This window comes from Hyaena hyaena, unplaced genomic scaffold (assembly GCF_003009895.1).
Source record: "Hyaena hyaena isolate Hyena2069 unplaced genomic scaffold, ASM300989v1 scaffold_1266, whole genome shotgun sequence".
Taxonomy (NCBI): domain Eukaryota; kingdom Metazoa; phylum Chordata; class Mammalia; order Carnivora; family Hyaenidae; genus Hyaena; species Hyaena hyaena.
In genome coordinates, this window is record NW_024081895.1 from 312,329 (window position 1) to 384,417 (window position 72,089).

Genomic DNA, 72,089 nt, shown 5'->3' on the forward strand with positions numbered 1-72,089 from the left:
ATGATTATATTCAGAAAAAATGCAAACAACCAAGAAGGGCCTACAGTTGACACTAAAACACTTAACAGGCTGATTACTGTGCAATTTTAATGGTTTATCAAAATTATCTCCTAATAAAGAGAAATACAAATATAATGTTATTGATATAAAACAAAACATTGCAGATTTTACAGAAAATGAATCTTTTGCCATTTTTAAAGAAGTCTTAAGTTTCACCTAATAATGAGATGATTTTCAGTGAGTTGTGAAATCATGCAAGCTTGTGAGAACAGCTCATCATTTACATGATTGCACCTTAAGGAAACAAATTTGATTAATAATATTCAGGGCTGGGCAGTGTCATTAGATAAAAAATGTCATCACCTTTTGAAACAACCTTCTACATTATTTGTATTTATTAGAATATTCTCTATTCAAGAAGGTGAGTTAGTCATAAATTAATTATGTATGGATAAAGATAGAGTTGTAATAAAAATGAAATGTTCTCTCAAAACATTGCATTTCTTTCTGGATAAACATCCTCATTATAGCTACAGTCACTATTGTAAAATTTAAAAGAAAAAAGAAAAAATGATTTTTCAATAAAAATCTATAGTGTCACATATAAAAAGTTGAAACAATATGTATGATAAGTTTCATCTTCACCATGTGAAAGACTTGAAAGAGCTAAAATTGAAATATCCTGAAAAAGAACTGACATTCTAATTTGCCAATGGTTTGTGGCAGACACGCTAGCTGGAAGAGACAGAATATCAGTCTTAAGGAATACACATAAAGGGGAGATCCTAAGTTATCCAAGAAAAGAAGCTCCGAAGAATGCCAAATACTTTATATGGGAAATTGAAAATGTTGGCAATTAGTTTCCAACAGAAGCCCCAGGATTCTCCTATGTAAGTGGGAAAATGAAACCCAAATGGGCAAATAACAACATTTTCTCATTTTACACATTACTGTAATAATTTTAAAAACATATTAATTAAACCATTAATTAAGTGCTAATTAATTTGAAACACATTAACAAATACTAAGAATGGCTGTGTTCAATGCTTACTACTAAGCATGTCGAAAGGACAGAATGTAAAACAAACTGTCTAGTCCTTATCATCTATTGAAAGAAGATGGATTAGGTGGTTAACAGCTCTGTAATTATTAAAATGACATGTGCAAAGACCTCTGTTGCTTTGTCCAGATTTTCTGTGACCTCTTTTAAAGTCTGTGTGTGTATCTTCTGCCTTTTGAGAGTTGGTTTTTACTGTCTGGCCTCTTCCGTCTGGTAGATTGCCACTGTGTTACTGAAGCTGGATGACTCAGAGAAGCCTAAGGCCAAACATGATGAGAGTTACATCCCACTTCCATCTTGACCTGACTCCCTCAGAGTACCCTGCTGTTACTAAACCCTGATAGTATTATGGAAATTATGGAAATTCAATACACTTACCTAGAGATGAGATAAACTTGCTCTGTGTTTTATATGCCAGAGATCCATAAGGGATCTAAGTGAAGCTGTGTGTTCATCTCAAATAACACTTCTGCCTGACTGCTTCAATTTGCATAAAAGTTTTTGTCTCAGAAGTTGGTCTAAGAAAATAATTGTAAGAGATACTGTATGATGATAAATTATTTTTAAAAAGTTTATTTACTTTGAGAGACAGAGGAAGCTGTGGAGCAGGAGAGAGACAGAGAGAAAGACAGAGGGAATTCCAAGTAGGCTCCACAATGACAACACAGAGCTAGACACAGTGTTTGAACTGAGAAATTGAACTGAGAAACTGTGAGATCACGACATGAGCTAAAATCTAGAGTCAGACACTTAACTGAATGAGCTACCCAGGTGCCCCAACAATAAATTCTTCATTGAAAATAAGTAAAACAAAAACAAAAAACAAAACTGATGTCCCCAAAAAGAGAGACATTATTATGGGGTGAGAGAATAGGCTAGTTTTCATAATGGGAGAGACTCTTGTGCTTGAAAAAAGGATCAGATTAGGACAGGCAGAGGAAATGAGCTAGTCTGGCACAGGAAACAATGTAAGAAAATCTTTACCATAGAGTGCTTAAGTTTTCTCAGAGTAGAGCAATTCTGCTAGAATAAAAATCTTGATGATAAGTGGTGATTTGCCTACACATAGCTTATAAAGGTCCTTAAACCAGAAAAAGAGTTTGAATTAAAAAGACCATATAACTAAAGTGTGTTCTTTAGAATTGGAGGAATTATTTAACACTTAGGAATAGAGAAATGTTATAATTACAACTGTATTTTAAGATTCATCTACTGATGGTCTGGTATATAACTGAAGGACAGAGAAGCAAGACAGAACAATTTGGAGCCTAATACCAATTTGCAAAGATGAGGTTACTGGTGGACCTAAAAACATAGAAGTTACAGATGGTTGGAGGAGCATTAACAGGAATGTTAATGAATGGTAGTTATAATAACAGATGCTCTAAAATGGTATTCAGAATTGCTTACAAAGTTCTATGATTAATTTGATCGGGGGTAGGGGATGTGTAAACAGGTTTTAAAAATAGAAGTAAAAGTGTATCCAAAGAGACACACTGATTCTTAGAGACTAAATAATGAATGGCGCCATTATGAGAAATGGGCACGTATGATGTCAGAGTTCTAGTAGAAAGAACACAGAATAAGAATTCAAGATGCATGCATTTTAGTGCTAACTCTGTATCCAAATTCTCAGTGTGATCTTAGATAAATCACAATATTTTTTTAGGTGTGGGAGCCCGACAGTGACCACAGGAAAGCGTGGTTAGGGGCGCGGGGATGTGCCTGCACACGGGGCTCCCTGCCTGGGCAAAGCATGCCTGCAAACAGAATGCTCTGCCAGGAGGCCTGCACACAATATCCAAGTTTAATGGTCCGCTCGCAAACGAGGGAACGTGCCCTCCTTAGAAATAAGGAGGAGGCTGGAATTGTGAGCAGGCCTCTTAGTAAACATGTTGTGGTCGCTTCCTCCCTTTGCTCCCACCTGTCCTTGAAATGTGTTTGGCTACTGGCCCTTAATTGGTAAAGGAATGCATCTTGTAGATTTCAGTTTGTATCCAGTTACCGGGTATAAAATAAACCTCAAGAGGGGCTTGCGTAGAATTGTTCCTCAGGCCGGAGTTGTGTCTGTGTCTGTCTTTTGTGTGTGTCCTGTCTTTGTGTCATTTCGTCTGCAACATTAGGCTTTAAAAATTTATCCTTAGATAATTCTGATGGCCCTTTTGGTTGCCAAATTATCTTCTGATTTTTACATTATGGAGAATATTAATGAGTTGATGTAGAATATCTTCTTTAGAGAGGCCTACCTGTAGAATTACCTAGACTGTAGTTGCAAGAAATGTGGAATTGATCTTGCGAATGTTGTATTAGGACAGGAGTTCTCCCACAGGATTTTGATAAAACCTGGAGATGGTTTTGGTTGCCACACCAGGGAACTGCTTCTGGTATCTAGAGAGTAGAGACCGGACATGCTGGTAAACATCCTGTAAAGTACCTGACAGCCCTTGCAACAAAGAATTTTCTGGTCTAAAACGTCAGTAGTGTTTAGGGTGAGGAACACTAGGCTAGATGGCATCATCTTAGATTAGACGTATTGAAGTTGCAAGTATAGACAAACCAAACCAATCTGATTTGACTATGTGGAGTGGCAGTTTCAAATCTGCCTCATATTCTTTCTCGCATTACATAACTTTTAATGATCTGTTTGATCTTAATTGTAAGGTTGCCAATCACTATTCATAGCACACCAGATTATAATCTTCATGCATTTACCAGTATCTACTCAGTGCTTAGCATGGTGTCTCATCAGTGGACAAGGAAAATATAGTTGTGAAATAAGTGAAGAAAAGAACATATAATTTTTATTATGGTTACTATTGTAATTAATTTTTAACTTCCAGGATGGTATACATGTTTTCAGGAATAACTATCAATTTTATATTCCAAAATTAGATATTGATATGCTAATTAATTGGTGATGCATGACACATTAGATGCCATATATATTGATATAAAAATATATTTTTAATGAATACATATTGTATGGGACAGGTAGAGTAGGAAGCTTCAGGGATTACGTTTTCATATAAAGATATTTAAAGTCTAAAAAGAGAAAGTGATGGATTTAATATTAACTGGTCTTAAGGTATCTTAACCCCAGTTTTATTGATATGACTCCATATTGTCATTTTTATTTGACAATTACTGAAAAAGTTACTATGAAATTTTTTAGACATATTAATTGTGAAGTTGAAAGGGAACTTATATAGACAATATTTCTATATATCTATATTTAATAGTCACCTCAATCTTAGCATGCTTCAAACAGAACCCATATTCCTATCCATCTTGGGACATGGCATCACCCAAACTCTCTGGAGCTTAAGCTCAGATCTAAATGTCATTTTGCTCTTTCCCTCAACCTAAAAGCCAAATAAGCAATATATTTTTGGAAAAATCTCTAAACATAGAAGAAATCAGTTTGCCTCTCTCCATCACTGTTATTAAGCTCTATGTTAAGATACTGTTGCGTTCACTGTGCAGTACAGTAGCATCTTAACTGCCGTCTCATCTCTGACTTCACACTTAGTTACAACTCCCCATTCTCCATCCAGCAGCCTACACAGTTTAGAAAAACCACAAGTTAATTTATGGTGTTTCTGCTTAAAAATCTACAACTGTTTTACTTTATTTCATGTAAACTCATTAGGGGCACCTGGGTGGCTCAGTCGGTTAAGCACCAACTTTGGCTCAGGTCATGATCTCTCAGTCTGTAAGTTCAAACCCCACATCAGACTCTGTGCAGACAGCTGGACTCTCTTTGAAGAGTAAATAATAAAACATTTGAAGAAAAACTTATTAGTATAGCACAATGGGTTTTTTAGCTACCTTTCTAGGCTCATTTTCTATCTTTTCTCTGAAGGATTCTTATAATTCGGGAGAAAGTGACTCTACCAGAACTCTACCAGGGCAAGAAAATGAAACTAAAACAGCAAAAGCAGAAAGTCCTGCCAACACATGCTATAGCCATGACCACAAGGATTAATGAGGAGAAAGTATACTACTTAAGCCTATCTAGTCAAAGAGAATTTATTACCAAAAATATTCTAAACCAGTAGGTATTAGACACTGTGATCTCAGAACTCCTTGGCCCCCTTAAAAAAAGTTAGGCACTCCACAAAGCTTTTGCTTATGTGACTAAATCCATCAATATGTTAATTATTTTTAAATAGCATTATTAGAGGTGCCTAGGTAGCTCAGTCAATTGAGCCTCTGACTTTGGCTCAGGTCATGATCTCAGGACCCATGAGCTTGAACCCTACATGACACTTGCTGTCAGTGCAAAGTCCACTTTGGACCCTCTGTCCTTCTCTCTCTCTGCCCCTCCCCTGCTCATGCTCTCTCTCTCTCTGAAAAATAAAACAACAAAACAGGATTAATAAACTAATTGCTTGTTAACATGAATAATTTATAAAAGTATCATTTTTTAAAACAATATATTGAGTAAAAGAATGGCATTATTTTATATTTTTGCAAATCTCTATAACATCTGGCTTAATAATAAACAAATCAATTCTCATAGCTGCTTCCATATTCATTATGTTGCAATTTTTTTACCTTATGGACAAAATCTGAGCTAACCAAAATATGCAATTAGAAAAAGAATGAATATATCAATAACCTTTCACATAATTGAGTATAGTCTTTGTTGATATTACACCAAAACTCAACAAGTGGTCATTTCTTAAAGGTTAATTGTTGTGTGGAATCTAAGAGCACATCAGTATGTTTATTGTTCATTATCTGTCATTTAAAAATCCAACAGCAGTCTATAAACCACCTGAATTAGAGCTATTACTCATACAAGATTTTGTAATATCAATCATTGATCATTTAAGAAATAGTAGTTTACTGGTTTTTGCAGATCTTCCAAATGTTAATGTATATTATTATGAGGTCAAAAATGCACATATTAATATAATCACAAATTTTAGAAACAGCTGTATGCCTGTGGAACTTTCATTCTCATTAAGGCAGATAGATACAAATTTTCTAAAATTTAATTTTTACTTGAAATTATGGGTTTTTCATTGGCCACACATACTGCTAATCACCTTAAATAGATAGATTCACTTAGGTTCATATTCAGAACTACCATAGTTTTATTGCCAATCGTTCTTTCAATTAAAGATTGTGTTCCATGATAAAAGAGGAAGTTCAGTTAAAAATTTAAAAATTTAGAGGATCCTGGGTGGCTCAGTTGGTTAAGTTCCAACTTCAGCTCAGGTTATGATCTTGTACTTTGTGAGTTCGAGCCCCGTGTGAGCTCTGTGAGGACAGCTCAGAGTCTGGAACCTGCTTCACATTCTGTGTCTCCCTCTCTCTCTCTCCCCCACCCTCACTCTCTCTCTCTCAAAAATATTAAACATTTAAAAAATTTTAATTAAAAAATGTAAAAACCCAGGAGTGCCTGGGTAGCTTGGAAGATTAAGCATCTGACTCTTGGTTTGGCTTAGGTTATGATCTTGCAGTTTCATGGGTTCAAACCCTGCATCAGGCTCTGCGCTGGCAGCATGGAACCTGCTTGGATTTTCTGCCCCTCCCACTTTCACTGTTTCTGTCTCTCTCAAAATAAATAAACTTGTAAATAAATAATGTTTTAAAGAAATTTAAAAAACCCTCAAGTGCTTTTCCTTGAGATATTAGTTTACAACAGAAAGATTTTAAGTATATTTTCCATTTGAATAATCAGAATATTTTAAAATTGTGGGATTTAAAAAAATTTGTAATTTTTAACTACTTAATAGACATTCCTAATTGAAACTGGCATTTTATGTTACCATAAAGACATGGCACTGAAAAATACAAATACTATTAATTCAGTTTGATTTTTCTGCGTTGATTTTTGCCAAAATACTGTCAGATTTACCCACTATTGTTTTTGTGCCATTAGTGCAAATGGCAAAATAGTAAAAAGGGAAAATAATGTCTTAGCATTGTTTTAAAAATCTTTTTGAATCTGCACATTCCTGAAGTGTCTTGGAGACTTCCAGGCCTGGGGAAAACTGTCCTAATCATTCCCTGAGACTCTCTACTTCCATATACCATTGCTTATTAGCCACACTCACTGCTTATCTTTTCTACTTTACTCACTACAGGTTTGTACTGTGTTCCTCTAATATGCTAATAACCATTGTACCTATTTTTTCAAGAGGTACAATTTCTAATACTATTTACTGAACTTTGTAATGTTTTCTACTCATAATTTAATTCTCAAGTCAAATACTACATCTTCAGAGAGATCTCCCCTCATGGCAACACTTTATATCCCTCTTCATGTTTACAAAGCACTTTTCTATGAAATTATTCTCTTTTTATTTCCCAACATTTGGAAAAAGACTTGGCATATAGTGGGTATATAATTATTTGTTGAATAAGGTAACAAATATTTAGTAAGAATCATTTATTTGACTAGCTGCTCTATATTTATAAATATATAAATTTTCTACAATTTAACTACTAACATTAATTTTGACACCAAAAAACAGTACCCTGCTAACTCCCCATTCACCCCTTCTAGGGTTGATTTCAATCTGTTCTCTTAAATCCCATGTTTATCCAAAAACATTATAGTTTCCAACTGAACGGAAGAAATAGTTTCTAATAACTGTCTAGAAGAAATAATTTTGTATTGCTACTTCTGTTGGGTTTACTTGCTCAATAGATGGACAAAAACAAAACAAGAGGTTTAAATGTACTTGACAGGGGGCACCTGGGTGGCTCAGTCTGTTAAGCGTCTGTCTGACTCTTGATTTCAGGTCAGGTCATGATCTCACAGTTTTGTGAGTTCAAGCCCTGCATCAGGCTCTGCGCTGACAGTGCAGGGCCTGCTTGGGATTCTCTCTCTCTCTCTCTCTCTGCTCCTACCTCACTCTTGCTGTGCTGTTTCTCTAAAAATAAAGAAATAAACTTAAAAATAAATAAATAAATGTACTTGACACTTGCCACAACATTTTGATGTAGACAGTAATAAATTTTGGAAAGGGAAAAAGTATGCCCTCCTAAACAAAATATTTTAGTAAAATAGACATTTTCAGTAGCTGATAAGATAATTCACTTCTTCCAGTATATAGGAGAAACATGCTTACTCTAGTCATGGGGGGTGGATAGAATTCCCTTCAATGTTGCTATTAAGTTGATTTTTTTCTTCCATTTCATTTACTTTAAGTTTGTTATCTGAAGAGTAAATGAATGGATCAGGTAGCACAAAAAAGAAATGAAAATAGAAGTTCTAACTGTATTAAAAAAATGGCTTGTGACTGTCACCAACTGCTGGGGGAAAAAGACCATAGTCTGACACAAATTACATCCTACACACTAATTTGCATTCATTTTAATGGCATATAGGTCCTAGGCTCTATTGGATCTGAATAAGAGAAGTGATATCTCACCACTTACTATTGTTTGATGGCAATTGTCCTATTCCAATGAGACTGGATGTAAAGCCATTGTTATTTTTGCTAGATAAGGCAAGACAAAGCAAATCAACATCTGCAGTCTTACCTCAGTCATGTGTGGCTTATTAGTTAGAGAAGAAATAATGCTGTTAGTACTCTGCAATTCCCATCTCTGCTGCAAAAGGGCACAATGATTTCTTTTGCTGTACAAAAATAGTCACTGTTAGTCTTGTCATACAAAACCATTTAACACAGTTGATTTGGTATTATGTCACTAAAATTTCAAATAGGATAACTGTATTCTCATGCCAGCATCAGACTGCACTGTGAATCACTTTTCTAGCTTTTGTTGTTTTGTACTCATGAAAGAAGGGTGGAAAGAGGAGGAAATATGTATGTATACACACACACCCCAAATACCTCTAAATAATTCAGGAAGCTAAAAGTCTTATGTTTGCTAGCAAACAAGCAATGCTAACACTTACATAGTCTATTTTCTCTGCTTCTCTTCATCAGATAAAACCAAACCGGACACTATGAGTTACATTTTATGTGTACTGCATAGGGAATTAGTCCTTCAGTTTCCAGGGACAACAAAAATTGTTGCTGGATTTTTTTTGTGTGACTGAAAGTGACTCAAATTTTTCCAAGTAAGCTGGTATAGGGAAACTGAAATGTTTCTCAGGAGATTAAAAGGGGATAAGACACTGCTTTGTATCGTTTCATAACAATGTTCTGTTAGGACGTTTGTTTTACAGAATGATTCTTTTTTCTATTTGTAGTTTCAAATTAAAAATAATTATTGCAACTATGTAGTTATATGCCCAAAGAGAGCAAATAGTGCTTCTTTTATGATGTTCAAGTAATTAGGAGTTAAGTGCTTACAATGCACAAGCTTTGTTTTTTCTTTATAATTTGGGGTTTAGAAGACATTTTTATATGCTTTTTAAAGTACTGTGATTTTCTTTTTTCTGAAATTTAAGTCTAAAATTGAATGCCAATTTTGAAGAAAATAAAAGTGGCTAACATAAATTGATTGCCTATAAGGCACTAGGAAATTTTACAACAGTGAAGTGTTGTATGAAATAGGCATATTTCCTTCATTTCACAGTTGAAGAATTAAGTTTAAAAGGGTAAATGATTTGCCTGTTACTGGCCATGACAAGGCAGAGCCTGCTCTGAACTCAAAAGTACCTGCTCAGTGAAAGCCCTTCCCAATCTTTTCTCTCTTTGGAATCCAATTAGTGATTCACAAATGCTCTCTCTCTTTGTTACCAAAGTATTCCTGAATAAAGAATGAAAGGACAATGAAGATAATTACAAATTACAAAAGAAAAAAAAAGTCCTAATAATAAATTTAATGTAATGGGTAAGGTTTAGTAATAAAGTTTTAAGAATTAAAAAAAAACCCACAATGATTTCTGGTATAGTATGTATTATGTTTTTAAAAAACACAATTTAACTATTACAGGGTAGTGAAACAGAAAGAAACTGAGAGAGTAGTATATACTATATATATATATATATATATATATGGTAATACATATATAAGATTACAGGTGAAACTTCCACAGAAGACTACTGGAGAATGTTTGCTTTTTTTGTTTAATTTTGTAGACTTTACAAATTGTGTGATTCTGTAGTCTTCCAGGTTTAGATTTGGTTAGGCTTTCTTTATTTGACAGCATAAAGTTCTCTGTAGCAACTGCTGCTTTATTTGTTTTATAATTTCACAGCTCTCTTTGCCTTATTAAAAAAAAATATATATATATATATATACTCTTACTTCATTCTAAAAATTCTTTTTGAAATGAGGCAGATAAAAATAATATGACTTTTAAAAATATTTTTTCCAAATATATTCATGTTCTAGAGCAGTCCTGGGTAATCTGAAGAGCAGTCATATATTTGCTTATAATCCATTTTGTTTAAAAACAGTATCATTTATCAATGTTCTAATAAATAGATAATATAGAAACTTCTTCAGTGCTGAAAAAATAAATATTTTGAATACAGACATTAATTTATGTAGAAATATACATTGTCTAATGAAAATCTAAAAGTTGAGATTGGTACAATAAAAATAAATTTATATAAATGGTAATAAAATAAAAACTCATGAATTTTACCTAAATAATCAAACCACTATGAAAATATTTGAAAAGGTATAAAAACTATGAAATATGTTACTCTACAATGATATTTCAGAACTGGTCTAAATAAAATTACGAAATTGATATTAAGTAGCTGTAAAATAAATTGTTAGATTTCAGAAAACAAATGGAGCAAGTGTTTCCTCAGAATGTATGTTGAATATATTCTATTTCAAAATAAAATTTTGGCATTTTTCAATAATATTTTGTATCTCCTACTGAGAATATAACTTTTATTTAAGTTATATTTAACTGTGATAACTAGTTCATAAATACCTACAAATTCTCCTGCCCTATTGCAGGTAATGCAAACTGGCACAGCCACCTGGGAAAATAGTATGGAGGTTCGTTAAAAATAGAACTATCCTAGCAGGGCCTATCTGAGCAATGGACTTAGGCTCAGATCATGATCTCACGGTTCTATTCATGGGTCTGAGCCTCATGTCAGGCTTTGCACTGACAGCGCAGAGACTGCTTTGGATTCTCTCTCTCTCTCTCTCTCTCTCTGTTCTTCCCTAACTGGTGCGCTCTCTCTCACCCTCTCAAAAATAAATAAACATTAAAAAAAAAAATAGAGCTACCCTATCATCTGGCAATTGCTCTACTAGGTATTTATCCAAAGAATATAAAAATTATTTCAAAGTGATACATGCACTCCAATGTTTATAGCATCATTATCTACACTAGCCAAATTATGGAAACTGCCCAATTATCTATCAACTAATGAATGGATAAAGAATAAGTTATATATTGATGATAAAGATGGTTATAGATGCAGATATTGATATACAGATAAAGCTGTAGATACATAATGGAATATTACTCAGATATAGATATAAAATATGTATAATGGAATATATATATCATTTAACAAAAATATATATACAAAATACAATCATTTAAAGATATTTTGATATTTATTAGCTTACTATGTTTAATTCTGCACTAAACTCTGAATTTAAAAAAGTCAATAAATTAGTTCACTGAAATAGAAGGATACCAACTCAGTAGGAAAAAAAAAAAAAAAACAACATGCAGAGAAAAAAACAACAACAACAAGAAAACCCCTCATATATCAGGAATATGTTAGAAAATATGAAAAAAATCCCTCAGCAATAATGACAAAAATAAAATTGCTAAAAATCATATATAACAGTAGATGCATGAGACATGTATCAGAGAAATAAAAATAAATCTGTTGTGGAATACAAAATAAATCTTGCGTATATTAAGAACACAGCATGCCCTGCTCGTTACAGAACTGTAGCAAGCAGGAAAGCTGCCCCAGATAAAAATCACTCAAGCAAAACATAGAGACATTTATTCAAATTGCATGAAGAATGATGATAAAGTATCCATTTTCCTGAACATTATGATATATAATAGGAATAACCTAGTCTTGCAGAATTGTCAATTACAAATTATATATATTTTTAAAAAATGTCTTTAAATCTCTCTTTTGTTCTCATCAGAAAACATATTAGAATTATAAAACCTAAATTCCTACTGAGGATCTTTTGATGTGAACCATTCATCATTTATGATGATATCACAACCTTGGCAAGGATTTTTATTTGAAAACTCAGGAGAGATATCCTTTGTAAAAAAAAATCTATCAGGCTTGGAAGGATCAACCTACAATATCTGACAATTCCTATTGCAAACACAAACTTCTATAATGTACAGTATCTGATCTGCATTTGACTCTCCTTTTGTCATAATATTAAGTTGTATTTCATTTAAATGTAAAAGTAGAAATAGAGATATAAATATATAATTATCGTCAATAGTTGCCCAGCTACTGTGACTCTAATGGTATTGAATTACAGGTAGTACTTCACTTTATTTGGGAGATACATGGGGGTGAGGCTGTGGGTGAAGAATGACATAACTCCATATGATGAGAGATGTTACTATACTAGCAACTGCTTCAGAGAGACTGGAGACCAGCAGTGTTCTTGGGTTCTGTGTGTTTGCCATTAATAGTTCATTTCTGCCGAAGTTGAAAGATAGAGCAATATCTGGAAAAATCTACCAAAGATACTAAAGAGAGGAAATTTAACTGAGCATCTCCCTTTGACCTCCTATTCTTTTTTGGTGAAGGTTGATTCTGCCCTGTTGTACTTTCCATCAGACCATGACTGGCCACTTAGAAAGTCAGATCCCATGTGTGATATTTCATCTAAATCTAACGCGGAAAGGCATGCAATGTGGGTACTAACCTTGATAGTGACAGCAGAAGACAACCTCAACACATCTGAGCAGGTATACCATGTTTATGTTGAGTATAAAACTTGCCCAATAAGGCAAATAAAATTATTTAATAGATACTGTTTCTGTGATCAGTATTTTTCCAACAATAAACTCTTGAAACTTTGCAGAAACATTATCTTTAATTGTTAAAAACAAAGTAAAATAATTATCCCTCTCGTGAAATATTCTTTCCATTTTAATCAAAATAATGACCAGTTTCATATTCAATATAAATCAGTAGCATTCGGTGTTTGCATTTAGTTGTATAAATTCTGATTGAAAAATATTTAATAATATGAAAGTGAACAAAAGCAAGATTTTAAAGTTTATTAGGAAATTATGCTTTCAGATAAAAATTTTATAAACACTTTTATCTCACTATTCTCTTTCTCTGTGTTCATCTGGCTCTTTATGTCTTTCTCTGTCTCTGTCTCATATACGCATGTTTGTATGTTTGTATATACATATATATTGACTTGAATTTAACAGATCTTTTTTCATTTTCATGGCTCTATCTATAATCTCTTTCAAATATCCAAAATACTGAAGTACTCATATCACTACATTGAAAAAAAATGCCTCTGTCTGTTGGTGAGTTTAGCAGAACAGATAATGCCTGGGAAATGACATAATCAATGCTTATCTCCACTTTCCTCTTTAATTCAATGTCTCATTTTGAATAGATCTTTTAACTAACTTCTCTTAGAAAAATGGCTCAATATAAAATAACTACATTTATTTTTCGTCAAGCCCCAAGACTGGAGCGCCTGAGTGGCTCCATCAGTTAAATGTCCAACTTCGGCTCAGGTCATGATCTCACAGTTCGTGGGTTCAAGCCCCACATCAGGTTATTTTTTTAAAAAATACCCAAGACTATATTCAATCTCTTGATGCAAATCAGAGGATCTATTTCCAGTTTAGGTCTATGAAATTCAGAAGAGGTCAGATATAATATTCTCAGGGGCCACTGACTGATCGTAAGAAGAATGAATTTCGGGGCGCCTGGGTGGCTTAGTCGGTTAAGCATCCGACTTTCGCTTAGGTCATGATCTCGCGGTTCGTGGGTTCGAGCCCCGCATCGGGCTCTGTGCTGACTGCCAGCTCAGAGCCTGGAGCCTGTTTCAGTCTGTGACTCCCTCTCTCTCTGACCCTCCCCTGCTCACGCTGTCTCGCTCTCTCTCCTAGAAATAAATAAAACATTAAAAAAAAAAAAAAGAATGAATTTCACTTTAGATAGTGATGAAAATTATAAAACCCCAAAATATGTAATAATTTATTGGCTAATTGCTTGTGGATACATAATTTTGTGAAAGAACTACAATTCTTTGTCCGTTTTCTTCTTATATATTTTATTCAAATGAGCATTAGTGGTATAGAGAATCTAGTGTCTTTACATCTGCAGGATATGTGGTGGGAGAATTATTACATATGAATGGATTTATCTCTGCTTCTGAGATGCTTTGGTGCAAAGTTCTCCAAACTTTTGGTCAGGGATCTCTCCCTAAAAAAAAGAAAAGCAGCAGCAGCTCCACGTTTATACTTGTAGTTACACACATTAATTTATGTATTCTTTATTAAATAAGCATATATTCAGATCTTTAAACTATAAACCATAAATTATAAATATTTTATAATTATAAAATATAATAGCATATGCATTTATATCAATAAGTAGAATTAGAAATGATAGTTATTTCTCGCATCTCATTAAACCATTTCATAGAAAACCTGGAATGCAATATTCCAGTTTAGACATCAGTGTGGTTATAAACCCCATATATTTATACACTTATTCATTAAATCAGTAAATATTTCTTGAGAACCTATGGACAAGGCACAATGATGAACACCAATTACTCATATATTCTTATACTCTTATAAGAATATGATTCTCATATTCTCTGTTATATAATGTGAGCAAGAAAGAATGCCTCTGATGCACCAGCAAGCTACTCTGCCATGTCTTGGTACTTCCCAACCCAATTTTGACAATGCAACAGCAAGAAACTGAGAAAGCCATGCTGACCAGAGATCCTGATGTCACAGGGATTAACATCTTGGTCATCCTACCAGACTTAACATGTAAGAAAAATGTTAAAGCCAACGTTTTAACAGATGCAGAAAAGGAAGCTAAGTAACTTACCTCAAATTACATTGGAATGAGTAGAAGTCATGAGAGAGATTTCCAAATACTTGTATCCTAAAATATGTGTCTTTAACCACTGTCCAGCCTCCAGAGGATGCTTTTGGCATCAGCATGTGATGCACAATATGTGTGACTAACCTGTTATTTCATTCCCAGAACTCATTTCCCAATTTGAGTTCTACTTTTGGATTAATAACCCTGTATGGCAATTCTACTAAAACAAACAAACAAACAAACAGAAACCAAATAAACAAACAAAAGCCAAAACAAATAAATGAACAACAAAATAATGGCCTTAAATGTTCAGAAAGCTAGACAATTCCTAATAGTACTGGTCTTCCTGGAAATGTAAGCTTGGGCTTTTCACTGACTAACCTATTTGACAGCCGCTGAACTCTCATGGCCCAGGGGCTGGTTAGCAATCTAATTTTCACTCTGAAAGGAAAACAGATTCCACCAAACAAAGACAATAGGAAATGAACCATACTGATCCTGCCTATATGAGAATTTCCCTATGATTAGGATGCACATATTTTAGAAAAATATCCCTAGATAGAATAAGTTTTATGAACAATAGAAACATATTTTTTTTTTCTCTAGGGTCAAATTATATCCATGAAGATTATATTTCTATAATAAGAATAGGGTACATCGAAACTGGCACATTGGTTTATCTGAGTGTTTTTATTTATACCAAGGTTTCTAGACCTGGCCTGGCAAACCAGTTTGCTATGTATTGAACTTGGGAAGATGATCTAATGCACTTTGGGTGGAAAGCTTTACTGAAAGGGCAGATGGTTAGAATTCTCAGAAGGCAGAGACCCAGGCATACAGGGCATACTCTTGCAAGCAATAAAGACTCATTGCCAATGAAACCAGATGTCCCAGCATCTGTGTGTGCTTCCAGTGAATGACAAAGATGAGGAAATGACAGTGTTGAACTCTCAGATTCTGTGGCTCTGCAACAAACAATGCCAAAATTATGACTTTAGGCTTCTTCCTTTTAGATCCTGCTTTTTAATGTCTATTACCAGAGATCTCAGGGAATACCAGTGATATTCAGGAAATTCCTTCTTATCCTCTGTGACCCAAATCTGTAAGACTTTTCCACAGTAGGAGAGGTGGTCTAAAGCCCAGGATGGACTATTCTATCCTTTTTGTATCAATCAATCACAGCCATGCTCAACTCAATGCTTTCTAGTTCTAATATTCTGATTCACCAGGCCTGGGGACATCTAGGGCCTCTACAGAGGAACCCTTGATAAGCCCTTTGTTCTCGAAAGTGTAACAAAATACTAGGGAAACTCTGGCACTCTATCTTTAACCTGTTTCCAGGTTGTTCTTGCCAAGTGCCCAGGCTATCTCAAAATAAACAAAGTCATCGGAGATAATAGAGCTTCCCACTGGAGATCAGTGAACAGTGATGAGTCATTCTTGACAGGAATTCTACACCATCATCTTTCATAGAACAGTTATATGGCCTTTGGAATGTGGTTCAGGAGCTGGAACCTGGGGCTTAGAATTTCAAATAGGAACAAAATGGTGACTGGAACTCCAAAGAATGGCAAACATTCATTTGAAGGAATAAGATCGCTAATTTAGGATCAGACTTGCAAAATATTATGCTGACCTAGAGAAATCAATAGAATTTCTATATAACTTTCCCACTAAGGCCAGAATCTAGTATGTTCTATTAAGACAGAATATGACTAAACTTGTTTTTTTTTAATCGTCAATTGGCACTACCTTAGAAGAAATAGAATGTAGAGATTAGACAAAAATAAACCAAAGCAAAAGCAACAGGACCTGGCAAATTCCTAACCTATTTTGTACTTTCTCCTGAGTACTAATTTGAGGAGTCCATTTTTCCATTATGTCCTTATATCTCATGTACACAGTCCTACACTAAGTCCTTGAGGTGAGTTGCAAACAATATCTGACCTAGCAAAATTCATGAGGTCTGACAGTGGCTTTCAATGGTCATTATTCTGGGTCGTGACTTTGGTGCTGGGCCATAGGACAGGTGAGGATAATAAAGAGCCACACTGATGGCAAAAAACTAAAACTCAGATCCTTGGAAGAAGGATGGCTGGCCCACTTCACTTAGATTATGGCATAATTTATTACTAGTAATTATTGTGTTAATTTTTGGGGGGAGATTGTGTTGAAAAGGTATGTTTTGACATTGACATAGCGGTTAACTTATTCTTTCAATGAACCTGCACTGAGCCCAAGTTTCTCAGTAGTAGATAATGAGATATCAAATTTGTATGAGGTGTATGAGTGTTCATGTGTTCCTCTGCATTTTTTCCATGTCTGCTTTATTTTCTCTGCATCAATCTAAAATGTCACTGAATTAGTATGACACACTCAATTTTGCATCCTTCAAGTGCTAGGACAATGCTTTTGTCTTTGGTCTACATATTTGTGTGGATAAATGCATGAGTGGATATATAGATGCTTAGAAGATGGATGAATGTATGGATAGATAGCACAAATAAAAATAATAACTTGTATCATAGGAATAAGACAATTAAAACAAGATGATTAATACAGACACTGCCTAAGAACCATACATTAAAGAACTTGGTCAACACAACAGCTGCATTCATTTCTCGAGTTTTCCACAGTTACAAGGATTACACTAATATTCTATTAAGACTGGTATTTCATTTCTTTTAAGCCACCTGGAACAATTTTAAAAATTCGGTCTACGGATTAGTGGCCTATGTCATGTTTTCGTGTAATTATTCTACTCACATAACAATAATGTGTCAGCTTATACCAGTCTAGATTTTCATTAAACACACACACACACACACACACACACACACTCAAAAATCAGTGTATTTATTGTGACTTTAAAAATATCCCTAGTTTTACAAATGCTCATTTATCAAATTGTCAATTAATGTCATGTTACTACATTTTTCAAAACCATCCATGCAGAGAAGCTTCCTGATTTTTCTTGGCAATCCAGAATGATTTAGCTATTAAAGTAAATTATGGATGATTTATTTTCTACACAAAACTAGGACTATCCATTTTGAAGGGAAAGCATAGGAAAATCACCACCTTTTCAGTGAAAAAAGATTGAAACTAGGACATACCTGTCATTTAATAAATTTTGAATTAGATGGGAAAAGAACTACCTAGGAACCTTTGATGCCTTGACACTATAGTTGCTTTCATACATCAGTAAACATTACTCTTTCTAATACATTTTTAAGTTAAAATGTTATTTAAAAAACAAGTCTTTGCTAGGAACTGATATAATGGCATTTTATTTCTCAAGTCAAAAATAGTAAGAAAGAAACACAGTGATTAAAGCAAGGACTCTGGAGACACTGAGTTAAAATCCTAGATGGATGACTTTCTAACCTCATGACATTGAACAGAGACTAGCCATCTGTGTGCCTCAGTTTTCACATCTGTAAAATCTAAATAATAGTAAGGTTGTTTTGAGGATTAAGAGAACTTATATGTATACAGCATGGTATTAGGAGGTTTAGAAAGAATAACTTTGACTGTTTAAGGGCAGAAGGACTCTAAGCTCTTGCTTAGATAGGCATTATTATAAGTAACACAAAATCGGATAGTAGTGTCGTTAAATATAATAGGTGCATAGTAGGTACTCCGTGTATGTCAGATATTGGCACAGTGGTTAGGACACTATTCATATTATTTTATTTTTCTTAAATGTTAGTTTAAAATGTTGACAAGAAAAATAAAATGCTAATAAGGGAGATTTTTTAAAAAGCTAGATTCAGTATTATACAAGCTGTCTTACTTTGAATTTCTTAACCATATAAGTCTTGATTTCTTCACCTGCAAACAGGGATAAAAATATACTTTACCTTGTAGGGATTCTGTGAGAAGTAAATAAAATACTTCAAGTCCTGAACGTAAGAGCCTGATATGTGTAAAGTTTCAAAATAAAACCTGTGTTTGTTACAAGTACAGTTGCATAACATGCTATTTTCCTAAACAGGGAATAAAACTATTGTAGGACATTAATTATGTGACTTTTGAGAGCTCAGAATAATCTCTTTTTATGTTGACATACTAATATCCTGAGTATTGCTCTTAACTCTAAATGAGATATGTTTTCTCCCTGTGTCTGTTAGAGATATGAAGCCAAAGGCCTTGAATTATCCACAAGGCCATCATATTAGAGAATGTAGAGCCTCTAGAGGAATAAAATGAGTTTCTATTGACATGTAAAGAATATATCCATGGCACAATCTGTTCAGTACAAGAATATATACATATAAGTATACTACATACGTTTATACTTACTATGTGTGTTTGTGTTTTTATATTGACTATTTAAACCCCAAGGAACATTATTGTATATAACTATATTATAGCTTTATATGTTTCTTTATGATTTATACACAATATAAGAATAATAATTGTTTACCCCATGTCTTTTTAAAATGAAACCATGTTAAAAGAGAAAATTTCAATTAAACCTATCCAATATTGTATATTTGAGTATTGGGCAATATCTAGATACTGATTATTTTCATTCCATTTTTTTATATTTATGCACTTTCTTATTTTCCTCTGGAGAAATTTGCATTATAAAATGAAGAAAAATTGAATATGTTAGCTTTAACTGAATAACATAGGTAAAATGTAGCATATAGAAATTTGCCTGTCATTAAATGATTCATACAGTAGTATTCTGCTTGTTTAATAGCTTTTTCTATAATTGGCAATCAGGATCATAAATATACTTTTTCTTCATTCATGACCAAAACACAGGAATTTCTTCATCCTTCCCTTTTAAACATAGATCTTTATAAATGATAAAGTAAATGTTAGTGCTGTAAGCTATACTATAATATTTGACACTTTGTAAAGATGACATATAGTTCTTCTGGATCCTCTAGTGTTTTTACGCTAGGCTTGTTTAAGGCATTCATCAAGATGACCAGTATTTATTTAGATCACGTGCAACAAACCTTCTGGTGTAGGACACAGAATATACCGTTCTTATTCTTGAGAAAATATTAATAATATATGAATCTATTGCTATATTCTTATAAGATTATATTGATCCTCTTGCTCCTTCATAAGGCAGTATGAAGTATATAGTACAGTCTATAGTCTACATACAGTATATAGACTTAACAAATAAAGACACTGTGGATCAGAGACATGAAGCAGCCTGTCCACATTAACACAGGAGCCAGGAGGCAGTCAATAGATATGAACCTATTTGGGTCCACAATCCCAGAGCTCTGTTCATTATAGTAAACACCTTAGTTTATTGGTCACAGAGTGACTAGATAGTGGGGGACTGTACTGATAGCCAAAATTAATGTATAATAATTTGTAATGTAATTTATTTGCTAAATATTGTACTCCTATTAAGAAAAAGCATCTGGTTAAGAATATAACATTTGTGCTAATAGTGAGAAATCCTACCACTTCAAGCAAATGTCTTTTGTAAACAAATGAAAAATGATCTTAAGTTGGCTAGGAGATTTAGAACAAGAGAAATAACATTTGAAGCATAACATTTCTAAAATGTATTACCAATCAAACAAGGCTTAGGGAGTAAAAAAAAAAAAGTTACACTTGAGTCCTTTTGCATTAGAGACAAGCACTTCAGAGAAACTTCATTCTGTTTGTTTTTTTTTTTTTTAATCTTTTACGTGCCCTTGGTTATACAAATAATTTTGTATAAAGGAATTTGTACTGCATAGAAACACTGAGTAGGTTAAGAATTTATTTTCTTTTCTTTTAAAAAAAATTAATGTGTTATTTATTTCTGAGAGAGAGAGAGAGGCAGCATGAGCAGGGGAGGGTCAGAGAGAGATAGAGACACAGACTCTGAAGCAGGCTCCTGGCTCTGAGCTAGCTCTCAGCACAGAGCCCGACACGGGGCTCGAACCCACAAACCGTGAGAATATGACCTGAGTTGAAGTCGACCACTTAACCGACCGAGCCACCCAGGAGCCCCAAAAATTATCTTTTCCTTTGGATATAAATTCAGTAGTGGTATCACTTGCCAGACACAAGAAAATGAGGCTAGTAATCTTTGCCGAAAAGTCTGATCTTTGGACCTAAGCAATGAAATCATACTTAAAAGAACACAATTATACAGTGAAACCAAACTAGCGCAGGCTTCCTCAAAAAAACAGAGTGGTAGAGGCGACTAGGTGGCTCAGTGCAGTCGGTTAGGTATCTTAATTTTGGTTTTCCCAGGTCACAATCTCACAGTTGGTGAGTTCCCTTTGTGAGTGTCAGCCGATCACTAGGGAGTCTGCCTGGGATTCTCTCTCTCTCTCTCTCAGCCCCTCCCCAGCTCACATGTGCATACTCTCTCTCAAAATAAAGAAAAAAGAAAAAAAAAACACAAAAAACATGCAAGAAAGAGACACTTTCCATGATACTCCAAATTGAATATAAAAGATCAAACAAAACTAATATGTAAAGACTTAAATATCAGTCTAGGTCTTCATTTATTTAAAAATGATGAATAGGAATCTATAACAGTATTATTTAACAAACAGAAAATAGCATGAAGAGATAATTTACTTTTGAATGAAAGAGAAAACAAAGCAATATATAGGTAGAATTTCAAAGAACAAAATAAACATAAACCAAAAAATTTTATAAAACAAACTTAAGTCAATACCTTCCAAGAAAGATCACTTGGACACAACAAAGTTGGACAAATTTAGGGTATTTATTTATTGAAGAAAAAGAAACAGCACAACATGAAGAACCCTGGAGTAAGAAAGTGTTAGGAGGAGATTGTGATTGAATTTGGCTTACACAGGTAATTTGGGAGAGGATTCAAGGAAGCAGAGATATAGTCTTGTTTGGGTGGAAGCAATTCACTAATTAACTGTGTTAATTTTTTTTTCATCTAAGAAACTGGAAAAAATGGAGCATGGTAAACTGTAACTGGTATAAAAGCAGCAGTCGCATTTCCTGGCAAAAAGAGGGTTTTTGGGCTGTTTTTTGTGATATGCATGATGTTCTTGGTTTTGTGGATTTACAGCTATGATTATGGAGTTCCCTCCTTATGTACTTAATCCTGGGCATGTAATGACCTTACAGAGAAATAACACAGCCTAGCTGGAAGTGACATGCCAACTCCCACGGGAAAGCTGCCTGGCTTGATTTTTTTCTGTCCAACTACTCCAAAGTGTGAAACTGCAGAGAGAAAGTAAAAAAAAGATTAAAACAATGAGAAGCAATTATGGTTATTGAGGGCTTCAAGCAGAGATTTATCTTCTAATAAAGACAACTAGAAAGAAAACAATTACCAAAGTTATAATAAAGCAAAAATTATGGTCCTGAAAAAATGATAAAATGAGCATCAAAAAGGTTATACTTACAAACAAAAAATATTTGAAAGATACAGCATGAAGTTTTACTAAACTAGGTATTGGAATTATATAAACAAAGACCTTATTATAGCTACAAAGGAAGAAAAATACAAATGGCTTTCATTACCTAGTCTGAAAAATAATAATCAGAAAAAAGAATCTCACTAAAAACATAAATAAATAAACAAATAAAATTTAAAAAAAGAAAAAATGAACCTCATCACAGAAGATTAGGAACATGTTCAATATATGGTTCAAAAAGTGAAACTATTGATTGAATATTTGAAATGTCATATTGATTAGACCAGTGCATATTTATGTCAGCATAACCAGATAATGGGATAAAATAGGAATACTGGCTGCAAAAATGAAAATACACATGAATTTACTGTAGAAAATAGGTAGCCTTTTAATGAATAATAATAGAAGAAAGATATAATAATGAAAAATTTGTTAAATATTTGGGAAAAACTATAATACATATGGTTCCTATATATTAAAATTCAAGTGAATTAAAAATTTAAATGTAAAGAAAAAATTGAACAATAAGTAAATATTGGTAAATGTACATCTGATGATGGCAAACAGATCTTTTTTAAGCATTAAAAAGCATTTAAAGAGTTGAGGGGGGAACTAAAAAAACAAAAGACTTGATTAAAATATTTGTATAAAACTTTTATACATATGTGTTTCAAAGATCATAGTCAAGGAAATATTCTAAGAGAATATAATTTGATTAAAACAATCACAAAATGTAAAACTGGGAAAAAGATACTTTTAATATCCACATATAGTGTAAATGATTTTTTAAAAATGTATTTGTACTATAAAATTTAAAAAGATAACGACAGTAGGGGTGGCTGGGGTCTCAGTCAGTTAATGTCCAACTTCGGATCAGGTCATGATCTCACAGTTTGTGAGTTTGAGCCCTGCTTGGGGCTCTCTGCTGACAGCTCAGAGCCAGAAACCTGCTTCAGATTCTGTGCCTCCCTCTGTCTCTGCCTCTCCCATTCACTCTCTGTCTCTCTGTCTCTGTCTCTCTCTCTGTCTCTCTCTCTCTCTCTCAAAAATAAATAAACATTTAAAAAAAATGAAAAACAAAACAGTAAAGAAAGTAGTACTCTCAAGCAGTAGTAGAAATATCATCTAAACACATGAAAAATAATCATTTATATCATTAGATATAAAGGAGTACAACTTAAAGCATCAAGAGATTATCCAAGATTAGGATGCCTGCCTTGCTCATTGGTAGAGTATGCAACTCCTGATCACAGGGTCATGAGTTCAAGCCCCTCCTTGGGCATAAAGCTTACTTTGAAAAAAAAAATAATAATGATAATTATCCAGGATTTATTTGATTGTAGTAAAATAGGCGCTCACAGATACATTAAAGGTACCTGGCAATAAACTTTTTTTTAGGTTTATTCATCTATTTTGAGAAAGAGAGTGAGAGTAGAGGAGGGGCCGAATGAAAGAGAATCCCAAGGGAGAATCCCAAGCAGGCTCTGCACTGTCACTGGAAAGCTCCACACAGGACTCTTCTTAGGGCTGGATCTCAGGAACCAAGAGACCTAATCCTAAATCAAGAGTCGAATACTTAACTGACGGAGGCACCCATGTGCCATGGCAATAAATTTTTCGATGCATGTAGCAATTAAATATTATATATCAATTAACTATTATCATGCTCTGATCCCACATTTCCATTTCTCAAGATTTAGTCTCAGAAAATAATCAGATATGTGCACAGACATATATGTGGAAGAAACCAGAAAGCAGAACTGTTTACAACAGACAAGTGATGTTAATTACTGAAATTTTCAAAACTAGGCGATTTTGGAAATAAACTGGCACACATTAGCATGATACAGTAATTTAAAATTATGTCATATAAGATATAATGAAATCAGAGACAAATGTATTATAGTTCTTTTTTTTTTTTAAGAGCAAGGTGCAAAAGAATGTAATGTTAATGTATGGAAACCACCCATGCATAATGTATTTGACATATAAATATTCTTACCTAGAAAAATACTTGATGAAATCAAACAAGATGTTCTTAGTAGTTTTTCATCATTGTAGAATTTTAGATCATTTTAAATTATTTATGTTAATTAAATGTGCCTTCTACATTTTAAAAATTTGAATTATAATGTGTATTTTTGTAATTAGAATAGATAAAATACATAATTTTAAAAAAAGGGGTGTATATTATTCTGTTCAGTCTGTTATAACAAAATGCCAGACTGAGTGGCTTATAAAAGACAGAAATTTATTTCTCATAGCTCTGGAGACTGAAAGTCTGAGGTCAGAGTTCCTGAATGATCAGGTTCTGTGTGTGGTGAGGACCCATTTCTGATTCATAAACAGTGATCTTGCTGTAACTTCATGTGGTTGCAAGGACAATGGAGCTTCCCTGGTCCTCTTTTATAAGGGCACTGACCCCCTTCGTGAGGCCTCTACTCTCAAGACCTAATCATTCCCAAAGGCCCCACCTCCTAATATCATCACATTGGGCAATAGATTTTAACATAGCCATTTTTGGAGGACATAAACAATGAGACCACTACTGCTGCCCTAAGTAGTGAGTAAGCTTTTCTCACTTTTGGAAGTGGCTTGAGGAAGAGACTATGGATTGTCTCTTAGGACTAAAGATAATACAAACAATGCTTTTTGTCTATATTTTTATGTACAATAATAGTGATTTAATTCACAATATTTCAATAGCATATATCACAAACAATAGTGTTTATCCCTGTGTTACCTGTGTTTTAAGAAGAAATGTATATATTCTGTATCATTACTTTGTGAACATTTGCAAATTAGTGCTCACCAAAAAAAAACTAAAAAGGCTTTTGTGTTAACTTTATGAAAGCAAATTCCCATTATTTTCTAAATTATTTTCACGCACTGGTCAGAATCAGAGTGTTGGCCTCTAGGTAGCCATGAGACTCCCATCACAGACAGCACCTCTATGCTATTGAATAACATACAAATCCAAATATGCAGCTTGTAGAGTGGGTTTTTGCTGTTTTTTTTAAATTTTGTTGTTTTTTATTGGTTTGCTTTTATTATTTGTTTTTGTTTTTCATTTGCATGCTGATTCTTTACTTACCAGTTCCTTATTCATGTGCATCTCCTCGGCATGAAGGAAACATCTTATTATTATCTCTCTCCCACCCCCATGCTCTCTCTGGGGCTTCTTCAAAAGAAGGTGCTTTTGTTTAGTGTTGCTGGACAGTTATTCCTCATCTCGTTGCTCTGCTGCACATTTCTAAAAAGACCATTTGGTATCTACAGTACAATTAGTCTCTTTTTCTCTGATGTAATCTTTCATTCCCTGCCTATTTTGTGTCTTAGCTTCTGCTGAGTGCTTTATTAACTTCCTGCTGTAAATCTTCTGAAGGCAGAATGGAGATAATCTAAAACCATCTTATATGATCATACAATGGGGAAGGAGGGAGTACAAAATTGTCTATCTACAGTCGCTCTATAGATTTTTTTTTACCCACTCTTTTTCTCCACAGTAGTCTTCTAACATCTAATTTTCTGTTTTTCTTTGAGGCATTGTTGAGCTTAAAAAAAGTAAAATAAACTTAAAATCAATAAAAAGTGCTATACAGAATTTAAAAATATAGCTGATTATATATCTGACCTTAATAATCTCACCTATCTATATTCCCAAGCCAGATTCTGAGAATTTCTTTTTTTAATTTTTTTAAATTTCATTTATTTCCGAGAGAGACAGAGAGAGAGAGACAACATGAACAGAGGAGGGTCAGAGAGAGACCCTCTGAAACAGGCTCCAGGCTCTGAGCTAGCTGTCAGCACAGAGCCCGACATGGGGCTCAAACCCACGAAAAAACCCACGTAAGATCATGACCTGAGCTGAAGTTGGACGCTTAACCAACTGAGCCACCCAGGTACCCCACGATTTTGAGAATTTCTATTTGGCATATTTTCTACTTTAATCACTCATTATCCAAACAATATAATATGTGCAAATCCACAATAGAATATTAAACAATACAGATTAAAAATAAGGAGATTTAGTTTCTTATTCTGGCTCTGTTATAAATTATTTTGAAGATTTGTGCATATATCTTAATGCCATTTGTTTCCTTTTCTCATATACAGGAAAGAATAATACATAACCTTTGATTCATTCATGGTTTTTACTGTTACTGTTGCTTCATTTCTGCTATGTTCTAGTTTTCCCATTAGCTGGTGGAGAAAAGAAGACCACATTTAGAAGATGATAAGTTTGTAGAGAAGATATAAGATGATAAAAAGCAGTAAATGTAATTACAGAGATCATAACAAAATAAATTTTGAGCTGTATTTAAAAAGATGATTAGGAGTTTTCCAGGTGAAGTAGATAGGGTATTCCAGACAGAAGAGAGGAAATGTACAAAGATAGAGATCACAAAGGGCATGGTGTGTTAATGGAATAATGAGAAGGTCAGTGTGGTGAAAGTTTAGGGATAGGTTAAGAGAATCATAAAGGTAGAAGTGGATCATTTTATGATAGAGCTGTTATGTTAAGCTAAAAATTGTTAATTTTATGCTGCAAGCAATCTGTATCATGGAAATGATATTATTAGAACTTTTTTGGAATGTAATTCTGGAAGCAATATTCAAAATATACTGAAATCTTTGGCATGGAATCTAAGAGAAAATTATTATAATATCTCAAGCAAAAAATAATGGGGTCTTACACTGAGGTATTAAAGCAGCTATCAGGAGGCTAAGTCAGACTATATAAATAATTTACTGGATGTAGTGAGATTTTTTTGACCAATTCACAGAAGGGGAGAATGATATGAAGACATTAAGGGAAAACACCTTGCAATTTAATGTTTTAAGACACAAGTTGATGAAAATCAAGAACAGAAGTAGAGTATCTGGCATGATCACTTGCTTTGTGATATGGGTGAATTATGTTAATTTAGACGAGTCTAGTGAGATTTCCATTTGGACATGTCTAAAGCTAGGAGAGAGGCAAGATAGAAATTGAGGTGTCAGTGTCAGAGTGAACCTGAGGATGAACCCTGCAAGAATGTTTTGAGGGAATGATGAATATGAGATAAAAGCTAGCCAAAGACAGATTCTTAAGGACATCAGCAATTAAAATGGATGGATGGTAGAAAAGAAGGAACAAGAAAAAAATGCATGAAAAATTAATATTCAGAGTAGAAGGAAGAATGAAAAATACTTTTTGCAATTAAAATAGAATTTTAGAGTGGTTAACAATGTCTCAAAGCTATTCTTGCAGTATATAAATAAACAGTTATATTAGGTATGCAGTTTTCCTTAACGTTGGTAGGGTATAGGATCAGGTACTAAGCATACTTCTAGTGACATGGGATATATAAGTGAAAAAAAAATGTATTCCTTATCTCATGGAAGAAGAAATGTAGTCTAAAAAATTGTCAATAGATAAGGTAAATAATTATGTAATATATCTAAAACATGATAAAAATATAAATCCAGTTATGGAAACAAAGCATAGTGTTGAGAGTGTGTGCTAATTAAGTCTGAGGGGGCAGGAAAGATTTTTTCAATAAGCAAACACATGAGCAGAGACCAGCAGAAAGTGATGATGGGAACTATGTGTTTGTCTGTAATGGTTATGAGCAACAGAGGTGTTTGATCAGAAGAATATTGTTGAAGGATTCTCTTGGCTTCTCTGGGGAGGAAATTTAAAAACCATTAAAGAAGATATTTTAGTAAAATAATGGGGAGAGATAATAGGAAGATGAAAGTTTCTTAGCCTAAGTGCTCTTGACATTTTGGATGGGATACTTTGTTGTTACAGAGAGCTGCCCTAGGTGTTACAGAATGGTTAGCAGCATCCCTGACCTCTACCTGCTGGATTCCAGTAGCACACCCATTGTTTTTAACAACCAAAAATAGCTCCAGGCAATGCCCCAGAAGGCTGGAGAGCAGAATCACCCCCAGGTGAAAACTATTTGTCTCCATAGACACAGGGGCAAAGATTGAATGGGTAAATACATATATTTCAAAAAGATAAAGCTGAGTAGATTTTCTTTTGAATTGGATATGGACTGGGAGAGAGATATGCCAAGGTTTTTGACATGAACAGCTGTCCTTTCAAATTGACATTTCTGAGATCTGGAAGACTCAAGTGGGAATCACTTTATCTGTTTTGGCCTTATTAAATTTGAATGCAGTTGGATATAAAACTGAAGTTCAGGGGAGAGCTCAGGTTGAGTATATAAATTTGGCTGCCATATGTCTATAGAAAGTATTTGAAACCAAAGGAAAGGATAACGTCACCTAAGGAATGAGTAAAGGCAGCAAAGGAGAGATCCAGGGGCAGCTCTGCGGCCTCCAGAATGGAGAGCTGGGGAACAGGAGGGGGACCAGCCACGGACAGGGACAGGTCTGGTGTGTGGGTGTGTTCGCCCGCCTGTGTCGCGTTTCCTCCTCTTCCCATCCTCATGAGTACAAGAGAAAAAAAGTAGAAAACACATTCACAGAACAGCTACAGGCATGAGAACACTACCACTTTATACAAATTTTTAGTGACACAATACCAAATCCATTATGTCTACAGAACATTTTCCTTTTCATAACAGCAGCTCCTTTCTTTGGGGGCGTTGCCGCCCCATCTCGCCAAACCATGTAATTTGGTGCTGGCAGAAAACTACACTTCCCAACTCTGGCTGTAATGAGGAGAATCTGACCCAAAGCTTTCTGGGCTCAAGAGTTGCTGGCCATGATAACAGACTTGTGACAAAATTCTGTACATTAAAAACCAAAACCAGGGGCGCCTGGGTGGCTTAGTCGGTTAAGCGTCCGACTTTCGCTTAGGTCATGATCTCACGGTTCGTGGGTTCGAGCCCCGTGTCGGCTCTGTGCTGACGGCCAGCTCAGAGCCTGGAGCCTGTTTCAGTCTGTGACTCCCTCTCTCTCTGACCCTCCCCTGCTCACGCTGTCTCTCTCTCTCTCTCTCTCTCTCCTAGAAATAAATAAAACATTAAAAAAAAAAAAAAACGAAAACCAATATTCATAGAAGAAAAGAAACAGTAAATCTCTAGGTGGCACCTGATACTCGGACAGATCTAGGAACCTTGATACCGAATGTGCCTTTGACCCTCACAAATTTTGTTCTTGATTAAATATTTGTCCCTCCTTCCTAAGCTGATTCAAGCTGAAATTTTCTCACTTGCAGCCCAAATGCCTCTGCCTAAAAAAAAAGTACAAACTGAGTAAAAAATAGTAAATACCAATCAAATATATTTTTAGTATTATGTGGACAAAAAACCCCAAAACTTTGAGTTGTTATGGCATGATGTTTACATATGAATAATTTGCCTGGTGTTTGTTTGTTTGTTTGTTTTTCCTGACTTCAGGGGAGAGTATCCTAGAGAACTCCTAAATTACCAAAGGCAAGTTTTCTTAAAACACTTAAAGCAGTCCCCAAGTGTTGAAGCTACAAATGCCTAGGTGACAAGTGACTAGAATTATTGCACTGTTTTCATAAACTCATATGGAAGCACTTTTCATGGTATATATGGATATTTAAAGTGTCCTTACACTAAGAAGGGATCCTGTTTGAAAATTTGGGATACCTCTGCGTTAAGACATAAGTCGTGATGATTTGCCTTCATTTTAAAATGAATGCTAGGAGGTGCCTGGGTGGCTCAGCCCCTTGAGCCTCTGACTTCAGCTTAGGTCATGATCTCAAGGCTCTTGATTTTGAGCCCTGCATGAGGCTCTGTGCTGACAGCTTGGAGCATGGAGCCTGCTTCAGATTCTGTGTCTCCCTCGCTCTCTGCCCCTCCCCCACTCATGTGTGCCCCCCTCTCCTCTGTCTCTCTCTTTCTCAAAAAAAAAAAAAAAAAACATTAAAAGATTAAATGAATGCTAGGCCACGTTTCTACTTTTCAGTATTACAGCATAGAGTCGGTAATTAACTGAATTTAGGGAGAGGAGTGAGTTTTCCAAAAAGAAACAAATGTGTTATGATTTTTACACTGTAGAAAAAAGAATCCCTACTTTAAATGCAACCAATTTTGTGATTATGTTACAGCTTGCTTTTCTGCTTGGCCCCTTTCCATTATTGGTTCCAATACATAACTCACCAAAATAATTCTCTGATTACTATTTTCATATTGAGTTCTTTGCTGATATTTATTAAATGATAATGCATAATTATTATTTTTCATAATCTTATGGTGTTAGTATTCTTTACTAGTGCTACTGTTTCCTTTCCCACTCATCATTGCTCATTCTTCTATTCTGCAGCATAGCCTAGCAAGCTGATTAATTCTACTGCTACCACTTCCTTCAATTTCCAATTTCCAGTCTCTACAATAAGGATAAATAATAACAGCAGATTTACCCCCAAAGAATCTGCAGGGATTAAGTGAATTCTTATTTGTAAAACACTAAACTCAGGCCAACTGGGAAAATGTCAGGCCTCTAAAAATGTCTCAGGACATTGTAGATATTCAATAAATATTTGCTAACATATAAAAGGCTTATTTTACTCCTGAAATACAGTTATATCTTACATAATTGGTAACTACTAGACAATATATGATACTTTTGAAGAATACATCTTAAGCCTTTTTGTCTATAACTGCTTGACAAAATATCATAGACATAATGTGTTTTGCAAGTCATTGTACCCACTTGGTTCAGTTTTTTCATCTCTGAAATGCACCTTGGGGGCTGTTACGGTAAGATTGTGACATCGATGGAGAAAATTTAAATGTGACCTAACTAAATGTGACTTTTTCATCAAACATTTTATCTTTAAATAGTTGAAACTGCATGTTCAAGCAATAATAAAGCTCATCACCCATTTAACCCATCCCCCACCCACTTCCCTCATCAATTCTCAGTTTGTTCTCTATCGTTAAGTGTCTCTTATGGTTTGTTTCTCTCTTTCTCGTTTTTTCCCCTTCCCCTATGTTCGTCTGTTTTGTTTCTTGATATCCATATGTGAGTGAAATATGGTATTTGTCTTTCTCTAACTTATTTCACTTAGCATAATACCCTCTAGTTCTATCCATGTAGTTGCAAATGGCAAGATATCATTCTTTTTGATAACTATATTATATATATACCACCTCTTCTTTATTTATTTTTAAATGTTGATTTACTTATGTATTGAGAGAGAGAGGGAGAGAGAGAAAGTGAGTGAGCATAAGCAGGGGAGGGGCAGAGAGAGAGAGAATTCCAAGCAGAGTCCATATTAGGTGCAGAGCTGGATGCTGGGCTCAATCTCTCGACTGGGAAATCATGACCTGAGTTCAGTGCTTAACCAACTATGCCTCCCAGGCTCGCCTATACCACATCTTCCTTATTCATTCATCAGTCAAAGGACATTTGGGTTCTTTCCATAATTTGGCTATTATTGATAATGCTGCTATAAACATTGGAGTGGATGTGCTCCTTCGACGCAGCATTTTTTACCCTTTGGGTAAATACCTAGTAGTGCAATTTTGGGGTCATAGGATAGTTCTATTTTTAACTTTTTGAAGAACTTCCATACTGCAGTCTAGATGGACCAGCTTGCATTCCCACCAGCAGTGTAAGAGGGTCCCCCTTTCTCCACATCTTTTCCAACATCTGTTGTTTCATGAGTTGTTAATTTTAGCCATTCTGACAAGTGTAAAGTGGTATCTCATCATGGTTTTGATTTGTATTTCCCTGATGGTTAGTGATTTTGTGTATCTTTTCATGTGTCTGTTGGCCATCTGTATGTCTTCTTTGGAAAAATGTTTATTCGTGCCTTCTGCCTATTTTTAAACTGCATTATTTGTTTTTATGTGTGTTGAGTTTTATAAGTTCCTTACATATTTTGGATACTAACTTTTTATCAGATATTTTATTGGCAAATGCCTTCTCTTATCCAAAATGTTGTCTTTTAGTTTTGTTAATTGTTTAGTTTTGTTAATTTTTTCTTTTGCTGTGCAGAAGCATTTTATCTTGATGAAGTGCCAGTAGTTGATTTTTGTTTTTGTTTCCCTGGCCTCTAATGGGCATTGAGGAGGGCACTTGTTGTGATAACCACTGGGTGTTATATGTAAGTGACGAATCACCAAATTCTCACCTGAAATCAAGTTTACCATATTTAAATAAAAAGTTGAAATAATAGACCTCTTACACACTCTTACCATTTCCCACAGAGGTAATGTCTTGAAAATTTATAGTACAATATTAAAATCAGAATATTGGCATTGATGCAATCTATCAATCTTATTTAGATTTCCTCAAAGTTACAAGTACGTGTGTGTGTGTGTGTGTGTGTTTAGTTCTTTTCAATTTTATGACATGTGTAGGTTACATCAATAGGTTTTACAAACATCTACAGTCATTGGTATGCCTCTCTCTGAGTGTCATTCTTCCTTTTATTCATTGTTTTCTTCAGCAGTTATGGTTATCAATTCAGGAAACACTTTGATCTAAATGATTTGATACTTAGGAGTAATTCTAAATGACTTGAGGTGAGAACTTTATAGTAGAGGTGGAGAGTGTTCAACATATACAGATAAGGAAATGAGATAAGAGACAGGAAATAAAATAATACATACACTTAAATTCACCAAAGAATAAATTATTAGAAACTATATAGTAAACATCATTATATGAGAAGACATCAAATCACAGAGATAATTTTTTATAAAAAAGGTAAGTAAAACAATACTATTACTAAATGGATATTTTTTTAATTAAATGTACTTGTCTGTTAGTGTATAATAATGATGCAATTCAATTAATTCCAATATATGCTTATTATCTGTTATATGAATCCATTATAAATAGTACACATATGTAAAATCCAATATTATTTACAAGATGCTTACAATTAAAAGGAAAAAAGAAATGCACGCGTGGGCACAAGAGTCTGAATGAATGGTTTTTAGGTGATATGTAGACAAGAAATCTAGAGGCATCAGAGATCAATAAAGGTAAATGATATTCTACAAAAGAGATAAGGAATTAATTATACTTTGGTGGTGGCAGATTGCTGGGTGGTGGCACTTTTTCTCTTTCATATGAATCCAAAGTATGGAGAAGACAAAGAAGCTGACACAGGACTTTGGATTGACTGTGAGTGTTTATATTATGGAATATGCAGAGATAATATCCCACTCATAAGTCAGGGGCCTGATATTATAGCGAGCATTAAAAACAAGTGTGAGATGCTGATGGGGAATCATAGACCCAAGATCAATACATCACACTGGGTGAAATAGCAGGTACACACTTTTTTTAATTTCTTCTATTCTGCAAGACCCTATGAAGTTGATAAACACCAGGCATAAATCAGCACGTTTTTAATCTACAAAATATTTTATCAAAATTTAACAAAAGATTTTTTTTTGCAATTTTACAGTTTTGTTTTAACCAGTATCCCAAACAAACTCTGAAGACAGAGAATATGAGTGTAACTGATAAAACTGCTTGCACAGATACTGCTAAACTGCTGTGTAATCAGGGTCTGATTGGGTCTGATTATGAAAGCTCTCCTTAATGAATACAAATGCTTGCTAGACTGTTAAAATTTCTTCTTATATTATTATGTATTCACTATAAAATATTCCTTTATTAGGCACTGAAGAACTTGATCTAGTCTCTTTTGAGCCTCCCATGCATGAAGTTTTAGTTTAAAATTTTTTTAAATAAATTATATTAGTGACTTTAAAAGTTGATTGTAAAAATAATAACAAGTAGGCTGAGGTATCAGTTTACCAACAATTGGCCATAATGTGTAGTATCAAGTGTCCTCTTACCAAATAGCTTCTGCAGCTTATTTATGCATATGTAGGTCAAATAATACCCCACAAATGAATCATGGGAGGAATGATGCTGATGAGTTTTCTTTTCATTTGGAGAGGAGTACGTTAGCCAGGCTCATCATTCTAGTCTATAAACTGTATTTTATGACACAGAATATATGCTAATGAATCAGATGAAGATACTTATGTGTCTATGTTCATTAGGGTTGTAATCCTGAAGAAAAGGAAACTCAAAGAACTAGGTTCTTTTTAAAGAGTACAAAGAAAGGTAGTTTATAATAAACCTTTACTGTTACTGACTTTAAATTTACCAATTTAAGGTACTGACTTTTCCATGAAGCTTACCCATCCATTACTCCAGGAATCCCATCTCCTCTGTCCTTTTGAGGAATTTTCTTTCTGATTTTATACTCTCATTCTATAGAAATTCCTCTCTAGGATACATCCACCTTGCTTTCAAATATATATACATCTCCCACACTTTGAGTCTACACCCAGAATCTATCCAGATTTGTAATCTTCTGCATTGATCTGAGCCACTACTCTGAATTAGAGCTGTTTTTCTAAAATAGAAGACAAATGTCCTCCTTTCTAAAACAGTTTCCTTGACTTCCACATGACAATAGTCTTCTAGTTCTACTTTTACTTCTTTGTAAAGAGAAGACTGATCTCAGTCTCCATTTCTAGGATCTCCTCTTGTATGAAATAATTTAATATCAGAATTTCTTGGAGCTCTGTGTTCTTCCTCTCTTTGGGTTCTTTCAGCCACTCCTGAGTCTTTAGTCATCATCTCTATGTCAATGCCTTTTATTTTTTTTAGGAGATTCCAAACTTTTTGTATCTAACTTCTTGCCCCATTGATACCTTATAAGAAACACAAATTAAAAAGATTTAAATTTAATCTATTCTCTCCCTCCCCCCAATACTTTAACATATTCTGTCTCCTTTCTCAGGAAATATCATTATTTTCACTCACCTTTCTGGACTGCTTTTCTTATCAATCAAGGTATCATTATCTCTATTTTTCAGTTCATTCTTATGTGCTGAATTCATTCTCTGGTTATAACCAATTGTCTTCCCATTTCAACCCTCCACCTGCACCTTATTCTCATTTAAAATTTTCCCTTTCTACAGAATATCCAGTTAAATTTGAGTTTCAGATAGACATATTTTTAATGAAAATTAATTAATTAATCAATATTTTAATAAACTTCTGATATTTCAGGGAACACATTTTTACTAAGCAATTTTTTATTGCACAACTGATATTCAAAGTTAAGTTGTAACTGTATCTTCTTTTCCTTTCTTCCCAAATCTGGCAGTACTACATCACAATACATCTTACTTATTTTCTAGTGGTTGTACTCCATGAAGACAGGGACTGTGTGTGGCTTTGTGCAGGTATTCCAGTGCCTACCGAATAGGTGCACAAATAGGAAGCATTTGATATACATTGACTGAATTTGTGATTTATATGATGTACAAGTTCTCTTAGAATTTATACCACTTTACCTATACACATTTGCCTCTTGCTAGTACTACATTTTTATTATTCACCATAGGCATTTTACTTAGATGTATTTATGCAAACCTATGAACTTGACTCTACCTCTGTCTCTTGGAAAACCCCACAATTCTTTATGGTATAAATTTAATATATAATCTTCTGTTAAAGTCAAAAATGAGACCCATCTGTTTCATGAAACCTTTTTTTGAATACTTCTAATCTACAAGATTATATATTCAGCTTTTATAGTCAAGCAGCAAAACTCTCAAAATTCATAGAAAAAAATAGTTTCACTTTTAAAGAAAAACCATTGTAAGTGCCTAAGTTAGAAACTGAAAACACAAATTCTTGTTCTAAGTTATGGCCAGAGTCACGCCAGCCTCTGTGGAGTCTGCATTTCTTTACTACGTGTCCAACTCGGCCCTGGACTGGTGTGTGTGTGTGTGTGTGTGTGTGTGTGTGTGTGTGTGTGTGTATCTGCTGTGAGGTAGAGAAAGTGAACTGAGAATAGAAAACATTGGCTCCAAATTGGACATTGTACTGGATACCAAACATTATATAGTCAGACTAGAACTTCATGTGCTGATCATACAAATATATAATTGAAAACTAAAAATGTTTTTGAAACAAATATGACCTCATTATCAAAATAATCCATTGCTATAATGGTTTTCATTTTATATAAAAGATAAACTGTAGCTCAACATTGAAATTTTGATAAAGAATAAACTCTAATTTTATAAGGTGTCTTTCATATACTAATGAGTAGAGATTTCAGTTTGTTAGAGTGGTTAAGTCTTAAAATTATTTTTGTACATGTCAGTTTAAAAAAATAAGTAAATATATTTATCCCTTTTTAAATAAATAATGAAAGATTAAATAACACTGAAAATATTTTTCTTATTATTTTCCATTTATCCCACAATTTTAAACCATTAATCATTAAATAACTCAGACATTTTAATGAAGATTTAATGTGCCATGTTAAGGTCAGTCCACTCCTCATTTATCCAAACAAAACCTTTATTACCACAACTGTTCAGACCTTGCATTGCTGTCATTATTTGGGTTATGCCAGTATTAATTATAGATAAATTCCTGTGGAAGCAATTCTTAAGTCTATCATTTTAAGGCATTTAGAGTTTACATAAATATCAACACTTCATTTGAGATGGAATTAGTAATAGATTATGGTCCAAAAGATAATACTTGATACCCTAAGATGCCTAAAATTAAAATATCTTGCCCTAAGAGGAAAACCACAGAAAGGACAATATACAAATAGCTTAGAGGAAATATAACAAGCATTTCTTTTTTTTTCCTTAAATAGTTTATTGTCAAGTTGGTTTACATATAACACCCAGTGCTCATCAACAAGCATTTCTTTAACTTAGATTGTTATGTCATGTGTTTGTCCTCTATTATATATAATGATTTTTATAAATTATATGCCAAGAATCAGGATACTTTTAGTTTTATAACTATAAATTTTATAATATTCTGTATTTGGCCCTTCTTCCTGGACTTTTGATTAATAGTTCTATATATCTTACAAATAACCAATTCAGGCCAATCCTGATTTACTTGTGGTGTTTTGTACATAGTGGTTTGTTTAACTTAATGTTTTCAAAATAACTTAGGGGGACAATTCATAAGTTTTCAATATGGTACTGCGTACAGATCACTGTAATCTATGATTTCTTATCTTTCCTTTTGAAAGTTTTTTCTGAGGTATTTGCCTGATACCTTCACTACAATAAGCATTTGCTCTATATCCCTAGTTTTGTGTCTACAAATAAAGTTTGACTATACATAACTGATAACTCTTACCCTTTGCCATCTTTAAATATCAGAGCATTTCCAAGATAGAATAAGTCAGTACTCTGACATTTATCATGATGGTTTGATTGTTTAAGTATTCCATTGAGGTCAGGACCTTGAAGAACAGTTCTGGCCTTTGACCAATATCAGAGATTTACATTTATGAGATTGAGAACAGCACTTAATCATTCAATTATACATATATAATCCCAAATACCAGTTGGTAGTTACTCCTCTTTGGTTGAGTATTTTGTATTTATATTTAAAAAATTTATAACTTCTCATAGAGATAGTGTGTTAGTAGTATATAAAATATAGTAGCATATAATTACAAATACCAAATTTTTGGAATTTAACACATACTAAAACACTTAAATTGTAAAATCATTAAGTTAAAGTTCCAATTGAACAGAGTCCTCCATTCAGTTACTACATTAATTACTAGATTAATGTATTCCCCTACAGTACTGCTCTTTTCTCCCACAGATCTCCAAAATCAGTCTTCATTATATAATTATATATTCTGTAAGATGTAGTATGTACAGATATGTATATACGTGTGTACATATATATGATGTATATATGATGTATGTGTATATATACACACACATAGATATGATGGAATATATATATACACATATATATACATATATATATACACATATATATATACATATATATATACACATATATATATATACATATACATACATACATTATTACTCATACATACAAGTATTACTCAGCCTAAAAATAGAATGAGATCTTGCCATTTACAACAACATCGATGATGGATCTAGAGGGCATAATGCTAAGTGAAATAAATCATACAGAGAGAGACTAATACCATATGATTTCACTCATTTGTGGGATTTAATAAAAACACAACAAATGAACAAATAAGGAAAAAGGAATCAAACAAAAACAGACTTTTAAATACAGAGAACAAACTGATGGTTTCCAGGAGGAGGTGGGTGGGGGAAGGGTGAAATAGATAAAGGGAATTAAAGATACATTTTTTCTTGATGAACACTGAGTAATGTAGAGAATTGTAGAATCATTTTATTGTATATATGATGCTAAAATAATACTATTATTTATACTTCTATAAAAATGTATTATAGAAGTATATATGTTACTAAAATCTTATCAATTTGGCAGTGTTTTAATTTCCATAAAATCAGTCATGATATTTGTCTGTGTGTTCCAGTTGTGGCCAGAATATTAGAGAAAGTTATTTTTCTTCCATTAAGATTATCTATTAAGATTATATCAAGATTGAAAACAATTGGAATGTGTTTTTATTAATCAGCAGTACCAATTATCTTTAAGTCTCTTACCTAACTAATTAGAATAGCAAGTAATGATTATACTTTAAAAAACCAGTCTATATATGTAGGCATACTTCTTAGAAACAAATCTATATGTAAGTCATTTATTGTGTGTACTTTGGGAAATCAATAAATAAAAGTTAACTGATAAGATTATTCTATGGATATTTTGCTATGCAAATAATCTATACAATTTATGGTTCAAAAGAACTTGGAGATCATCTGTTTCAATTACCTTATATATTATTTCATCAAATATGTATGTCAGAACTTTGTAATATATACATGGAAAAATTAGAGTCCTGAGTAGAAATGTGTTTTGCTCTCCAAGGTCAAAAATTAGTCTGTCACAGAGTCAGCAGAGAAAACTAATAATAATGAACACTTGTTATGTACCAGGATCTGTGCTACTATCCATCCCATTCTTTAATCTTTTCAACAAACCAATGAAGTAATTAAGATTATTCCCATTTTATAAATGTAAAGATACCCAAACTGAGGAAATGAGGAACTTGAATCAAGCTCATCTAGATGGCATATAATGGGAACTGGTATTTACCTGTGTCTAAATGCATAGTCTGTAATTATACATACATGACATAACTCATAGGCTGTATACCTTAAAGAATTTGATTAGGAAATAAAGTGAAAGAGCAGAAAAATCACATGTATGTGTTTTACTCCTAACTTATGTGTATACTTAGTGCCTAAAGGAATTCCCACTACAGAAGAGCCAATGAACATCATATCATCCTCCTTCTCCACGTTGTTAAGTACAACATTTTCCAGACAGGGTTCTAAGTTATTTTCATTTAAAACTTAAAAGCATCATATGGCTATTATCCCTCTTTTTATGTTCAAGTAAAAAAAAAGCACATAGATGTTAAATAAATGCTTAAGGACATAGGGGATGGATATAATAGGCATATAGCAAATGGAAGCAGAATGTCTATAGAGTGTGCAGTAAAAATGACTACATTCTAATGCCAAAATTATCCACAGGTATATATGTACAGAAATATAACATTATTTCCTTAGATTCGATTATATTCATGCTGGTCATTTATTCTATGGATTTGGTCAAATTGTATTTGAACTTTTGTAGTACTCTTTGTCTTGTTTATCAACTAGAAATACTACTGATTTCATAGGATTATGTTTAAGATTAAATTGGATATTAAGATTTAAATGCTACTTTGTCAATGGTACACGTTAAAAAACATTTTGTGCCACATAAATCACTGTCTAAATTTATAAGAACATGAAGATTTGTAACACAAGCAGTGTGTGTGTCTGTGTTGTGTGTGTAGGTATAAAAACTCTAGTTTACATGTATAAAAATTGACACTTCTAAAAAAGACTTTAGAATAGTGTTTTGTTATATTCCTCTCCTCATATTTTAGAGGTATACTAGGATCTGACTAAAGAAATGGAATAAGAATGAATCGCAAAAGCAAATGCAATAAATTATCATTACCATAAAAATATGTTGGGGAAAAATATATATGCTAGGGACTATAGGGCATACCCACACAAATTACTGCCTATAAAATGAGGTATGTAAGTTCAGAGTACAGTTCAAAGACCAGATCACAAACACAAATGAACAGCTTTCCTATCATGAAACCAGCCTCTTCAGAACTGTAAAATTATTCGTGAGAAATGTTTAAATCCTTTTAGATATACTTCACAAAACTTCATGTCATTTCAAGAAAGTTATAAAATAAAAAGTCAGCCAACTGCTATTTCCTACCATTTTTTGTTTATTAAATATATTTTTACTTGAAGTGCCTTGCATAGAATAACTAGATACATAGCAATTTATAAGCCAATTTATTGTAACAGTCAGGAAACCAAGATGATTAATGTGTATCTCTTAATATATTCAAAGTGCTGTGTCTACATGCAAAGTATTCTTTCTCAATTCTACATATAATACATGCCACAACACCTTGCCAAGCACAAAGATTGAATCCTAATAAAGTACAAAATTTATCAGAGTAATATAAAGCAGCATAGCTTTTCATAACAAGGACCTTCAAAAAACATGAACTCTAACCATGAAATATTGTTTCTTCTTTTACATTCAAAAGTATGTCACAAAAGCTTGTAGAACAATGCAATTTTTTTCTTATTCAGTGTAATTTTTCAGAACTGAAGTGTAATTTTCTTCAGAGTTTATGTATATTTGCTGTAGTTGCCTTATTTTCTTACATTCTATTCAATTTTAATAAAATATTTTAAAAGCCCCTAAATCTGAAAAATGGGAGAAATGAAGACAAATTTAATGACTAACACCTGATATAGGAAATAAGTTTCAATTCATGTTTATTTACAACTGAATCCCTTCATGGAACTCAAGTGAAAAATAATTATAATAAATTTAATAAATTGTTGCTGTGGTATAAATCAATAGTATATTAATACATCAATTATGTATGGAATTCTTATTAAATGCAAAACATACTCTCTTATAATTGCTACCCAGCACTATTATTTTTTCTATAACATACACTAAAGGCCAATATATTACCAAGTTGGGGGTTGGGTACTGAAGAACTAATTGGATACTTGTAGAATAACTTAAATATTCATATTCAAAGAGACTACCACTTCTTTCTTAGATTCTTCTGAAAATAATGGCATAATTCTTTACTTTTTTTGCTTCTGAGGGTATACATTAAGATTATAGTCCGATTAGCAAATAGACATATATTCTTGATATAAAGCACAGAAAAGTAGGTGCTGTTTTAATAAAATTATTTTTGATTTGACAGAGATCAGTCCAGTTATTGCTTTTGCCAGTGAGTGGGGAGTACTGACCTGGAAGGGACAGAGGGATGTTTTGGGTGCCATGAAACTATTCTGTATTTTTAGTGGAATGGAAAATATACAAATATGTAAATACCTCAAGACTCATCAAACTGTACACATAAAATATGTCCATTTTATTGTATGTAAATTACACATCCAAAAATGCTGATTTAGAAAACCCTACAACTATCTGAGTGAATAGTATGTGCTAAACTGGCATCTAGCTCCTCAGTTCTAAATTAGATATGGTTTGGAAAACATATGATATTCGTCCTTCTCTGACTAACTTAATTTTACTCAGTATAAGGCCTTCCAGTTCCATCCACATTGCTGCAAATAATATGATTTCATTCTTTCTTATTGCCAAGTAGTATTCCATTGAATATATAAACCACACCTTCTTTGTCCATTCATCAGTTGATGGGCATTAAGGCTTTTCCCATAATTTGGCTATTGTTGAAAGCAGTGCTATAAACATTGGGATACACATGCCCCTATGAATCAGCACTCCTGTAACCCTTGGGTAAATTCATACTATTGGTATTACTGTGTCATAACGTAGCTCTATTTTTAATTTTAGTTTGGGAAATGGCTTACAAGAAGCAATTGTCTCTCTGTAGTTTAGAGTATTTCTAAATATGTGTGTGTGTGTTTTCACAGCAACATCACTTTGGTGTAAAGCTAAATCTGTCTCTGGCTGCCTTCATTTGATTCTTCAGTGATCCTATGGGCAGACCACTCTACTAAGTTTTGAGAGGGCATGAAAGAAATAAAATCCATGACACCTGCCTTCAAAGAGTTGACAGTTCAGTGGGAGATTAAAAAGATTTAACAACCTTTAAAAAGCAGCAAATAAATGAGAGGAAATTAACATAGCACAGCCAACATGCAAGTTGTAAAGTGAAGTAAACACAAAAAGCAATCAGAGTGAGTCGGGGTTAATCAGGAGTGCTCCACAGTGATTTGTGTTTCCAGCCCAGTCATAAAGGAGATGAGAGACAGATTGGTGGAGGAAGAGAAGGGATGGAGTGTTTTCGGACAAATGAGGGTATTGAAAAGCAGTTTCTGGTGTAGCAAAGAACTGCCCTTGCAGTATGCATTTGACTCCATTGAGGACCATCCCCTTAGTATCATCTTTAGCCTCAGGATTTCACCCACATAGGACAAAAGGAGGTTTGTGGCCCCCGGGGGATTCTGCCTCCTTTGCTACTATGAAGCAGAACACTTTCATTCTTGTTACAGATGGAAAAAACATTTTACAAAAAATGGTTAGTTTTTCTTTAAATCTGTGGGCAATAAAATGACAATGACAAATTCCAAAATAAATCCTTTTTTTTTCTGAGTAAGATTATTTTAATCTAATTATATGACAATTTATTGATATAATATTTTAAATAATCACCATGCCTTGTTTTCTTCCTCATCCAGTCTGGAAAACTGCCAACCTTTATTCTTTTCAGGTTTGCCTGGTAATTCAGATAAATTCACTAGGGTTGACAGCCTTTCCAAACATGAAGAGCCTCATCCCCATTACAGTCTGTGTGTTCTCGATACCCATGGCTGCTTTCTTCCCAGTATTGCTTTTCTCCTCCTCCTATCTTTTAGCTAGATCTTCTTGGGTGCAAGAAATAGAAAGCTATTCAAGCTGTCCAGAGAGAGAGGTGTTTATTGTACTGAAGTGTAAGCATAAGAAATGTGTGTTGTAGGGGCGCCTGGGTGGCTCAGTCGGTTAAGCATCTGACTGGCTCAGGTCATGATCTCACAGTTCATGGATTTGAGCCCTGTGTCTGGCTTTGTGCTGACAACTTGGAACCTGGAGCCTGCTTTGGATTCTGTGTCTCCCTCTCTCTCTGCCCCTCCACCACTTACACTGTGTCTCTCTCTGTTTCTCAAAAGTAACTCTTTCTTTTAAAAAGAAAGGTGTATTTTAAGTATTCAGCACACATGACATTGTGTATATGAAATATACATACACATAGGTAACATTACATCAGTGTTGTGAACCCAGGAAAACAGTTCTGCTCCTCAGTTAAATTATGTGCTAAGAGTAACTCGAAAAGGAATAGAGTAGATTATGTTAGATTATCTACTAACATAATTATTATGTTAGATGTTAGAGATTCCACAGTGAGGAAGATAGATATGGTCTCTAAATCCATGTGATGCCGTGTTTTAAAGGGAAGAAAGACATTGAGGATAGTATCATCCAGAAAGGTGGAGGTATCATAAAAGTGTGTGGCAGAAAGTCATCAGAAGTTAAATAAGCCTTTCCATGGGAAATTAAGTTTAAACTGTGGGCCACAAATGAATGAAACTTAACTACTTTAAAAGTGATTAGGGATTATTTTAATGGCACTGCAACTATATAACTATACTACCAGCTTCTGCAAACATTTACCTTTTTTTTTTTTTTTTTTTGGTGGTGGTCTGATTTCATAGGAACTACAGACAATTTCCAAGGATAGTTTCCAAGTATCCTGACTTTGTAACTAAAAAAGAATTATAAGGAGCAGTTGTTTTCTTTAAAGTTCCCTTTTTTAGGGATGCAAATCAAAAGTTTCCTGGCCTCTAATCTAGACCACGAAATCAGAATCTCTAGAGAAGGACCTGGGGAAAATCCTTTTTTTTTTTTTTAAGGGACAGAGTGAAAGCACAAGTGACAGAGAGGCAGAGGAAGAGGGAGAGAGAATCTTAAGCATCCTCTACACCCAGCACAGAGCCTGACTTAAGACTCAATCTCATGAATTATGAACTGACTCAAACTCAAGAGTTAAGTGCTTAACCCACCAAGCTAGCCAGGCACCCCAGGTGTATCTATTTTTAACAAGTTGTCAAATGATTCTTGGGATGAGTTTGGAAAATAGTAGTAGTAGAAAATCAGGTATACATTTTTTGGTTTTTTTAATAGCAGATTTATAAAGGTATAATTCACACACCATATTTCAGGTATGGTTTCAAGCTTAAATTTAGCTACCATTTTGTTGGGGTACATTCCTTTATTTTCAGTGTTCTTGATTTGCGGCCCAAAATAATTTTGTATATTCATATGGAAACAGATACAATGTGATTTTTAAACCTGCTTTTCTAAAAAAAAAACAAGCATTCCAGTCTCTTTAGCCTTTCATCATAGATTATTCTCATCATTTCAATTAAAAAATATTTTTATTTATTATACATTCACTCTTCTTAGTGTACTCATCAATGAGTTTTGACTGGTGTATAGACTCATGTTTTTACCACCACAGCCAAAATACAGAATAGTTCCATCACCCATAAAACATTCCATCACACTGCCCTTTTGTAGTCATACCTTTACCCCCACACTCTGGGATGTGAAGGAACTATCAATCTTTCCTCTGTCCCCATAGTTTCGCATTTTCATGCAAATAGAATAATGTAGCCTTTGGGTCTGGCTTCTTTTGCTTAGCACAATGCATTTGAAAGCCATCCTGTGGTTCTGTGTATCACCAGTTAGCACTAAGTAGTATTCTACTGTTTGGATGAACCATAGTTTGTGTATTCCTTCACCAATTTAAAGACATATTGATGGAGTTCCTGGGTGGCTCAAGAAATTAAGCCTCCAACTCTTGATTTTGGTTCAGGTCATGATCTCATTGTCTGTGAGATTGAGCCCTGCCATCAGGCTCTGGGCTGACAGTGCAGAGCCTGCTTAGGAATTTCTCTCTCCTTCTCTTTCTGTCCCTCCCTCCACGCCTCTCTCTCTCTCTTTCTCTCTCAAAATAAATAAACATTAAAAAAATAGACATATTGGTGGTTTCCAGTTTGAGTGACTATCAATAAAGTCACTATGAATATTTGTAAACATTTCCAAGCGTCCAAAATAAAAGTTAACATCAATAATCCAGCTCCATTGTTATAAAACTATTAAATGTTTAAAATTAATTCTTGACTTTGAAGTTAAATAAGGTAAACTCACTGATTCATTCATTCAATAAGTAGCTATTAAACATCTACTCTATGTCTATCATTATTTCATGTGAAAGGAAAGCAAGAGTAAACAACTAAGGCGATAAAACATCGTTGTTCAATAAGAACTTTATGGAAGGCGTTATAGCACTGAAAGGTCCATATCCTAAGACATCTCAAGTCTCACACAAACCAGGACATATGGCCACGTTATCAAAGACAAACAACTTCTTTGCCCTCATAGAACTTAATTTCCAGCTGAAGATATGAGGTGTTAATAAATGCAATGCAGAAAAGTAAGGCAAGGCAATGGAAGAGAGAATAACAGGGGCTGGAATGTTGGATACATTATTTAGAAAAGGCCTCTCTTAGGAAGTGATATTTAAGCAGAAACTCAAATAAAATTAGCAATCTGGCCATGAAAATATCTGAGTAAATTGCATGAAAACAATAGAAAGGGTGGGTGCGTGAGTGGCTCAGTCAGTTGAGTGGCTGACTTCACTCAGGTCATTTTCTCTCGTGGTCTGTGAATTCGAGCCCCACATTAGGCTCTGTGCTGACAGTGTGAAGCCTGGAGCCTGCTTCGAATTCTGTGTTTTCCTCTCCCTCTACCCCTCCCCTGCTTGCTCTGTGTCTTCTCTCTCTCAAAAGTAAACATTTAAAAAAATGAATAGAAAGGGCAAACATTTTATTTTATTTTTTGTTTATTTTTAAGAGAAAGAGAGAGACAGAGACATAGAACAAGCAAGAGAGAGGCAGAGAGAGAGGGAGACACAGAATCTAAAGGAGGCTGCAGGCTCTGACCTGGCAGCATAGAGCCCAACACAGGGCTTGAACTCCTGAACTGTAGGATCATGACCTGAGCCAAAGTTGGATGCTCAACCAACTAAGCCACTCAGGTGCCCCAAGAGGGCAAACTTTTTAAAGAAACAGAAGGCTTAGTAGGCTTGAGAGTTTAAGAGGTAGATGGTGGCCAGCCAAGGCCATGCCTTTGTTGGATGTTTATTATACTCCAGTGTCATAGGAAACCATTGAACATGGATTCAGTTGTGAGCTAATAATATGTTACCTTTCAAAGTTTTTTTGTTGTTTTTGAAAACAGTGCTTTGGGAGTCCATTGTTTTCTCATTTTGGCTCATCTTTATTGTTATAAAATTCTATTTTGTGGTATTTACAATTTCTATGTGGAGATTTTAATTTTTTTCTTTTTATCATAATAGAGGAATTTCTTATTGTTTGCTATTGTTATATAAATTCCATATATATTTGAAAATAATATTCATTCTAAAAAAGTACATCAAAAAGCAATGTGTGGGTTTACATGTGCTCAGTTGTAAAAAATCAATATTAAGCAATAAATAATGATTATCTCAAAGAGAGGGAGTAAGAATAATAAGGATGATTATAATAACATAATAATATTTGATTTAGTAAAACTAAGAATAGAATTTTATATTTTACATATTAATATCACATTAATATTTCACTTTTTATATAGAACATTTTAAATGTGTTGTCATGACCTTTCTTCCCATTCTCCTTTCTCATATCATAACAGATATCCAAAACAATACAACAAAGTGAGAAAATAAAAACAAAAATTAAAATGTCTTTAATTTAAAAATATTTAAAAACCCAGGACCAACACCTAATAAAATTAATGTTTTAAAATTTGTAAATATTTTGTAATTGTCCACTAAAATAGTCAATTTTTTATAATTAGAAATGTGACATTGTATATTTTTATTACAATATGCATTTTTTAAAAACTATATATGATTTTAAAATATATGTTATTGTTGCAGGCAACACTGAAAATGTTAATTTTGTTGTTATTTTGCAATAATCTAAAAAACTGAACAATGGTTATTTTCTCTTGATGAGATATAATACAAATACATAAATATCAATTTTACATTTAATATAACATATATAATTGCCACCTTTCAGTCCTCTTTATCAGTAGTGTCTGCATGAGTATCAACGTCGTCTGCCTGGATACATGTCTCCCCAAATATTTGTTGAATAAATCAGTGAAGATAGTTTACATACCTACATTTTTCAGTAAAATGCCCTGTGAGTTTTCTCTTGAAAGCTAAAGGATATATTCTGTCTCTGATGTTCCCACCCAGGAAGTCAACCTTATAGAAAATTGTTTTAAAAGGATTGCAATATATAACTATTTTGAGACTTTGTGAATCTATGATGATATTATTCATAATAATTAATATATACAAAATGTCAGTAACTATAATTGTATAATTATTTCATTTATGATAGCATCCAAATTCTTTGTGTCTGTGAATCTTAAAAACTGTTTCTTATAGGGGCTTCTGGGTGGCTGTCTGTTAAGCATCCAACTCTTGGTTTTGGATCATGTCATGATCTCACAGTGGGTTCAAGCCCCTCATCTGGCTCTGCACTGATGATGTGGAGTCTGCTTGGGATTCTCTCTCTCCCTTTCTCTCTCTCTACCTCTTTCTCTCTCTCTGACACAAGAAGTAAACAAACTTTAAAAATATTTATTACATAATATCACTAACCTTGATACATAAAGTAATTTAATAAAATATGTCTTTTGGGGACCTTTTCCATGAAGAGAAAAAAAAGTTTTAATTTACAATACCAGAAATACCTTTGATTGGATTATAGTTTGTATTCAGCAGTTCCAGTAGAGATTTGGTGATAAACATGGCAGTTTTTAAAGGGTTTGATTGTTAGAAAAATAAGTTCAATAAAGAAAAGCTTATGAAAGTATTTTTCTCTATCATTGTTTTAACATTGGAACAACTGAAAGCTGAAGGTAAAACTGATTATAGCCTTCAAATACATTGAATAATGTTTTTCTTATGAAAGTGAATGGTTTTATCCTTTGAAAAAAAACCAGAGTACAATAAACAGTGTACTGTATTTAGATTATGGAATGATGAATTCAGGTTTTCCATTAATTCTGAGATGTGGAACATTTGAGTTTGTTGAATCCCTAACCCTGGAAAATTTTAATATGAGAAAGTAAATCCAAAAATAGTTTTTATCTCCAGTGAATTAAGTATAAACAAAAAAGGTGAATGAATTGTTTACAAGGTCCTTTCCATTTCAATAATTTATGTTTCCTAAGCAGATTAAAATATGGTTATAAATATGTTGCTTTGCAAAGTTTTCAAAAGATTCTTTCATTACTTTTCTAAAATGTCACAAGCACCAAATCAAACCCCTATGTGTATACAATAGCATAGCATGTTAGCAGGCATTTATATGTATTTGTGATGCTGCATACTTCAATCGTAAGGAATGACCAGAAGCCACTTTTGACTAACAGTATTTTTCAGTACACATACTTCAACACACACATATTTAAGTATTATGTGGTCTTCATTATAAATGTATATTATCTGTTTTAGACAGAAATGACCTCCAGAACCAATAACAAGAAATAACTATCTGTTTTTATACTATAAGACTTAAAGCCACATGTAATACAGACATTTTATTTTTCCTTTAATTATATGCTACAAAATTATAAAGGCATAAATCCCAAAATAACTTGCGTATTCTGAATATATTTTATAAAATTAAGGATTTCATAGACTGAACATTTCAATGTGACTTCTTTGAAAATTTCTAGTGCACCACTATAATAGCTAAGATAAATGGAGCATTTAATATGTATTTTCTTAATTCATTATACTGAAAGTTTGAGGCTTTTTTATGGTTATTAGGCACACAATGACATATTTCATTTTTTTTTCTTATTACACTGTCATCAAATTTCTCTTATGGACTAATTAGGTTCACATTATTCTTTCATGCCAGAATAATTGTGAAATAACAGAGTGTAGAATTCTCTTTTTGAGCCAGTATGTTCCAAACATTTGGATGGTTTTACATTTGTTTGTTTTGGGAAAAAAAATCCTCATGAATATAAGGATAATGCAAAGTCCATCCTGATAAAGACACATACACACACACACACACACACACACACACACACACCCCACACACATACTGACAAACACAGAGAGGGACAGATGATAAGACAGAGAGGCAGAAACAAAGAGAGAGAGATGAGGAGACAAAGAGAACAAAAGCTAAAAGTAAAACTGTATCCATTTCCAAAAATGTTAGATACAGAAAACCCTAAAGACTCCACAAAAACACTGTTAAGACTAATAAATGAATTCAGTAAAGTTGTAGGATACAAAATCAAAAGTCAGTTGAATTTGTATACACTAAGAAGAAACTATCAGAAGAAAAAATTAAGAAAAAAATCCCATTTGAAAGAATAAAATAGTTTTATATTTAGGAAAACTTCTACTGAAAATAATAAAATACTTAGGAATAATTTTAAATAATTTTAAACAAATAAAAATTTTAAATAAGTTTAAAATTTTAAATTTTAATAACTTAAAATAATTTTAAATACAGAAAAATCTGTACTCTGAAAACTACAAGACATTGTTAAAAGAAATTGAAGAAAACACAAATAAATGGAAAGATATTCTGTGCTCCTAGAATGGATAAATTATTATTGCCAAAATATCCATACTACCTAAATTGATCTATAGATTCAATGAAATCCCTATCAACATTTTAATGTATATGTTCTTCGTAAATTTAAGACAAAGGAACCATGAATATATAATTGGAAAAGAATCATCTTTTCAATAAACTGTGTTGGAAAAACTGGACAGTACAATGAATAAAAAATGAAACTGACCCCCTATCTTATGCTATACATAAAAATCAACTCAAAATAAAGACTTGAACATAAGACCTGAAACCACAAAACTCCTGGAAGAAAACATAGGGAGTTAGCTCCTTGACATTGATCTCACCAATGATTTATTAAAGCAAACAAAAGCACAACCAGATAACTGGGACTTAAAAGCTTCTCCATAGCAAAGGCTGCTTTGTCATTTAGTAAATGACAAGAAATAGAAGAGATGACAAGTAGATGGAATCCAAGAAAATATTTGCACATCATATATCTGGGAAGGGGTTAATGTCCAAAAATACATAAAGAACTTCTACAACTCAATAGCAAAAAACAAAATCCAATTTTAAAAATGGACAGAGGAGCTGAATAGACATTTTTCCAAAGAACATGTTTAAGTTTCCAAACAGGTACATAAAAATGGCCTCAACATTATTATTTATCAAGGAAATGCAAATCAAAATCACAATGGGATATTACTTCACAGTAGTTAGAGTGCGTGTCATCAAAAAGAGATGAGACAGTAAGTGTTTACAAGGATGTAGAGAAAAGGGAGCCCTTTTACCCTGATGGGCGAAATGTAAATTGGTGGATACACTAAGGAAAACAGTACAGAAGTCAAAAAATTAAGAATAGAACTAATGTATAATCTAGCGATCCCTTTTCTAGATTTGTATCCAATGGAAATAAAAACAGGGTATCAATGAGATATATACACCCTTATGTTTATTGCACTATTATTCACAGTAGCCAAAATATGGAAATAACCTAAGTGCCAGTCAATGGATGAATGTATAAAGATGTGGTGTATATACATACAGTGGGGTGTTACTCAACCATGAGTTATAAGAACATCCCGCTGTTTGCCACACATGAATGGAACTTGGGGGTATTATCTAAGTCAGGTAATCAGAGAAGACATATGCTATTACTTATATGTGGAATCTAAACAAAAGCTGAACACATAGACACATAGAGTAGAATGGTGGTTACCAGGGGCTGGAGGATGACAGGAAAGGGGAAATGTTCAAAAAGTAAAGACTTGAGTTAGTCCTAGGTTTTAAATGTACACTATAGTGATTAGAGCTAATAATACTGTATTATATACTTCAAAGTTGCTAAAAGAATAAATCTTAAAGACCCTTACCAAAAGAAAAAAAAAGAAAGAAAAAAAAAAAAAAGAAAGAAAGGTAATTATGTGACCTAATGGAGGAGTTAGCTAAATCTATGTTGGTAACCATTTTGCAATATATAAGTGTATCTAATCAACAAGTTATATACTTTTAACTTACATAATGTCAATTATATCTCTATAAAACTGAAAACTCTACTTTAAGTGGTAATGTTATGTTGAAAATTAAATGAGAAAACACATGAGAATATAATTGATAAAACTTAAAATGATACTGACATAAAAAGTCTTAACGTTATAATGGCTCTCATATCCCCCATGATATTTACACAGTTCTCTTTAAAAATAATATTCTGGACTATTTTTCATGGAACAAAATACCCATTACTAGACACATACGAATAACCTGCTGATCTGGTTATGAAGAAAGCTAACTTTATATAGTTTCAAAAAAAATAATGAATGATAAACTGTCTGCCAAAGAGGCCAGTAGTTGAAAATTCTAGTTGTGGATCTGAATATAGTACACAAGTCCAATTTTTTTCCCATTTAATTGACTATGAGGGAGGATGCTGGGTATAGGTTATTAGAAGCTTAAAGTTAAATCCATCTTTTGCTGAGGGAGCCATAGTCCCTATAAAAATTAAGCCAGAATGAAGGCTGTTTTAAACCGCTTGTATAGCAAGCATTTGATTTTAGCAATACACAAAACATGTACATACAACCTGAAAGATAGTTGATAAAAATTAATTTTTAGAGTGATATTTCTATTCTGTAATAGGGAAAAATTCTGTTAGAATGAATTTAGCTCATTAAACTCAAAGGCATTTTAAAATCTGAGTCTAATTTTCTCTTTCAAGCCTACCTCCCATGTCTGAATCCTACATGCATTTTGAGTGAAAATTCTGCATGTCTACAACTATAAACTTATTAGTGTGGTTATTCTATACAGAAAATAATTCCTTCTTTTAGGTAACATCAGTGCATTCATTAAACAAGTCTTAGGAAGGTCTTTTATTCTAAAATAAAATATAGGAAGCATTATAGGGGAAGGATGTTGAAGATCACTAGTCAAATGAATAGAAATTAAGTAATATTTCTATAAACATAGGAAAATACAAGATCTGAGCATGATCATTTTTAGTGCATATCAGATATGTCATACTTGTTTTTGTTTATTCTCACAAAAATTCTTTTTAAAAATTTTTAATATTTATTTTTGAGAGAGAAAGAGACACACACACACACACAGAACATGACTAAGGGAGGAGGAGGAGAAGGAGGAAGAAAGAGAGAGAGAGAGAGAGAGAGAGAGAGAATCCAAAGCAGGCTCCAGGCTCCCAGCTGACAGCTCAGAACCTAACATGGGGCTTGAACTCATGAACAGTGAGATCATAACCTGATTCAAAGTCGGATGCTTAACCCACCGAGCCACCCAGGTCCCCCAAAATTCTTGAGAAGTATCTATTTTGTTGGAAACAAATTGTTTCTTTGTTGATAGATGAAATGAGCAAAGAACTCTGACATCTCACAAACTGCATATATACTTTTAAATTGGCTGAAATTGGTAAGCATTATGCAAATTGAGCTCTAATTGAGTGTTATTAACTATGGGACCTAGGTACAGAATTAGGGTCTCTTTCTGAATAAAAATATTGTAACATCTTATATCTTAGTTCACCTAAGAATTCATGAGAGGCAAGAAAGAAAGAGAGAGAGAGAGAGAGAGAGCAGGAAAGCACAAACTGGCATTAACAATGGTAAAGAACTAACATGCAAGCCCTATGGTTCACTATTAAGTGTTAAAGTCACAGATCCAAAAGAAGCATTACTTTTCAAGTGATGGTAACCCTCAGGCTATCATGAGCCAGAAAGTCAGGACCAGACACAATCAGATATACCTGAATACTTTCAGAATATTTTGGAATAACAGCACTGTGAATCTCTCCATCATGCCTTCTATTGTTATGCTTCACTAACATATTTGAAGAGGTAATATTGAATTTCTCAGCTACATCAGGTCTTCTTGAATATAACTTGACTCTAGTCCTAATATAGAATTATACTGTGATTATGCAACTTAGAAAAGCATCCACTTATGTAAATTTGGAAGGTAGAATTTTAATAGAAGCTCCTTAGCCTGATGTGTATACAGATGGTTGGATTTACTCCAGCACAATGGCTACAAATCTTATAAAAATAATGGACATCAGGTTTCATCTCTTGGGACCTAAGAACTTGTTACTGGCTTTAGAACCCAGTGGTGCTGGGCTTGGAGCTTCCAGTTATTAGTCTCTGATGATACAGATGTGTTTGTTAACCCCTTAAAGCTATTCCTGGCATAGTGACACCACACATTAAGTGTTTATGAAATGCATATTTGAAAGAATCTTTGAATGAATAAATGGGCATTTGAATGAAGTGGAGCAAGCAGAAGTACTTCTAATTAGTATTTTACTAATTAGTATTAATATTTTACTAGTATTTACTTCTGTTTTTGAGACTGAGCAAAACTATCAGTTCCACTGATAGTATATAAAAAAAAGAGGGAAAGAATGCTATAGAAAAAAAAAAAAAGGAAAGGAAACTAAAATGATTGTGTTTTATGTGAATGAAGAGACTCCCGAAGAACATACTAGAGGTGTTTAATGATGTAAAACAGTTGAGATGGGAACCATAATGCTCAATAATGGCACTGAAATTTCTGGTAACTTTCAGGAATATCTCCCTATTTTTCAACATCTAAGATAGCTTCCAAGTATAATAGTCATTGAGTGAACAAATGATTACATAATATTAAATATCTTCTCTTAGTAGAACAGCTTGGTTACAGATTGATGAATTAAGTTTAAGTCTTGAGTTCTCACTTTAATATACAAGTTTAAAAAAAATTACTGGCCATCAGATTCTAGCCGAGGTAGTGACTTGGTTATGGTAGAGAATTCACCTGTCTTCTCGGTCTACTTAATTAAAAATATCTTTAACTTCCTGTTTATGTGATCTTAAAGACTCTAAATTATCAAAGTTCAAGGTAGTCAATTTGTTTGTATTTGAACAAATAATATCTGATTTGAATTTTTTTTATCAAACCAATTCTTAACAGTAATATTCATTAGCTATTTTAGACACGCACCCATACATGAACACATATCCTGCCTTTAGATCATTTGGGAAGCAGCTTAGGAGAGGAGAAAATCATTTATGTTTTAGCGAAATATTTATCTTGATACTTCCTGAAACAGCAAAGACACAAATCCTAAACTGGCTTACAAAGCACAGATGGGAATTTCTCTAGGTTCATATATGAAACAAATCCTTTTGTTTCATTCATTACATTGTCAAAGATTTTCAGCAACAGACAAATGTGCTAATTGTTTTCAAAGAGAACATATGTTTTAAATGCAATGAATGTTGTTAATTGTTATGAATATAGGCATATTTCAGAGATATTGCCAGATTGAGTTCACACCACTGCAGTAAAATGAATATCACAATAAAGTGGGCCAAGTGAATTTTTTGGTTTCCTGGTGCATGTGAAAGTTATGTTTACACTATGCTGTAGTCTATTAATAATAGACTATAATCTAATTAATAGTATTGCATTTAAAAATATATATTCCTTAAATAAAAGTACTCTATTCCTAAAAAATGTTAACCATTATCGGAGCTTTCAGCAGTCAGTCTTTTTGCTGGTGGAGAGCCTTGCTTCAGTGCTGATGGCTGCTTGCTGATAGGGAAGTGGTTGCTGAAGGTTGGGATGGCTCTGGAAATTTTCTTAAAATAAGACAACAGTGACATTTGCCTCATCAGTTGACTCTTCCCTTCACCAAATTTTCTCTGTAGCAGGTGATGCTGTTTGTTAGCATTTTACCCAGAGTAGAATACCTTTCAAAATTGGAGTAAATTTTCTCAAACCCTGATACTGCTTTATCAACTAAGTTATGTAGTATTCCAAATTCTTTGTTGGGAGTTTCAACAATCTTTGTAAACATCTTCATCTGGCATAGATTGTATCTCATAAAGCCACTTTCTTTGCTCATCTATAAGAAGCAACACCTCATCCATTCAAGTTTTATGATGCAATTGAAACAATTTAGTCACATATTCAGGTTTTACTTCTAGTTCTCCTGTTATTTCCACCATATCTGCAGTTACTTTTTGCATTGAACTCTTGAACCTCACAAAGTCATCCAGGAGGGTTGAAATCAGTTTCTTCCAATTCCTATGAATGTTGATATTTTGGCCTCTTCCCATGAATCACAAATGTTCTTACTGACATCTACAGTGATGGGTTAAGGTTTTCAATTTGCTTTGCCTAGTTCCATCAGAGGAATCCCTATCTATGGCAGCTAACATATTACAAAACGTATTTCTTCAAAAAGAAGACTTGAAAGTCAAAATTACTACTTAATCCGTGGGCTACAGATTGTATGTTATAGGCATTAAACAACAATTCATTGCACATCTCCATCAGAATTCTTGAAATAAGCAAGTACATTTCTCATGAACAGTAATATTTTGCAAGGAATCTTTTTTTTCTGATAATTAATTCTCAACAGTGGGCTTAAAAGATTCAGTAAGCCATGTTAGATGTGCTGTCATCCAGACTTTGTTCTTCTGTGTCTATGTATATACACAGGCAGAGTAGATTTAGCATAATTCTTTAGGGCCCTAGGATTGTCACAATGGTCAAAGATCATTGGGTACAACTAAAGTCACCAGCTGTGTAATCCCTAACAAGAGAGTCAGTTTTCTTTTGAAGCTGGCATTGACTGAAGCCAAGCATTAACTTTTTGTCTTTAGCTATGAAAGCCGTAGATTGCATCTTCTTCAAGATTTTGTTTTGTCTTGTTTACATTGCAAATCTGTTGTTTATTGTAGCCACCTTAGGTAATTATCTTAGATCATCTGGGTAACTTGCTTCAGCATCTACATCAGTACTGCTGATTTACCTTGTACTTTTACATTATAGAGATGAGTTTTTCTCTTAAACCTCATGAACTTACCTCTGCTAGCTTCAGATTTTCTTCTGCAATTTCATTATCTCTTTCTGCCTTCTTAGAATTGAAGAGAGTTGGGTCCTTGATCTGGATTTGGCTTTGGTTTGAGGGAATGTTGTGGCTGGTGATCTTCTATCCAGATCATTAAAACTTTCTCCATATCAACAATAAGGCTATTTCACTTTCTTATTGTTTATGTGTTCACTACATCAGCACTTTGAATTTCCTTCAATAACTTTGCATCCACAACTTGGCCAACTGTTTGATGTTAGAGGCCTAGTTTTCAACCTATCTTCCTCACTAAACTTAACCATTACTAACTTTTGATTTAAAGTGAAAGACATAGGCCTCTTCCTTCCACTTGAACACTTCCAACCAATTATAGACTTACTAATTGGCCCAATTTCATTATTGTTGTGTCTCAAGGAATAAAGAAGCCCAAGGAGAGGGAGAGAGATGGGAGAATGGTTGCTCAGTGAAACAGTCAAAACAGATATTGATTAAGTTGAGTCTTAAATGGGTGCGGTTTGTGGCACCTCAAAATAATTACAGTAGTGACATAAAAGATCACAGATCACCACCATAAATATAATAATAATTACAAAGTTTAGAACATTGAGAGAATACCAAAATGTGACAGAAACACAAAGTGAACAAATGTTGTTGGAAAAATGGGTACACAGACTGGCTGAATGCAGGGTTGTCACAAACCTTCAGTTTACAATTCATGTGAAGTACAGTAAAGCCAAGTGCAATAAAATAAGTTATATCTGTATCTTAAGAGGCAATAACATTTCCATAGCATATAATTGTCAATTAGGACAGTAGCTATTAGAGTTGAAAGCTACTTTGGACAATTGATTTTGTTTTGAATATTAGGAAATTAAAGCCAAAATTTTAAACAGTTTATATGGATAAATAGTAGCTCCATTGAGATGAGGACCTATTTTCTCATTCATGGACTAATAAGCAAATACTAACCTGCTATAATCAGTCAGGATTATTCAATTGTGATTATTCAATTATATTGTGATAATGCATGTTACTCCCTTCATGAAACAAAAAAGTAGTGAATTATGAATGTCCTCCAGAGTAGGAAAATGGATAAAAAGGGAATTGAGTAGGACAAAGATGATAAAAGCCACAATTATTAGCTCTTTTTTACTTGCAAAAACGATAAAAAGTCTCTGGGAAAGCTATCTTAATGGGAAATTGCTACAGATCTTGATAAGAGTGAACCCCATGGACCCTAGGAAAAAGACTGAAGTCTTCTTCAGATTCACAACAGTGATGTCAGAAAACACAGAAGAACAATTCTGAATATGAATTTTAAGAGCAATGAAGTAATAAAGCAATTTGTATTTGGTTGAAAGTAATAGACAGTATTATTCTCTCCCAATTTTAAGGAAATAGAGTTTAAAACTTCATATCTGAATTATTTTCTGGCTTTCAGAATCCAAACATAGTTATATATTTCATATGAATCTTGAAGACTGTGATTTTGAGATCCACTCTATTTAAACTTTAAATTGCAGATTCTTTAATGCAAAATGATTTTCTGGATTTTTGCAAAATAACTTTATATCCTGAAACATACACAAACTACATGAAAATAGAAAATTGATAACTGGAATGGTATCAGTTTACCATGTGTATACCCATACACTCATATTGAGGCTAAAAGAAGCTAAAGCTACTTTTCTTCCTTCATGCTAGAATACTGCTTAATATAAACATCTTTCAAAAGTTAAAGGAAAAATACCTGTGTCTTAGTAAAAGTATATAGCCACTTGTCTTGAACATCTGTATCAATAGTTATTCCATGCTGTATGTAACTCTGAATGACTGTGTGCTTTTCATTCAATGTGAATATTATTATATATCTATAACATAAGTATATATGTATATGTGGAACATGAAGAAGACAGAGTACTCAGTATTATCAAATGTTGTTTAGAGCTGAGTGAAATGGCTGACACATCCAGTGGATTTGGAAAAGCAGAGACTGACCTTGAATATAGCAAGTTTGAAGGGGGAGCTAAGATTGGACTAAGATGAGGAATAAACCTAGAGATGGAATATGGTGAGATGTGGGATATGCTCCAGAGAGGTGTATTTGGAAAACAGTGTGGTTGCCATTTTCTCAGAAAGAAGGATGGTTTCTTTGAAATCTTCTGTGTAGATATTTTGAATTTTGTTCCTGGGAGGGCTGTTTTTCTCAGAATGCTAATGAAATTATAAAACCTTTAGCGTTTAGAAATATTTTTAATATCCTGTAGGAAAATACAAAGGTGTTTCTGCTCATTTGCAAATTTATAATGTATCTTGCAAAAGTTACTAATATATTTTATTGGAGATTTCATATATAGCCACTTAATAATACAGCATTGGATAGCTTCTATAGAGCTGAGTCCAGTGAGGTAGCTTCTAAAATCAATAGTTTGTCTATAGCTTAAAAATAAATTGGTTCATTAAATTGATCTCTGTGACAACTACTTAGCTGTAAGCTTTGTCAGCATTGTGCCAGCTATTGGGTTAATGATAACCAGCTAATGTAATGGATTAGTTAATGGGATTCTTAGTCACCCTTATCTGACTTATGGATATATGGCTTTGTTATTTGGAATTACAATTAAGCCTCTGATATAATTAACCTTTGACATACAAAACAAACACAATAAAATGTAATATGTGCATATATATATTTTTTTCATTGACATTGTTCAGCCTTGGTAGGCATCATTTATTCATCATTTATTTTATGAAATACATTTCATTTGGCACCAAGTCTTGAAGCATGAAAAGAAAAGAAAAGCATTTTAGTACACATATTAATGCACTTAGCAACAAAGGAAAGGTATGCAAATCAAATACATAATGTCACATTTTCCAGGAGGCACCTGTCTTCAGCAATTTCAGCCTATTAGGGTTAACCTAAATATGATACTTTTATCTAATGCTGCTGTGGCTTATGACAGTTATAAGACTAGACAAAGATATCTATCATACATTCAAATATTTCTGACGAATCTGTTAAAAAATAAAGTTGGGGCTCCCAAGTTGCTTACTAGGTTAGGTGTATGACTCTTGGTTTTAGCTCAGATTATGATCTCACGTTTTGTGAGTTTGAGCCCTGTATCCAACTCTGTGGTGACAGCAGGGGATTCTCACTCTCCTCTCTCTCTGTCTCTCTACCACTCGTGCATGCACTCTTTCTATCTCAAAATAAATAAATAAGCATAAAAATGTTTCCTACCATATTCATAGTTATTGTTGAACATAAGATACTGTATGAAAATATGACCTAATTTACAGATATGGGCTTAGTTTCATAATATAATCTATATAATAATGATACATATTCACTTAACAGATCTTAGATTAAATATGTATGACTACACATGTGAATTTAGGATGTGTCAATCTGAGTGTTATGATAAATTCTCTTATAAAATAATTATGCACAATGGAGCTTTGATTCTAAAAGTTAGCAAACTACTAATTAAAATGCCAAATGATTTTTTTTTCATCTTTGAGGCCTTTCTCAATGTTGCTATTTAGAAGAAAAATGTAATGGTTCATCAGAGTCAAACGTTTATTGTTTCTGGTAGTTACACGGACCACATTCCTGTACATCCTTTTCAGTCTCACAAGGCTTGATCTTGTCTGCTCCAGTCCATGGAGCCTTCAGTCCATATTTTGAGTTTCATATATTCCTCAGGTCTTCTTTGCTTTGAAAGAAAAAAAGAAGGGAAGGAAGGAGGAGGGAAGGAAGAAAGGAAGGAAGGAAGACAGGCAATCTGCTTCTCTGTATTTATCTTTTTTAACATTTTATTTATTTCTGAGAGAGATAGAGACAGTGTGAGCAGGGGAGGGTCAGAGAGAGAGGGTGGTACAGAATCTGAAACAGTCTCCAGGCTCTGAGCTAGCTGTCAGCACAGAGCCTAACGCAGGGCTTGAACCCAAGAACCGTGAAATCATGACCTGAGCCGAAGTCGGATGCTTAACCGACTGAGCCGCCCAGGTGCCCCTCTCTGTATTTATCTTAACCACTCTCTCAAGGCATTTCTTAGTTGTAGCCAATTGACACTCTCATCTTATATCAGCTTTAAACATCCAACATGGTCAGCCTACCTCCACATAACCTTCCCACTAAAGAGATAATGTGAAAGAAAATAGATAAAAAGCTAAACGGAGGTATTATTATATTTTTAGTAAGAAAAGGGGAAAGAAGGAAAAGAGTCAGGTAATACAAAAGTAATCCCTAGGAGAAGATAGCATATTTAATAGGGAAAGAAAAAATGTCAAGCCATAGCTGGACAACTGTTCAAAGGATGCACTTCAGTCTCGTCATGTCATTATAAACAGGAATAAGTATCCAGTATTCTTCAGTAGAATACTATGTTTGGACACAACCCCACTCCAGCTTACCAATGCCTAGTGGCTATTTGGACATTAATGTAAATCTTATCTATGTGGACCACATGAGTCTGGGAATAAAAATGAGGCTGCGTTATTTGTAATAAGCCTTTTTCTACTAGTCATCCATTTGCTATAGAAGGAACTCCAGATAAATTTTAAAATATGTTCCAGTTTTTCCTGTGGGCCCCTAGGGGGATATTTCTCATTTGCTCATAGAGGTCTTTATAGCTGTATTACCTTCCATTAATTCTACTGATATTACACTTCTCCTTAGTGATGCTTCATGTTGGTACTAACTCCTGATCAGTGTGTTAAACTTGTTCACCTACACAGGGTTGTGGGTTCTCCCAAGGCTGACACTCCCTTTTCCATACTAAATACTGGTAAAGAGTAAACATGGTCCTATTGAAGCCCTCACTATGCCAGTGCTAAACTATGTTTCAGGATCGTTCTTTACAAATAGACTCTGTAATTTCAGAAAGTGTTATCTTTTCCATTTTGGTTGCTTTCCATTAGATAGGTACTAAGCCATATCCCTTTGTATATTGTATCTTCAGTGTCTTCAGACAGAATAAAATTATTAAACATGCTAGGAGAATTCTAACTTCATGATGACAGACATGGTCTTGCAATTTTTCTCTAGAACTCCTCATCCATCCTTCCAAGATTAGCATATAAACTTATAAGGAAGGGCACAGAAGCCTTAATTAGGTTTTGAGCCTATATCCTGGTTTCTTGTCCAGTATATGACATAGAAAACAGCTAAGTAAAAGGCATATATATTTATTTAGACATATTTATAATTTTATATGTATATGTAAATATAGATATAATTTACTATGATATCCACAGATTATAATTTTAGGTAATTTTTTAAATAAAGTAAAAGAACAATCTTTCTACAATATGAATACGTGATAATTAGAAGGAAAAATTAATATATGAAGTGTGTCTAAACTTAAGTGAATAATACTAACAGAAGCAATCCAAGAAATTAAATTTTGAATTTAACTAAAGGCAAATGGAGCAATGCATTTAATTCCTTTAATCTTTGTATAAGTTAGGAACAATTTCAGCTGATATAGACTATACACATTTCATGGACAAAAATGGAAAATCATAATGATGTTCATCTTTCTGAAAACAACTTTTAAAAGAGCAAAACAGTTCAGCTAATTATACTATGGTTTCCCTTTGTGCAAAGGATCTCAAAGTTTAGCAAATATCAGAATAACCTGAAGGACTTGTTAAGCCACCAAGTTCTGAGTCCCTCCCACAGGATTTCTGTTCATTAGGTCTGATGTGGGACTTGAGGATTTGTATGTCTAACAAGTTGTTAGGTGCTAGCGATGTTACCAGTGCAAGAACAGTGCTTTTCCACCCCAGTGTAACATCACAAGCTGCATTCAAAGGAAAGTCTCCTAAAGGATGAGTGTCCTAAAAAATCTCCTCTGCACACAGAGTTTGGGATTTCCTAGAAATCATTCCAAAAACATACAGCAAAAGATTTATATCCAGTATAACTGAGTGAATGCTTCCCCTTGAAATACTATGTGGAAGTCTATAAAAAGTAATTACTAACTTTATAAAAAAGATTTCAGGAATGAACTTGTCTAAGAAAGCTGAGGTCCATCTGAAAGATACAATGATCAATGTTACTATTATTACCGCAAGGAGAGCAGCACATTTGTCCTCATTGCTCTGCTAGATTGGAGACAGGGAGATGATAAAGATTCAAAGTGTCTTTCACTATTTCATGCGGAAAAAATATGTTACTAATGAGGCATCCACATTGATAAATTTATACCAAATAATACAGAGATAAAGATATCTTTATGTAGACCAAATCATTAAGTTTTATATATTTCTAAGTTTAAAAGCAATAACAACACAAATGTGATAAAATAAATGAAGTTCATTGACATATTTAAAATTCACTGCATTTTTCTCTTAATGCACCTAAGTAAGCCCCCTAAGGTGAGATGAGGAGGCAGACTCCTTATTTTTTTCCTGAACAATTTTTTTTCTGGAATATAAAACTATAAAAATAATATTAAAAAAAACACTTTACCATACCTCACAATCATATGGTTAATAGAAGGAAATTCTTAACACTTCAAAGGATTATGCAACATGTACTAATATACAATTTGTTATAACCTGTATTTATTTGAACAACTTATAATAAAGTTAAAATTAGATATTAAACATGTTTTATTGTCCAAACATTTATAATTAGTTGCTTTTATTCATTTTCTACATTGTCTGATATATACTTAAAGGTAACTAAAATTTATAGAGGGCCAAAAAGCAAAACTCTACATCAAGATCTTCAAAAACTAGTATCTCCTTTCCCTCTTGCTCTGCCTCTCTCTCTGTCTCTCCTCTCAACAATAAAATAAACATTAATTTTTTTAAAAAAAAAAAAAGGGGGGTACCTGAGTGGCTCAGTCAGGTAAGCAACTGACTTTGGCTCAGGTCATGATCTCATGGCTTGTGAGTTCGAGCCCCACATTGGGCTCTCTGCTGTCAGCATGGAGCCTGGAGACTGCTTCAGATTCTGTGTCTCCATCTCTCTCTGTTTCTCTGTCTCTGTCTCTCAAAAATAAAATAAACATAAAAAAAATTAAACTAATCTCTCCTTATGTGGCATTAGTATGAGTGATACAAATAGTCTTGTATAATTCTCTGAGAGCAGAATATTTATTATTTTGATGTGTTTGCTAAGCAGTTCAGTATTATAGCATCCAAAAATTCTTAAGAAATTGACTAAAGTCTTGATCTTATTTAGCATTTCACTAATCTTTCCATTTCTCTTGAATATTGCAAAGCTAACTGAAAGAATGTTCTATACTTTTCTCCGTCTCCTTGTCTTTTTTTCATTCATTCATTTACAGTACTCAGCCTTTCATCTCTACCCCCCATTGAAACTGCTTTATCAAGTTCATAACTATCCCACAGAGCCAAATCCAATGGTGAATTTTAAACCACAGTTTACTGGCTTTCAGTTCCACTTGGCTATTCCTTATTCCTTCAATCCTGTAATACTAACTTGGCATTTGGGATGCCATTATACCCCTGCTGCCATATTCCTTCCCCTTTGCTGGCCTCTTTTCTTTCTTACCTGTAAATGTCGAAGCTCTAGAGCTTGACATTGATGTTTATTTTGCAGGCCTAACTGTCCATTTCCCTGAACTTGAAACCCATTTATCAAACTGTCTACTCCTTTCAAACTTTAATATGTATCAATATCAAAAATAAATTTTGTCCAAAATGGACCTTTAGATCTCTCCTTTCAAACTCTAAAAGATAGATTTTCTAAGAATAGGATCTCACTAAAAATCATATGTAAAGGATGGACAATGGAATCCAGAATATGATAGTCAAGGAATAAATGATAAAGTGAATAAAAAACATAAAAAAACAGTGACATGACCATTTTAATGAGGTAATGGATGGCATTTAAAATAATATGAGATTTGACTGGGTACCATGATATTATGCAAAACCAGGATTCAGAAGAAAATAATTATTGATGTAGTCTCAGATACCTTTTCCAAAGTTAAAATATACTTGGCTGAGTATGTATACAGGTGTGTGTGTGTGTATATATATATATTTATATATATATATATTTTTTAATATTTTTATTTATTTCTAGGAGAGAGAGACAGCGCGAGCAGGGGAGGGTCAGAGACAGAGGGAGACACAGACTCTGAAACAGGCTCCAGGTGCTGAGCTGGCAGTCAGCACAGAGCCCGATGCGGGGCTCGAACCCACGAACCGCGAGATCATGACCTAAGCGAAAGTCGGACGCTTAACCGACTAAGCCACCCAGGCGCCCCAAGATATTATATATGTTATATATATATAAGACATATTATATATATAATAAGATATTATAAGATTCTTGTGATAGAAAATTTTCAGATATTATTAACAATAACTAAGGACAGTATGCATCCCATTACAAGCATAATTATGGCACCCAGCGTGGACACACTAGGTAAGCAGCATCTCTTGCAAAAGCAGACTTTGCAAGGACATTTCTAAGCGTCTTATTACGTGACTGCACAACAGTGAGAAGATGAATGACATTAACACTTGGCCCTCACAAGATAAGCATTCAGGTGTGCTATTTCTAATTCATATTAGAATTCATATTACAGGCTCTGCCTGTAAGAGCCTGCCATTGCTACCTTCTTACACAAGTTGAATTTTCTAGTCTAAATCATGGTAGAGGGGTGCCTGGGTGGCTCAGTTGGTTGAGCATCCAACTGTGGCTCAGATCATGAACTCACAGATTATGGGTTTGAGCCCCATGTGGGGCTCTCTGCTGACAGCTAGGAGCCTGGAGCCTGCTTTGGATTCTGTGTCTCCCTCTCCCTCTGCCTGTCCCCACTACTTGTGTTCTCTCCCTCTCAAAAATAACTGAAACATTCAAAAAAAAAAGATTTTAAATCATGGTAGAACAAAATGGAAAACACACAAACACATACCTACAGAAACCACAATATTATGAAACTATACACAAAAAATATGTAAGATGCAATTTAATCTAGACTTGCTATTGAATCTCTTTCAATTTCAATTCATCAAAGGTTTAATTAGACATGGATGTTTTACTGTGAATATTCAGAAGAGTTTTAATTTGCTGAGCTATTAAATGAGATGGGTGAATGTAGTATATTTTTAAAAAAGATAAAATAATCTTCTTACCTCTATTACAAACAAGAAATCATTACTCAATTTGAAACGCATCACTTTTTAATAGCATCTAATGCAGTGCCTCCTTGTTACCTTTATGGAACAATAAAGGTAGCAAGTCCTGGGCTTGTAAATAAGAAGCAACAGCCATTCCTAAACTCAATTCAGGATGAAGCAGGTGCATCCACACCCCTTAGAATATACACAGTACCATGGAATCCATGGTGGCAGCTGTGCATTGTTACTCTGGCTATTGCATTTTTTATGCTATTACATGGAGCTTAGGATACTAATTTCAGGATATAGAATATTTAGCTCTTGCAAGTTTGAGGACATTAGCCCTCAAGCTGATAGAAATGTATTCTTTAAGTTTGAATATGTCTTTATGCATCTGCATCTCTGGTATATAATTTATTGCTATCTATTTTCCAACCACCGTGCACATTTGATAGAGTAAGTGAGGCTATGGATTATTGCAGTGACACACTGCACATCATTGTCATTTTCTTGGCAGTTTTCCATTCAATAATACCAGGCATATTTGGGGTTTATTCTCCCAAACCATCTCAGTTTTGTATTTTTTTGTCATCCTCAGCAAATTAATCCCACACATGCCTTTGTCTGTCATGTGAGCCATGCAGAAATTGTGAATTATGTCATCTCTACAAATGGGAATCTTGGAAGAAGGATTAAAAGCTAAGGGTGATCAGTCAGAGAAAGTGGCAACTCGTCTGGTTCAATGATTAAAGTCTGAACCTGAAAATAAGAATTACTAGATTCTATTTGTGGCTTTGCTATCAATTTGCTGTATGACTTTTCACCAAGAATTAGTTTTCAGATATGGGCTAACGCAAAAAAATTATAGACCTTCAAAACCTAAGGGAAGAAATCATCTTATTTCTTAGAAGTATTAGTCTGTTTATTAAGGAGACTTTTTAGAGAATTAGGGCAAATTTCAACAAAATAAATGTTATATGTCATTTCAACTGATAATCAAAATATTAGCTGAAGATATTTTATTCAGTATGTTGAAAACTGTTATAAAGGCAGTTCAAAGGGGTGTTCATTCTGTCAGTTTCAGTTTAGACATTATTGTGTAAAATAAGAATCTCTAAAGAACTTTTTTTAATTTTTAAAAATGTTTTTATTTATTTCTAGGAGAGAGAGAGAGAGACAGCGTGAGCAGGGGAGGGTCAGAGAGAGAGGGAGTCACAGACTCTGAAACAGGCTCCAGGCTCTGAGCTGGCAGTCAGCACAGAGCCCGACGCGTGGCTCGAACCCACGAACCGCGAGATCATGACCTAAGCGAAAGTCGGACGCTTAACCGGCTAAGCCACCCAGGTGCCCCAGAATCTCTAAAGAACTTTTGCAAATCATTCACAAAAGCAAATGGTATCTGGAAACCAAGAGAGGACTCGGGAAAAAATGATAATTTCAGTATTGCATTGATTTTTCTACTAATTCTCTACTTTTATGTTTGGGTTTGGACCACAACACCACTTTTTCCTTCCTCCTGCTAGCATTTCATTTTCAAGTATGGCCCAACTGAGGGTAACCTTGCCTCCAAACTGACATATCAGATTCTTCCTAGATGCTTTGTTTATAATCATTGTTTTATGCTTTGTTGATTTTTAAATAATTTAAATTTAAATATTTCATATACATATTCTTTCAAACTACAAGAGCCAGATGTTTAATGATTCACAATAGGCCACACAGATGTATACAAAATAGAAAGTCTGAAATTACTTCTCCATTATTCACCCTATGTGCATTGTCTACATTTCTGTCTATAAGAAACAGGTATATGTATAAACACAAACTTTATTACTTGCAAAAGTGGGATTGTAAAATATATTTTTGGCAATTTATCTTTGTTTTTAATAATAAGAACAAACTTTATTAAAGTGTATTATTCTGGGTTCTCCAGAGAAACAGAACCAATAGAGTGTGTGTGTGTGTGTGTGTGTGTGTGTGTGTGTGTGTGTAGGAGTAGAGGTATGCGGGAAGGGGAGAGAGAGAGAGAGAGAGAGAGAGAGAGAATGAGGATTGTTTTTTAAGAATTTGGCTCACACAACTGGAAGCTGGCAAGTCTAAAATTTATAAGGTTGACCAGTAGGCTGAAAACCCCCAAGGAGAGGTTCAGTTTTCATTCAGAGGTAGTCTCCTTGCAGAATTTCCTCTTTTTCCAGGGATATCAATCTTCCTTCTGTTAAGGCCTTCACCTAAGTAGATGAGGCTCACTCATATCATGGAAAATAATATAGTCATTTGCTTTACTCAAAGTCTACTGATTTAAAAGTTGGTATCATCTTTAAAAATACCTTCAGAGAAATATCTAGAATAATATTTCATGAAATGTCTGGATAATGTGGCCTACTCAAATTGACATACAAAATTAACCATTGCATAGGTTCTGCTATATTCCAATTTATGCTAACCACTTTACTCAGGTTATTTCACATAATAACTTAGAAAATATCACCATTTCATTGACTAAGAAGGAACTGAGAACAGGGAATTCAATACATTGCCCAATGATTGAGCCAACATATGTCATATCTGGGCTATAGTATGTTACTCTGTGGCACCAGAACACATGATTTTAATTACAATGTTCTACTGCTTCCCAGGATATTAGTCTAAACATCCTTGTATAACAAGACATGGAGAGCCTACTTACTCTGCTTAACAGAATTTCATTTTCCAAACTGTGATTGTTGATCAAAGTATGGAATGCAAACAGTGCCACTTTAGGCATGTCACTGTCTCTCCTGCCTTTGTTTCTTTTTCTACAGAATGAGGAACTTAATAATATCTACCTAAAATAGATTGACATAATTAATAAAAAGGCAATATATGCAGAGTGCTTAACCAAAACTTAGTATGGCATAAGGACACCGACAATTTTGCTATTACAATTTAGAATATCTTCAGAGATTCTCACTTGATGTTTTTTCATGTTGTTATCAATTGCTTGCCAAGACAAATATCCTGAACTAACCATTTTTATATATTTGTTAATTGTTATTACTCCACAGAATATGTTCAGACACACAATTCAGTAATTTTCAGCATATTCACAAGATTGTGCAATCATCACCACTGTCTAATTCCAGAATATTTTTATCACCGTAAGAAGAAACCCTATATATATTAGCAATCACTGTCAATTCTTCTTTCCCACAGGCCCTGGAAACCAGTAATCAATTTTCTCTCTGTATTGATTTAGATTTACCTTCATAAGATACTTTATAAAAATTAAATCATACAATATGTGGCCTTTGTTTCTGGCTTCTTTCTCTTGGCATAACATTTCAAGTTTCATCCACAGTGTAGCATGTATCAGTATCTCCTTTTATATGGCTGAATAATATTCCACTGTGTTGATTTAGTACTTTTAATTATCTCTTCATTATCTAATGGGCATTTGAGTTGTTTACACATTTAGTTATTAGGCACATTATGTTGTTTTCCTATTTGAAAAACTCATGCTCTCATTAGCAATATGCAAGAATACTTGTTTTTGCTTTGCTTTATGACATCATCACAGAGAAGCAATTTAATATTTTCCCATATTTTTTCCTCTTGGATAGTAGCTACTAAAGGGAAGTTAAGAAATAATACAGTTTAGATGCAACGAACGTAATTTTGATAGCATTTAAACTCTGCACTGTCCTGTGGAGGAGTGCCAAGGCCTGGGAGTGGACAGCATAATATGAGTATCACCTGGAACACACTGGGAGAGATGGTTCCCCCTTTTTGGAGTACACCTGGGGGAGGTGGCACTGCATCTCAGGGGAGAAAAGAGAGCACAGGCACCATTGCACTCCGCCGTCCCTTAAGCATAGGAGCAGAGACACAGCTGATGGCAACTAATCTGGACTCAGGCTTCTTGCTGCACTTTGAACTCCAAACTCCTGTGTGTTGGTGCGACTGCCCTTTTGGCACAAACCAGCACCAGGCCCAGGGTGGTGAGACCCTCCCCCAGAGGACCAGCATGGGTCTGCACCATTCCAGGTCTCTAAAGTTTAGAGTTTTGAAACTCACCTGGTGTGCTCGATATAAAACACAGGTGCACTGCCCTGCTGGGTGGGCAGATAGCCAGGACACAGAGTGAAGGCAGAGATCTTAGGTATGCCTAGGACACATGAAGGGAGATTGTGACAGGCATGAACTCCCCTCTCAGGGAGAGGGCTGGCACAAATTCCCCCACCCACCCACCCATCAGCACTGACTAACTTCAGTGAGCAGCACACCAACAAAGGAAGACTGAGACACTTACACCAAGCCCTGCCTCCACCCCCACCCCATGCAGGTGCTTTTATACTAGAGCTTCTTTACTAGAGCTAGTGTGTCTGAGAACCAGAGAGGTGGTCCCATCCCTGAAAAAACCAGCACAATCCCCTACACTATCTACGAACCACAGAGTGCTGCAAACTTCAGCTGTAGTGGGAATAGGATCAGGCCTCTTTTAACAAGGAGGCCAGAGCACACCTATGTAAAACTCACCACACTAGCCAAGTCACAACACTCTCCACTGGAGGGAAAGAGAAACTCTGTAGAGGACTGATGTGAGAAAAGAGCCAAAACACAGCAGCAGAGTGCATGCAGCATACTCCAGAAACACTTCCTGAGGCACCAGGCCCTGGACAATATATGACCTCCTCTTGATAAAACCATTAGTCTCGGCAGCAGGAAACATAACTGTCTTTTCTAAAACATAGAAGAAGCAGAGACCTAGACAAAATGATACTATGGAGAAATTTATCCCAAAAGAAAGAACAAGGAAAAACCATGGCATGGAATCTACTTGCAACAGAAATAAGTAATATGCTTGATTCAGAATTTAAAGCAACAATCATAAGGATACTAGCTGGGCTTGAGAAAAGCATAGAAGACACCAGGGAGTTCCTTAATACAGAGATAAAAGGCCTAAAAACTAGTCAGTCCAAAATTTAAAAATGCTATAACAGAGATGTGAAACTGGATGTAATGACCACAAAGATGGAAGAAGCAGAGGAGTAAGTGATATAGAAGATAAAATTATGGAAAATAATGAAGCTGAAGAGGGAAAGAAAAATACTGTATCACAAATGCAGACTTAGGGAACTCAGCAATGCCATAAGGTATAATAACATTCTTATAGATGTCCTAGAAGAAGAGAGGAAAAAGCACCAGAAGGTTTATTTGAGAAGATTATAGGTGAAAACTTCCCTAATATGGGGAAGGAAACAGATATTCAAATCCAAGAGGCACAGAAAATTCCCATCAAAATCAACAAAAGCAAGCCAACACCAAGACATATTATAGTTAAATTTACAAAATAAAGAGATAAGAAAAAAACCCTAAAAGCAGCAAGAAAAAAGACATCCCTAGCCTTTAAGGTAAGACAAATCAAGTTAGTGGTAGATTTCTCCACAAAAACTTGGTGGATTAGAAGTGAGTATCATAATATACTCAATGTGCTTAATGGGAAAACAAAACTATACAGCCAAGAATACTCTATCTAGCAAGGCTGCCCTGAAAAATAGAAGAAGAGATAAAAAGTTTCCCAGACAAACAACAACTAAAGGAGTCTGTGACTACTAAATCATCCCTGCAAGAAAGGTTAAATGAGATTTTTAAGGGGGACAGAAAGACCAAAGCAAAAAAGACTAGAAAGGAACACTGAAAATATACATAAACAATGACTTAACAAGTAATACAATGGCACTAAATTTGTATCTATCAGTGATCAGGCTGAATGTAAATGGATCAAATGTTCCATTCAAAAGTTATAAAGTATCAGAATGAGTCAAAAAAAAAAAAAAGACCAATATACGTTGCCTACAAGAGACTTGTTTTATAAAGACATCAGTAGAATGAAAGTGAGGAGTTGGGGAACCATTTATCATTCTAATGGACATTAAGAGAAAGCCAGTGTAGCCATATTTATACAAGACAAACTAGATTTTAAGCCAATGACTGTAATAAGAGATAAAGAAGGGCATTATATCATAATACAGGGGACTATCCAACAAGCATAGCTAACAATTATAAATCATTATCCCCCCAACTTGGAAGCACCCAAATATATCAAACAATAGCAAGCATAAAGGAACTCATTGATAATAATACAATAATAGTAGGGGACTTTAACATCCCATTTACAGCAATGGATCATCTAAGCAGAACATCAACAAGGAAACAATGGCTTTGAATGACACACTGGACCAGATGGACTTAACAGATATATTTAGAATATTTCACCCTAGGGGTGCCTGGGTGGCTCAGTCAGTTAAAACTCCAACTCTTGAATCCTCCAACTTATGATCTCATGGTTGGTGAGTTTGAGCCCTGTATCGGGCTCCACGCTGACAGCAGAGCCTGCCTGGGACTCTCTCTCTCCCTCTCATTCTCTGTCCCTCCTTTGCTTTCTCTATCTCTCAAAATAAATAAACTTCAAAAACTATTTTTTAAGAAAAGAATATTTTACCCTAAATCAGCAGATTACACATTCTTTTCAAGGCACATGGGACATTCTCAAATATAGCTGGGTCACAAATCAGGACTCAACAAATATAAAAAGAT